The 72,089-nt window shown below is 36.2% G+C and overlaps 8 protein-coding genes and 1 pseudogene across 8 annotated transcripts; 5 read left to right on the forward strand and 4 right to left on the reverse strand.

The window, feature by feature from the left end:
- The first annotated feature begins 5,570 nt into the window (after positions 1–5,570).
- Positions 5,571–7,398, forward strand: LOC132936455 (uncharacterized; annotated as a pseudogene).
- A 151-nt stretch (positions 7,399–7,549) lies between these two features.
- Positions 7,550–9,388, reverse strand: LOC132936454 (uncharacterized). Its single transcript, XM_061003186.1, has 7 exons — positions 9,218–9,388; positions 8,921–9,154; positions 8,733–8,853; positions 8,481–8,594; positions 8,078–8,418; positions 7,850–8,013; positions 7,550–7,792 (listed from the first exon to the last, which is right to left on the reverse strand). The coding sequence occupies exons 1-7, from the start codon at positions 9,325–9,327 to the stop codon at positions 7,593–7,595; spliced, it is 1,284 nt and encodes a 427-aa protein (XP_060859169.1). The 5' UTR covers positions 9,328–9,388; the 3' UTR covers positions 7,550–7,592.
- Positions 9,389–9,605: 217 nt separating this feature from the next.
- Positions 9,606–14,001, reverse strand: LOC132932953 (transcription factor Adf-1-like). The gene is made up of 3 exons (XM_060999296.1): positions 13,833–14,001; positions 11,088–11,247; positions 9,606–10,995 (listed from the first exon to the last, which is right to left on the reverse strand). Exons 1-3 carry the CDS (start codon positions 13,999–14,001, stop codon positions 10,443–10,445), a joined length of 882 nt encoding a protein of 293 aa, XP_060855279.1. The 3' UTR covers positions 9,606–10,442.
- Positions 11,981–13,523, forward strand: LOC132935943 (uncharacterized). Its single transcript, XM_061002593.1, has 2 exons — positions 11,981–12,005; positions 12,421–13,523. Coding segments are annotated over exons 1-2 (933 nt in total). The 5' UTR covers positions 11,981–12,003; the 3' UTR covers positions 13,352–13,523.
- Positions 14,002–18,179: 4,178 nt separating the features above from the next.
- On the reverse strand, positions 18,180–24,498 carry LOC132932954 (uncharacterized). The gene is made up of 6 exons (XM_060999297.1): positions 24,127–24,498; positions 23,452–24,065; positions 22,571–22,824; positions 19,999–20,860; positions 18,551–19,948; positions 18,180–18,501 (listed from the first exon to the last, which is right to left on the reverse strand). Exons 1-6 carry the CDS (start codon positions 24,496–24,498, stop codon positions 18,180–18,182), a joined length of 3,822 nt encoding a protein of 1,273 aa, XP_060855280.1.
- An 8,386-nt stretch (positions 24,499–32,884) lies between these two features.
- LOC132932955 (uncharacterized) lies at positions 32,885–41,707 on the forward strand. The gene is made up of 6 exons (XM_060999298.1): positions 32,885–33,256; positions 33,318–33,931; positions 34,559–34,812; positions 36,530–37,694; positions 39,453–40,440; positions 40,484–41,707. The coding sequence occupies exons 1-6, from the start codon at positions 32,885–32,887 to the stop codon at positions 41,705–41,707; spliced, it is 4,617 nt and encodes a 1,538-aa protein (XP_060855281.1).
- Positions 41,708–45,148: 3,441 nt separating this feature from the next.
- On the reverse strand, positions 45,149–47,429 carry LOC132934706 (uncharacterized). Its single transcript, XM_061001035.1, has 4 exons — positions 46,076–47,429; positions 45,714–45,836; positions 45,460–45,656; positions 45,149–45,355 (listed from the first exon to the last, which is right to left on the reverse strand). Exons 1-4 carry the CDS (start codon positions 46,109–46,111, stop codon positions 45,199–45,201), a joined length of 513 nt encoding a protein of 170 aa, XP_060857018.1. The 5' UTR covers positions 46,112–47,429; the 3' UTR covers positions 45,149–45,198.
- Positions 47,430–50,361: 2,932 nt separating this feature from the next.
- Positions 50,362–53,890, forward strand: LOC132932956 (uncharacterized). Its single transcript, XM_060999299.1, has 2 exons — positions 50,362–53,269; positions 53,720–53,890. Exons 1-2 carry the CDS (start codon positions 50,363–50,365, stop codon positions 53,888–53,890), a joined length of 3,078 nt encoding a protein of 1,025 aa, XP_060855282.1. The 5' UTR covers position 50,362.
- Positions 53,891–57,732: 3,842 nt separating this feature from the next.
- Positions 57,733–59,889, forward strand: LOC132936713 (uncharacterized). The gene has a single exon (XM_061003474.1). It carries the CDS (start codon positions 57,901–57,903, stop codon positions 58,639–58,641), a length of 741 nt encoding a protein of 246 aa, XP_060859457.1. The 5' UTR covers positions 57,733–57,900; the 3' UTR covers positions 58,642–59,889.
- The last annotated feature ends 12,200 nt before the right edge of the window (positions 59,890–72,089 follow it).

Here is a 72,089-nt window from a genome sequence, read left to right on the forward strand (position 1 = left end):
GGTATGCAAACCGACTGCGTCGAATCGCGGACAACGTTCATTCCTGCCACCGAAAACGGTAAAAAAAATTCAAAACATTTTGGGATTCTATGCAAATCATATAGCCATCGTCTTTTTAGGGTGTCTAGCAGGTCAGTCACCTCAGTGGTCCGAGTAGGCAATCCGACTTCGTCGGATAGCAGATAATATACGACGGCCAGGTCACGTCGTCAGGTATGCAATCCGACTGCGTCGAATCGCGGACAACGTTCATTCCTGCCACCGAAAACGGTAAAAAAAATTCAAAACATTTTGGGATTCTATGCAAATCATATAGCCATCGTATTTTTAGGGTGTCTAGCAGGTCAGTCACCTCAGTGGTCCGAGTAGGCAATCCGACTTCGTCGGATAGCAGATAATATACGACGGCCGGGTCACGTCGTCAGGTATGCAATCCGACTGCGTCGGAAAGCGGACAGCGTTCTTTACCGTGAAAAAAATTTTAAAACATTTCGGGGGTCCATGAAAATCATATAGCCTCCGTCTTTTTATGGATGTCTAGCAGGTCAGTCACCTCGAATGACGTTCGCTGTAGTAATAAGGGTAGGCTATCCGACAATGTGCGACGGCTGGGTTACGTCGTCAGGTATGCAATCTGACTGCGTCGAATCGCGGACAACGTTCATTCCTGCCACCGAAAACGGTAAAAAAAATTCAAAACATTTTGGGATTCTATGCAAATCATATAGCCATCGTCTTTTTAGGGTGTCTAGCAGGTCAGTCACCTCAGTGGTCCGAGTAGGCAATCCGACTTCGTCGGATAGCAGATAATATACGACGGCCAGGTCACGTTGTCAGGTATGCAATCCGACTGCGTCGAATCGCGGACAGCGTTCATTACTGTCACCGAGAACGGAAAAATTAATTACGTGAAAAAAAATTCAAAACATTTCGGGCTTCTATGCAAATCATATAGCCATCGTCTTTTTAGGGTGTCTAGCAGGTCAGTCACCTCAGTGGTCCGAGTAGGCAATCCGACTTCGTCGGATAGCAGATAATATACGACGGCCAGGTCACGTCGTCAGGTATGCAATCCGACTGCGTCGAATCGCGGACAACGTTCATTCCTGCCACCGAAAACGGTAAAAAAAATTCAAAACATTTTGGGATTCTATGCAAATCATATAGCCATCGTATTTTTAGGGTGTCTAGCAGGTCAGTCACCTCAGTGGTCCGAGTAGGCAATCCGACTTCGTCGGATAGCAGATAATATACGACGGCCGGGTCACGTCGTCAGGTATGCAATCCGACTGCGTCGGAAAGCGGACAGCGTTCTTTACCGTGAAAAAAATTTTAAAACATTTCGGGGGTCCATGAAAATCATATAGCCTCCGTCTTTTTATGGATGTCTAGCAGGTCAGTCACCTCGAATGACGTTCGCTGTAGTAATAAGGGTAGGCTATCCGACAATGTGCGACGGCTGGGTTACGTCGTCAGGTATGCAATCTGACTGCGTCGAATCGCGGACAACGTTCATTCCTGCCACCGAAAACGGTAAAAAAAATTCAAAACATTTTGGGATTCTATGCAAATCATATAGCCATCGTCTTTTTAGGGTGTCTAGCAGGTCAGTCACCTCAGTGGTCCGAGTAGGCAATCCGACTTCGTCGGATAGCAGATAATATACGACGGCCAGGTCACGTTGTCAGGTATGCAATCCGACTGCGTCGAATCGCGGACAGCGTTCATTACTGTCACCGAGAACGGAAAAATTAATTACGTGAAAAAAAATTCAAAACATTTCGGGCTTCTATGCAAATCATATAGCAATCGTCTTTTAAGGGTGTCTAGCAGGTCAGTCACCTCAGTGGTCCGAGTAGGCAATCCGACTTCGTCGGATAGCAGATAATATACGACGGCCAGGTCACGTTGTCAGGTATGCAATCCGACTGCGTCGAATCGCAGACAACGTTCATTCCTGTCGCCGAAAACACGAAATTAAGTAATAAATTTCTTGAAAAAAAATTCAAAACATTTCGGGCTTCTATGCAAATCATATAGCCAACATCATTTTTTGAGTGTCTAGGTGGTCAGTCAACTCGAATGACGTTCACCGTAATAATAAGGGTAGGGTGTCTAGCAGGTCAGTCACCTCAGTGGTCCGAGTAGGCAATCCGACTTCGTCGGATAGCAGATAATATACGACGGCCAGGTCACGTCGTCAGGTATGCAATCCGACTGCGTCGAATCGCGGACAACGTTCATTCCTGCCACCGAAAACGGTAAAAAAAATTCAAAACATTTTGGGATTCTATGCAAATCATATAGCCATCGTATTTTTAGGGTGTCTAGCAGGTCAGTCACCTCAGTGGTCCGAGTAGGCAATCCGACTTCGTCGGATAGCAGATAATATACGACGGCCGGGTCACGTCGTCAGGTATGCAATCCGACTGCGTCGGAAAGCGGACAGCGTTCTTTACCGTGAAAAAAATTTTAAAACATTTCGGGGGTCCATGAAAATCATATAGCCTCCGTCTTTTTATGGATGTCTAGCAGGTCAGTCACCTCGAATGACGTTCGCTGTAGTAATAAGGGTAGGCTATCCGACAATGTGCGACGGCTGGGTTACGTCGTCAGGTATGCAATCTGACTGCGTCGAATCGCGGACAACGTTCATTCCTGCCACCGAAAACGGTAAAAAAAATTCAAAACATTTTGGGATTCTATGCAAATCATATAGCCATCGTCTTTTTAGGGTGTCTAGCAGGTCAGTCACCTCAGTGGTCCGAGTAGGCAATCCGACTTCGTCGGATAGCAGATAATATACGACGGCCAGGTCACGTTGTCAGGTATGCAATCCGACTGCGTCGAATCGCGGACAGCGTTCATTACTGTCACCGAGAACGGAAAAATTAATTACGTGAAAAAAAATTCAAAACATTTCGGGCTTCTATGCAAATCATATAGCCATCGTCTTTTTAGGGTGTCTAGCAGGTCAGTCACCTCAGTGGTCCGAGTAGGCAATCCGACTTCGTCGGATAGCAGATAATATACGACGGCCAGGTCACGTCGTCAGGTATGCAATCCGACTGCGTCGAATCGCGGACAACGTTCATTCCTGCCACCGAAAACGGTAAAAAAAATTCAAAACATTTTGGGATTCTATGCAAATCATATAGCCATCGTATTTTTAGGGTGTCTAGCAGGTCAGTCACCTCAGTGGTCCGAGTAGGCAATCCGACTTCGTCGGATAGCAGATAATATACGACGGCCGGGTCACGTCGTCAGGTATGCAATCCGACTGCGTCGGAAAGCGGACAGCGTTCTTTACCGTGAAAAAAATTTTAAAACATTTCGGGGGTCCATGAAAATCATATAGCCTCCGTCTTTTTATGGATGTCTAGCAGGTCAGTCACCTCGAATGACGTTCGCTGTAGTAATAAGGGTAGGCTATCCGACAATGTGCGACGGCTGGGTTACGTCGTCAGGTATGCAATCTGACTGCGTCGAATCGCGGACAACGTTCATTCCTGCCACCGAAAACGGTAAAAAAAATTCAAAACATTTTGGGATTCTATGCAAATCATATAGCCATCGTCTTTTTAGGGTGTCTAGCAGGTCAGTCACCTCAGTGGTCCGAGTAGGCAATCCGACTTCGTCGGATAGCAGATAATATACGACGGCCAGGTCACGTTGTCAGGTATGCAATCCGACTGCGTCGAATCGCGGACAGCGTTCATTACTGTCACCGAGAACGGAAAAATTAATTACGTGAAAAAAAATTCAAAACATTTCGGGCTTCTATGCAAATCATATAGCAATCGTCTTTTAAGGGTGTCTAGCAGGTCAGTCACCTCAGTGGTCCGAGTAGGCAATCCGACTTCGTCGGATAGCAGATAATATACGACGGCCAGGTCACGTTGTCAGGTATGCAATCCGACTGCGTCGAATCGCAGACAACGTTCATTCCTGTCGCCGAAAACACGAAATTAAGTAATAAATTTCTTGAAAAAAAATTCAAAACATTTCGGGCTTCTATGCAAATCATATAGCCAACATCATTTTTTGAGTGTCTAGGTGGTCAGTCAACTCGAATGACGTTCACCGTAATAATAAGGGTAGGGTGTCTAGCAGGTCAGTCACCTCGGGGGTCCGAGTAGGCAATCCGACTTCGTCGGATAGCAGACAATATGCGACGGCCAGGTCACTTCGTCAGGTATGCAATCCGACTGCGTCGGATAGCGGACAGCGTTCTTTACTGTGAAAAAAATTTTAAAACATTTCGGGGGTCCATGAAAATCATATAGCCTCCGTATTTTTTTGAGTGTCTAGCAGGTCAGTCACCTAGAATGACGTTTGCCGTAGTAATAAGGGTAGGCTATCCGACAATGTGCGACGACTGGGTTACGTCGACAGGTATGCAATCCGACTGCGTCGAATCGCGGACAGCGTTCATTACTGTCTCCGAAAACAGAAAATTAAGTAATAATGTACGTGAAAAAAAATTCAAAACATTTCGGGCTTCCATGCAAATCTTATAGTAACCGTCTTTTTAGGGTGTCTAGCAGGTCAGTCACCTCAGTGGTCCGGATAATTATATATATGCAGTATAATGTTATACTATGTATACTATGTATATATGTAAATAAACTTTAGGTATATAATAAGCAAACCCATATAATGTTACAAATTACAATAACCAATACGATCTACAAAAACATTAAACATTTCCATGCGTAATATATATTGGAAATATTATGTGAATTTCCAGCGGCCACGTTAATAATTTCTGTCGTCATAAGCTTAGTAGTAGAGTAGAGCAATATAGAAGCGAAACTCGATCAGCGGATCGGGGTTCTGTTTCCCATACGAACCTCCGAAAAACACGGAAACGTTTCCGCGCACCAACATGATGTTTGACCCAAGGTCTCCCGTATCGTGTAATCGGGGGATACGTAACGCGGGGTCGGCTTGTTAAAAGTCGCGCCTACAACTTACTGTAAGTCATTCGCTGATAGCGAGAGGATCGACGATAAACGGTCGGTGATAAGGCCTACCACTTTGGCGGTATTCTGTCAAAGGCGGGAATGTTTGAAAACCATGTTTGCGTGTGTATTAATGAATTTGAGTGATGATCCTGTGGCATTATTATGACTATATGAAAATTTTTTGCAAAAATGAAAAAAAGAACGATGGTCAAAAGTGTAAGGTGTAATGCTGTGTTCGAAAATATAAAATATCGATATAATATGTCAATTCAATAAATCAGCCGTGCGATATCGTCACCCGCATGGGTTACCTGCCTTGACTCTTGTTATTGTCGCCGCTCTAAAGGCGGGTTTCCACTATACACGTTTGCGTGTACGTGCATAAAAATCACTTGCTGTGATTGGTTGGTATTTATGGTAAGATTATGGTAAACCAGAGTGTTTATACATTCTTACCACACGATTAACCGTGTTACCATATTGTTGAATCTAGCTGAACATTTTTCGTGCGCACGGCAAACCATGATTGTATTCGAATACTGATAAGGAGATAAAATATCTAGTAATTTTAAATTTTCCTTAATGTGCACTTGACAGTTGACACTTGTGCATCGGACGTTGAATTCATCAAATATGGATCCGTCTAAAATATTAGTAAGTACCTTATATTATAATTTTAATGTTATTTATTATTCATTCAAGAATATAAGCAATGGTTAATTTTATTAGAATGATTATTTAAATATTTTATTATATGACTTTGGTATTATGTTGAATGTTTCAGGGAATTTTGTGCAGAAAGTGCAATAAGTTGATTGACTTGAACGATAAAAACCACAAATGTTCAGCAAGTAAAGAAAATAAAAAATATATTTTTATTTTAATGTTACAACATTGATGTAATTTTGTTCGGTCTCAATTCTTATTTTTTTTGCATATTAAATATATAAAAGTAGTAGTTTCACACTTCAATTTTTAGTAACAAAAAATATAATTTTAATAAATTGATTAATTTAAAAGTATTTATACTAATTTATATTTTTAGCTACTGCTCAAGCTCAGTTCAAATTTCAAAAACTTCAGCCTAAAATGTCATGTTAGTAACTACTAATTCAGTAAAATTAATTTCTGCTAAATCATAGCCAAGCTAATAATTTAAAAATGTCTATTTTAGCTAGTGTATCATCGTATTCTCCAATGCCTTCAACTGTCACAAAACCATCATTGATATCAAACTTCTTGAATGAAATCGAACAAGAAGAACAAAGTGATACTTCAAGCCTCTCAGAAAATAATTCTGATGATGATGATAATGAGTTTTATACCAATCTGATTACTGAGGTCAATGAACGTAATCCACTGTGGTATCATCGTCTCCCAATGTCTGCACGTTATGAGCCCATCAAACAAAATTTATGGAATGAAATTTATGTAGCATTGAAAGATTATTTTAAATCCATCTATAATCTAATATTTCGTTTTGTTTTGACTATAATTTTGATGATTATTAAATGTATGTAGGTATATATCCAATAGATGTCTTGAAAAAAAAGTGGAAGTATCTCAGGGAAAAATATGTTAGGGAAAAAAGAAAACCGGCAAGTGGTGCTGCAGGAGGGAAAAAAAAAAATATGGTGTCATATGAACTCGTTGCATTTTTTAAACGATATCATTACAAGCAATTATAAGTAAGATTATAATATTATTTACATTGTTGAAATATTATATCAACAAATATTAAAGGTTATTGACACTTATAATTGATGAAGGTTTAAGTTTTTTTTCTCTTGTATGTCTGATGTATTTTCATTGAGATTTTAATCTAAGCAATGGTCAAATTGTATATGAATAATATTATATTTTGTTAACAGAACTACAAGTAATATAAATCCATCATCGACTGAAGATTTGTCATTTTTAGATACAGCCAGTACAGAACAGAGTACTAAGCCAACAAAAAGTAATTGACACTTATTTATTTATTATGGTTATAATATGTGGTTCTGATTAAAATTAATGGAATCTCTGTTTAGGATCAAAGAATGATACTTTTGAAGAATCAATTTTAAAGGAATTACGCGAATCAAGACCTGTTGCTCCACCTGCAGTAAATGAAGAAAACGATGGGGACTTACATTTCTGTAAATATTTAGCCTCATTGATGAAAAATCTGACCAAAAAAAAAAAATTTACATTGCAATCACAAATTATAAGCCAAGTTATTAATAGTTTGGAAGACTGACTGAAATTATAAAGATATAAGAGACTGAAAGTAACTTCTTACTAATGTGTTCTATTTAGTCATTATTTGTTTTTATATTTTATTTTAAAATTAAAATTGATCGGTTAAATCATTATATTACTAGTCTCATAAAGTATTATTATTATTATTTTATTTTGTTTTGTTTTTATTGTTAAAATACCAGTGATTTTGTTTTGTTTTTATTGTTAAAATACCAGTGATTTTGTTAATTTTTAATCTAGAAAAGGTTTTATTATTTTTTTTTATAACTTTTATTTTAATTTCAGTCATAACCTGTTTGAATGTTGAAGTTTGATTTTTATTGAATATACAAATTTTATTTGCAAACATTTTTAACATTCAAAGTTTATTTACAACATTATTTACAATCTTTCATATTGGAATGCAACTGCACCTTCGCTTGAAAAATAATCCTTAAGTTTATTTCGTGTTAGCTTAGCATTTGCTGAATAGGTATTGGTTCCTAACTGGTGTACTGGTCTTAAAGCTCCCATTTCTTCTGTTCTCCATTGATTGTTTTGATCAAGTTCAATGTCCAAAGGGCCACTACAATACCGTACACCTATGATACATCCAAGTTAAAAACTATCATATATTTAGTATTCTTAATAATAAATACCAGCATTGTTTTCTGACATTTTAATAAAATTATGTAGTACAACGGCAGCTTTTGTAATTGCTTCTACAGTATTTTGCCCGGCTATAATTGGTTTTCTAAAAATGCGCCATTTTGAGGCCATTATTCCAAAAGTATTTTCAATTGTACGTCTGCCTCTGGAAAGTCTAAGTTAAAAATAATTTTGTAACAAATCAGTATATTTTAATTTCTTAAATAGATAAAACCGACCTATAGTTAAATATTGATTCGTTAAATGGCAATTTTCTTTTACCTCTTCCTGGGTAAGGGCGCATACGATTAGTTAGTAGTGGAAACGCTTCATCGCCAAGTGCGTAGTATGAAATAGGACCACTGGCACTATCTATATCTTTAGCAGTTGGGAAATTTAAATTATTTTGAAAAAAACCCTTGCCCATTTCAGAGTTGGAGAAAACTCCGCCATCACTACATCTTCCAGCTGCACCAATGTCTACTATTGTAAAGTTATAACTGGCATCACACATTGCCAACAGTATTATACTATGTGATCCTTTATAGTTATAGTTTTCAGATCCACTATTTGCAAATGCCTACACAATTGAAATAAATCATATTTTTATTTGTTCAAATGAAAAAAATAAAAAATTATTACCTGGTGTATTATATGTTTACCATCAATACTGCCTACACAATTTGGTACTTGCCATTTGTTTTCAAACTCAGCAGCTATTTTTGCCCATTTATTAGTAACTGGTACAACTAATACCTATCATTGGAAGTTATAATTTATTAAAATAACAACCATATTTTGACTGGCTTGTAATAGTTTATAAGATATAGAATACAATTTGTCTTAATTATATCCTAATGTTAGTATACCCAGAATACTTTAAACATAACATACCTTTTTATTTAAAGTATCCCATAAAACTTCACAACATTGTAAGATTAATTTAGATACAGTAGCCTTCCCTATACGAAAAGAGTACATAATCGACATCATTGATTCGCCAGAGGCAAGATACCTATTACATAAATTAAGTATAAATATACTTAACAAATGAATAGTAAATAGTAATGAATTATAATAACCGCAAAGTTGCAGTTAGGACTTCTCCAACCGATAATATATCAGGCCGACTTGGAAATCTCTTTATTTTGGGTCCGACTACGCACACCAGTTCTTCAAATGTACTAGCAGACATTCTTATAAAGTTTTGGTACAGTTCTGAATTTGTTAATTGCAGTCCACTTGTCAAACAATGCCAATGCCCATGTACTCTCCTTTCTTTTAAAAATGGTTTAATATGCCATCTGGGTTTTGATCTAGTAAACCATAATGTAGTATTAAAAAATAATAAATACTGAAATAAAAAATTATATTATTACCTGTGTTTTTTGTTCTTTTTGTGTAATAAAGTGGCTAAATATACAAGTAACACTTTTCTATAATGAACCTCGTTAGCATAATTAAACCATTGTATATCTTGTATTTCCATTTCACAACCGTTTATATTAATTATATTATTGTAATATAAATTATATTATTCACATTTTCAATAAAAAATAAAAATAAATTTAAATGTTATCAAATTAATAAAGTACAATCACAGAATAGATGATGCATTGATAAATCGTTATCAAAAACCATAAATAATATAACCATATCTACCAAACCTAACCGATGGTAGACCGTTCGTAGTAAACGGAATCTGTCATTCAGTGCACGTACACGCAAACGTGTATAGTGGAAACCCGCCCTAAAGGTGCGATTCCTTAGAACGCGTCTAGAGACGCGCGACCAGCGCGGCCGACGCGGCGCGACTCTAATTTTAGCCGCGCGGTTGATAGCGGATTCCCTAGAACTACAAATCGCGCCGCGCCGCGCCACAACAAATGGCCGGGCGGCACATATTTTGATATCGGGTTAATACGTCGTTGTTCGTTCTATTGATCACATGTATTTGGTTACAATTTTGTATTTATTATAAATTTGTGTATTATAAATTTTCAAACCAGTGAACAATGTTGCGTCAACAGAAAAAAAAAATATTGATAAATCTATTATTAGAAGAAATAGAAGAAGAAGAAATTATAATTGAAGAAGTTATGACAAAAAGTGTGAACGATTTGTATTTGACCAGAAAAAAGGAGGGTTTTTTTAGTGTATTGATTGAGAAACATTTGTTTAGAGATGAAAAAAAATTCAGGGAATTTTTTAGACTGAGTTGGGAGCAGTTTAATTTTGTTTTAAATCTAATCGAAGATGATTTAAAATTAAATCCGTATAACAGAGTGAAAGAGCCTATTTCACCGGCAGAGAAATTCGCTGTGACGTTAAGGTAAGAATGTTTTTAAAAATATTTATACATATAACATATCATATACTTGATCAATATAAATAAAAAAGAAAAATTATAACGGAAGCATTATGTAAAAGAATAAATAAAATAAATATATCTTATTATATTGATAAAAAATAAAATAAAATCGTCACTTTTTAAAATAAAAAAAAACAAATTAATATTTAAGTAAAAATACTACTGTTCAAAAACATAAAATAGCATAAATAACAAGGTTAAAGTAATTGTAATAATTAAATGCAAATTAGTATTTAAAAATTTTGAAAATGTTCCGACCAATTGGATGCTGATGAGTTTCCATTGAGCTCAGAATGTGATGTGGCGGAATAATTTATCGGGTGTAACTCTTGGAACCTAGAACTTACATTTTCTGCAAACTCGTAATTAGAAGGACTACTTGTCTGATTCGATGGTTTAAGATTCAAAAGTTCCAGTTCATTTATTATTTTTAATACTTCCATTTTTGCTTTAATCTTTAGTTGGGGCGAAAACTGTTTTACTGTTAGGGCTATACTTTTGAAGAAAACGTCGATTGGGTCTTCTGCTTCTTCTGGGTTTGTCAGCTCTTGTAGTAAACGGCTTCTTTCTTCACTTCTTTGGTTCAATATTTCGATGAATGCTTCAGTTTTTTTTTGTCGTTTTGTACCAGTTGTTTCTATTTTTGATTTTTGAACTTCTGTTGTAGACTCTAAAGTTGATGGTAATTGTATGTTTTCATTTTCCGGTTCAATTTGAGAAACACTATTATCCAATGAATTTAAACATTCTTCCTCGTCCTCATCGTTTGTCACATTCGTTAAGCTCCTATTATTATAATTTATAAGTATTAAGATTATATTTTACAAATAAATAATATCAATAAGTAAACAAATGTAAAATATATTATTAGTTATTACTGTCTTTCATATACAGCTGTATCCAAAAATGTCAAAACATCCTCTAGTATCCATTTCGAAGGTTTTTCTCTCGTAGCTGACCCAGTACCCAATTTTCTGCCTCTCCTTTTTTTATTATATGTATCCTTAATATTTTTCCACCGCTTTTTACAATCATCAACTGGATAAATAATTTTATGTTTAAAAATGTAAAAATAAATAAGAGTAAAACATAATTTATTATTCAAATATCAATATTGACATAAAAAATAAGTAGGTAGATATTATTGTCAAATAAATTATTATAAAAATAATTTTAACTTAAATACTATGATTAAAAAAAAAACAATAAACTTGTATTGAAAAATAAAAATAATATTATAATATAAATATAAACATAATAATTATGTCTTCAACCCTTCGATAAATATTGATCATAATTATTACTGTAGTATATTAAAATACCATAATTTATCTAAAAAAATTGCAAATAATTTTAAATTATAAAAAAGAATCCATACAAGAGTTGGATGGATACACGAGATGAATTGATAGGTTAGGCATTTTAGGATAGATTTTGGAATTATTTTATATTATAAAAAAAACGATTCTGAACGAAAATGAATTGTCAGTGTATATGTTTATAATAAATATTAAATAGTTATTTCACGCGTGAATTTTTAATTTTGTAATTTTTATTATTTTTAATTTTTAATTGAACCGATCGCGATATTTCTTATACTTATTATAAGTACAACTTATGGAGAACCTTGTATTATATTTTCAAGTGTTTTGGCAGAGTCAACAATTTTTCATCAACTTTTATAAAAAAAATCTAAGAAAAATCGAATATTTTAAATGCCTAAATATAGCTTAAAAATAAACGAAATATTTTGAAAATACATTCATGTAAAGAAAACGCTAATTCAAACATTTTATGTAAGTTTCAAGTTTCTACGACGTATACATTTTGAATAAGAACAAATATCAAAAATCGTTGAAGGCTAAATTGTTATTTTACGCAATTATGCAATAATTATAATTTCAAACACTCAACAAAAAACATTCATCATAGTAAAATTAATACATTCTTCACTTCGTTCAGAATCTAAAAGTATAAATTAAACACAATCAAGTGTTTTTTTATAATTTAAAATTACATTAAAAATAATATAAAAAATATATATATGATATATATATTATATATATAATTTTGGTAAAACTAATAAGTTATTGGCAGATAAATATTTTTCTGTTTTAAATAATAGTTTTTTTATATTTGCATATACTGATATTATATACTTAAATACTTTAATATAATTGTATTATTATTATTATTATTATTATTTAACAGGTTTATGGCAACTGGTGAATCTTTTCATTCCCTTGCTTTTGCCTTTCGTATTTCTCAAAGTTACATTTCACGTATTGTGAAGCTAGTTTTGAAAAGTTTAAGCAATCGATTAACACCTATTTTATTACCTACACCAACAAAAGATGACATGGTAGAAATATCAAAACAGTTTTGGAAAAAGTGGAATTTTCCGAATTGTGTGGGTGCCATTGATGGTAAGCATATTCGTATATTTTCACCAGAGAAAAGTGGATCATTATATTACAATTACAAAGATTTCTTCTCAATCGTTTTGTTGGCAATTGTTGATGCGAACTGCAAGTTCATTTTGGTTGACATAGGATCTTATGGTAAAGAGAGCGATAGTGGTATATTTAACAAATCAAAAATGTCAGAACAAATGAAAAATTGTGAATATTTTCCACCTAATTGCAAAATTCCAAATTCAGAAAAAATATTGCCGTATGTATACATCGGTGATGAAGCATTTCGTTTGGACCCACACATGATGCGACCATACTCTAAAATAGAGTCTAGAAATGATTGCGAAAAAAAAATTTTCAATTATCGTTTGTCACGGGCAAGAAGAACGACTGAAAATAGCTTTGGACTATTAAGCCAGGTTTTTAGAGTGTTTTATACACCGATACCAATAAAACCAGAAACCGTCGACCATCTCATATTATCTGCATGCTGTCTTCATAATCTTTTACGTGACCAATATACTTTAGAGAATACATCAGAACAACACTATTACAATTTTGACCCAAATGATTATCCTGCTAATAATATGGTACAGCTTGAGCATACGGGAGGATATGGAAATTATGAAGGCTTTTTAGTAAGAGATGAATTTAAACAATTTTTCAACTCTCCGCAGGGTACAGTACCATGGCAAAATTATCATACATTAAGAACCGATACTTCGTAAAATGTCATATAATATTTTTAAATATTTTGTATTATAATATTGAAGTACTGATTACATTAATTTTCATTTTTATTTTTAACTTCACTAATTGTTTGTTTATATATCTCAATAATATTATATGTACAGTTTATAATGTTTATAATGTATATATGTTTAATCTGAAATGAGAATACATGAGCATTTTTTTTAACCTTGTATTATTTATATAAATCAATAATACATAATATTCCAGTTTCTGTCTATATTATTATTAAAATTATGAAGAAAGTGTGATGGGCCAAACGTTGTCCCGAAATATTATCCCTTGAGTGAAAAATATAATATAATACATATTTATTATAATATTATATTCGATCAGACCTAACTATATTAGACCAATTTTTGTAAAAAGATATATGATAAATACCGTAACATAACGTAATAAGACCGGACTGAATACTATTGCATTTATAAATAAAAAGTTTTAAAAATTAAAAAATACCTGGTCTGTTCAATTCGTTTGAAATTTGTTTCCATACATTTTCTTTTATTATTTGATTTTTGTATGAAGGGTTTGCCAAGTCAAATAAACATGGATGAAACCCAACGAGTTCAGCCAAGGTTTTATCTTCTTCAGTACTAAATCCCGTTTTCATGATGTTCGAAGACATTTTTATAATATAATATTGATAAATATTATTTAACGTATTATATAATTAATAAATTAATTAAAATAAATATAATAAATTAATAAATATTATAATAATAAAATTTAATGTAATATTTATTCGTATTAATTATAAAAATTACGAGCACGCGGCCGCGTCATGACTGCCTCTGGCGCGGTCACGGTCGCGCGGCTCTAGACGCGCGCGGCGGTCGCACGCGTCAGCCGCGTTCTAAGGAATCGGCTACATCTAAAAATAGCAAAAGAAGTCCAAGCGCGGCTAAAATTAGAGTCGCGCCGCGTCGGCCGCGCTGGTCGCGCGTCTCTAGACGCGTTCTAAGGAATCGCACCTTAAGACTGCGCCGACGACCCGACGTCCGACTATAACCGTTATTAAACATCCGACAGCCGTGAATAACAGAAAACACGTGAGTATACAATTTAGTATTAATTTAATTTGTTGCTTTTTAAAACGTTGACCGCAGATCGTAGGTATTAATCAATCAATGTAATGTAACACATGCTTTCCGTTCAACGAATTTAATATTTTATCATACCATCGACTTAATAATACCGACAGATCACTTATTGTTTGTTTTACTATACACTTTCTTTATTGCTTTTTATTTGTCAACTTCAGAATGAGTAACAAAGTCTAAAACATTAACGGCAATTGCCAAGCGTACATCAGGGCCTTGTTTTTTTAACACGTTCAACGCGGATCGTATATAATAATTTATTAATTTAAATAATAAAATAATAATATAAATTTGCGAAGAAAATCGAGCCTTAGTTTTGTCTGCAACACATGCTTTCTGTGAAACTAAATATTTTTTCTATTTTTTGTTTTTGTTTTTAACACGGTCACCGCCGATCGTATTTATCAATTAATTCGAACGCTGGCTTAGTGTTAGTGTGCACCATATGCATTTCGTTAGACAAATTGAATATTTTATAATGCCACAAACATAATAATGCAGACCAATCAATTGTTCTTTTCAACTGTCTTATTAAATTTAGAATGAGCGTCTTCAATATAAGCCACAGCTGCACGGTTTATGTGAACCACGGGCAAGACCGCGCTCAGCGTAAGTATAAATTTGTATAAGATCATTGGTTAATATATTATATATTATCTACCCGTTTCAGAATGTTATAACTGTTATGTATATTATGTATATAATTGTAATTTATATTGTAGCCAAGCCCAGAGGTGGCCCGTTGAAAGGGGCGGTGGCGGTGGCGGTGGCGGTAGCGGTGGCGGTGTCAAGCGTAAGGATATATTAGTATATTTAAAAAGACATTCAAGTTTTCGAAATCAAAAAATCTAACTAAACAAATTATTTTCAGGACGGTTTACTGAAAACGGCCTCGCCGCGGCCGAAGAAGGTAAGGATATATATTTAGTATAATTAAAAAAAGCGTTCAAGTTTTCGAAATTGATAAATCTAATTAAACAAATTTTTCAGGACCGTAGGCAGACGGAAAGTTGGAGGCCGCCGAACGTAATGATATATTAGTATATTTAAAATAATTATCAAGTTTTTGAAATTTATAAATCTAATTAAACAAATTATTTTCAGGAGGCCAGCAGTAGTCGACCAGCAGACGTAAGGATATATTAGTATATTAAAAAAAAGCTATTGAGTTTTTGAAATTTATAAATCTAATTAAACAAATTATTTTCAGGAGGCCAGCAGTAGTCGACCAGCAGACGTAAGGATATATTAGTATATTAAAAAAAAGCTATTGAGTTTTTGAAATTTATAAATCTAATTAAACAAATTATTTTCAGGAGGCCAGCAGTAGTCGACCAGCAGACGTAAGGATATATTAGTATATTAAAAAAAAACTATTGAGTTTTTGAAATTTATAAATCTAATTAAACAAATTTTTCAGGACCTCAATCAGACCGCCGAAACTCTGCAGCCGCCAAACGTAAGGATATATTAGTATATAATATATTTAAGAAAACTTCAAGTTTTGTCTAATCAAACACATTATTTTCAGGAGCTCTACGTCACTGCAAGGGAGATGCCACCGAGCCCACCGCCAAACGTCGTAAGGATATAATATAAATACTTTAGTTTTTGAAATTAATAATTCTAATCAAACATATCATTTTCAGGTACCGATAGCAGACACCCAACTAAGAAGTGAGTTGTTAACAGGAACATTTTTTCTCAACAAAATTTTTTCTATGTTTATTCGTTATGTTTTTTTCAGATGATCAATAAAATAATGACATTTATGACAAAAACATGACTATATCGTTTAAAATTATATTTTATTTTCCTTTTCCTCTCCTACTGGATATTTTTAAATTACTATGTGTGTACTTTGGGTACAGTATGAAGGATTTTTTTAAATTTCTATTAGTTACCAAAAACATAATATAATTCATACTATTACAACACAATAAATTATATGTGTGGTGTGTGGATCAAATAAGAGTTATAAATAGTTATAATGGTTGTCAGGATGTCAGTGAAGTTAATGACATTAGGTAGGTATTGCATGGGATGTCTAAAGATTTGCATGTAACAAAATTAAAGATTTTAGAATCAATATACTACAATGAGTAAAACAAATACAACCTAAATTGTATAAATATTTCCATTGTTAAAGTAATTTAATTTCATGTGTAATATAATAATATAAAACTAATTACACAACTATTGAATATTTGTACAATTACATAACTCCAATAAAATAAATAAATTAGCAGTGTACCAAGTCACTATATGTACAACTATTGATTGAATGGTACTTAAAAAAGTAAATAATATAATATGTGTTTCCGTCTCATCCGAGAGTTACTTTTCATAGCAATTGATCCAGTGGCAAAATAAATTATATCAATTCACGGTGACCTAGTATGTAGTAGCACACTACATAATATTAAAGTTTTTAGTGAATAAAATAGTATCATCAATGGTGTTTTATTATGTAAAACAAATTATGTAAAAAATAATTTACAGCAATTTGCAGTGTTGTAGCGTGTACAAAATGTTGCATTACACATTATCTTATATAATAAATTATAAATTAAATATTGTTATTAAGATATCCAATTGTGTGTATAGTATCAATGGTTTTTTAAATTGTTATTTTAGTTATATTAGTTAGGTTAGGTTCTACTCATGTACCAAATAGGACAAAACTGTTGTGCTTATTAATTTACTGTATTTTAAAAAAAATTGTTATTGAACAAATGGTGTTTAACACAAAACAAATACTCTTTTACTGAGCAAAACAATTAATACAATGTCAATTATATAAATATTGAAATAATTACATTTATATATAGTAAGTAAATAGTAATAAAATCTAATTATATAGTATCTAATAGTAATGAAATCTCAATCATGAGTAAAACAATTAATAAAAATATGTCAATACGTTAATACAATTAAGTAATGTCTCAACCATTAATACAATATAAATCAATCAAGTAGTTCAGCGAAATACAGTGTACAAAATATTAAAAATATTGTGAGTACAGTGAAATTGACTGATTAATGTCAATAGCATATATATGATTACATAAAAACAAAGGAGAACCATTAATACAATATAAATTAATACTACTTAAGAAAGAAATACAACAATAAAATGGTGTAATAAATATTGAGAACATAGTGAAATTAACTTATTAATGTTATTTATACATCATATAATATAGGTACATTAGAATCTTAATGTGTGAAATAAAATACAACATTTAAATTAAATTGTCTGTACTATCTGTACTATATTATACTATTCAATAGGATGTGGTACAATACAAATAACACAGACATTACATACATTGTTTGACATTAGTTACGAATTCACATTATAGTGAATTCGCATCCAGAGAGAACCACGAGGAGGTTGTCAAACTTTCTCTCCGTTTAGCCCGAAGGCAAGGTCCACGAAGTACCTCCACACAGACCACGTAAAACAGCGGTGTAACGTATTATGTTTGAAAAATATGTCACACGTGTTAGGTTTAAAGTCACCTAGACTATCATCATCATCTTTGACCATCGGGCACATGTAGAACACATACCACGTAGAACAGCGGTGTAACGTATTATGTTTGAAAAATATGTTACACGTGTTAGGTTTAAAGTCCCCTAGACTATCAGCAGGCGTCACCTAATTATAATTTACTTACCATTGTCACCACTCGTTGCATTACAGAACTTCCCTGTACACTATGTTCTTGGTGACGAATCGGCCGCTGTCATCGGCGTACATGCCGACTCTCACGGACTGTGCGTTTCTCACCCTCGAAAACGCCACGTACAGTTGCCCGTGCGTGAACACAGGCGACGTCAGTAACAAACCTACACGGTCGAACGTCTGACCCTGCGACTTGTTGATGGTCATGGCGAACGACAATCTCACCGGGAATTGAAGGCGCCGCAGTAAGATGGGCAGGTCGTCCTCACCGCTGGACGTGAGCGGTATCTTGGGCACGACGATGTCGTCGTCCTGTGCTTCACCGCCCAAAATCCTAGCCTTGAAATTGTGACGCCGCAGTTCGGTGACCACCAACCTCGTACCGTTGCACAGTCGTCTCCTCGGATCGAGATTTCTGAGCAACATCACGATGTCCCTCTCCGGACCACGGGCAATATCTTCCTGAAGTCGCCGGCGAACAGCATGGTTTTACCGCCGAACGGTAATTCCGATGCCATGACGTCCCTGGGCAGGCGGTCCACCACCGCAGTCCCGGCGACATTGGGGCTTCGTCCCAGACGATGAGCGCCGCGTTGCGTATCTTCTGCGCTCGCTCGGACTGCATGGTGACGCTGGACGTCGAGTCTTCGGTCAGCGTGCCGAAAGGCAGTCCGAACGTCGAGTGTACGGTCATGCCGCCGTCCATGAGCGACGCGGCGTTACCGGTGAACGCCACGCACAACACCTCCCGCTGCGGAGGTCGGTGCCGAAGCGCCCATATCAGGCATCCGTACAGCGTCGTTTTTCCGGTACCCCCGGGTCCGTCGACGAAGAAAGTTTTCGCCACCTCGCGTTGGTCGTCGACGGCCGCCATCACGCGGTCGTACATCGTTCGCTGTTCGGCGTTCAAGGCGTCTACTTGTGGGGCCCACCGTGCCGCCGCGTCTATTGCCCGGAACAGCGCGTCGTCCTGCAGCGGTTCCAGTAGACGGGGGTCGGCGAGTGGCAGACCGTAGTAGCCCGGCGATTTCCGGTGTACACGAAGTAGATCCTCGATGGCCGCCAGACACGTGGCCCTCGCGCGGTCGACATCTTGGAGACGGCGGTTGAAGTCCTCCATCATGTTTGCTTCGTTCGCCTCGTACAACGCCAGCGGGTTTGAGGGCTCGCAGAACACCAGTATAGTGACGAACAGATACCGCAGCTGCCGCGGTGTGTCCAACGTCGCCGATTCCGTCAAGCAACCCCGCCACGCTCGGTCGTCTTCCAATAATCCGAGTGCAACGGCAGCCGCCGTGAATGTTTCGTGAACGACCCCGTCCACCGTCCTTATGTCTTGAAAGGACTTCGGGCCTCTTCGGTTCAGAAGTAGCAATCTCAGGTGGAAACGGTCCCGGTCCAGTGGGTTTACTATGTACATCCGAGCCAACGTAACGTTTGCCATCCGAATCCGCCGCGGCAACCATTGGGTGACATTTCTTACGAGTACGTTTTCTTGATTACGTGGCATCTGCCAGGTGTAATGCGTCGGTATTTCTTGGTACAAGTATTGTCGAGCATTCACGTCTGTTGTGTTGAGCGCGAAGAACTGCGTGAGTTTTGTACTACGCACAGCTTGGTTCTGTAGCCGTTCTTCTGCTTGGCCCGGCGCAAAGTACACGTTCTGACGACCCTCCAGGTGGACAGGAAGTCTGACGACCGTGTGACTTTTGCCGTGCAATTTGTACGAAAACAACCGCCAGATGCCTTCCGGTGGGCTGACATATCTTGAGTTTACGTAACTGAAAATTAAAATTGAAAAGATAACTAACAATGGCTCTATAGATGATACCGTCTGGTGTTGTGATTGGTATTATTATTATTATATAATTCAAGTAAATAAGCAAAAAGCGCCAAGAGTAAGCGCCTGTCGATTGCGGGGTCCGGCAAGAAGGCGCAAACCACGCCGTCCACGTCCTCGGCCGTGCGGAACTTACAGTCCTCTGCCAGGATTATCAGTATATGCGCATGGGGCAGACCACGTTTCTGAAACTCGATAGTGTACACGTAAGCGCCGACATTACCAAACACACGATTCACAGTTATGTCACCTATTAGCTCCTGTAGCTTCCTGTTGAACACTCTGGCCACCAGGTCCGGCCTGTCGCTTGCCGTGCTGTGGGCAGCCAGGTTTTCAGTGATCTCTGGCCACCTGGGATTGCACGTAAACGTTATGAACAGGTCGGGTTTCCCTTTGGTACGCACTATGGTGATGGCGTCTTGATAATTCATCTTGTTGAATCGGTCGCTACCCGTGAACGTCGACGGCAATATGACCCTACGCCCGACCGCCATGGGATCGACGTGGAGCTGTTGGTTCACATGGTCCATGAGCCCTTGATACGCTTCGGCGAGGAGATCCCTCTGGTGCAAACGTATGTAGTTCAGATTGTTCGACTCCATTCGAACATACTGGTCGCACACATACATCTGCAACAAGAACCGACCTTGATGTAATAAACTAAACAGTTCATGCCTTTGGTCGTTATTTCCCTGATATCTAACAGCCAAACGGTAGGACGCAAACGCTCTGATACTGTTGCGATTACGGACATTGTTTCGTCGGTTGCCCGCTTGCAACATCCCGTTATGCCAACCGGCCTCGCCGTACGGGAAAAACAGCGGATACAACATCGGATCCGAGTGACACGACCCTTGTGAAATGTAACGAATGGTATATATTATTTAAAGTGAATTGCTAAATCAACGATTTGTAGTAGCTGGAGGTTAGAGGATGGAGTTGTGATTGTGTTGTGAGTATATAACCGCAAAAGAAAGGTTATTAAAATATTAACTCTGATCTCTTTGTATTCCAAGGATTTATAGTGTATATTTGTAAGTGATGTCTGTTATGAAGTCCAAACAAATCATGAAATTAAGCACCGAATTAATGTGACTATATTATGTTTGATTATTGATAAATTATATAGTACACTACATACAAATCATAACACGACTTATTGTCATACTATCACTACAAGATGAATATTATATGGTTTGAATTTAATATTGTTAATTTAACTCTATCTAATATTTTATGTATACATAGGTCCCCTAGCTCGAATAGCAATACCTGATCTATTATGATTAAATTATATCCTGAATAGAATTCCTGGCCTGTCTATTTAACATTCTAATCACTGATAAATCTTTGAACGACACTTATTATCGGAGATGCGAACAATAATATAATTATCCTTCATAGTCTTTCAAAAAAATAGGAGACCGCTGCAGGATTTGTCAAAATATCAGTAAAGCTTATTAAAATAATTTTACCTCAGAATTTAATAGATTCATTCAGAAACTTAATTTTAAAAAGTAAAAATTAAGTAAAATGTACTATTAATTCTGAAAAAACTGTTTTTGTTGCGTTTTCTATTTATAATTGAACTCATTTTTCTAAGCACAAACTAATAATATAAAATGATAGTCATAAAACTGACTGTGCATATTATTTTAAGACTGCAATTTGAGATGGAACATCCATATACAACATATTAATATGCGCTTACAAACTATTATTACTTGACACTATATCAATCTATTTTACAATATGGGATAACTATATGGGGTGGTACCTCTGAAAACACACTAAAACCACCAATATAAACGTGAATAAACGTGAATCTATAAGATACAACCTAAATATCAATTATTCAAAAAACAGTATTGGCCAGATATTTCTAGACTATTTAGGACCAACTTATTTCAATAATCTAGAAATTAATTTTAAGAAGTATCTAATGTTTTTATAACTAATTTGTTATCTCAATTACATAGTTTATAAGTTTCTCATTTTTGTTATAATTGTTATAATTCTATCGAGTCTTTTTATAATTATATATATTAATAATTATCACATGCGAATTATTTATCAATATCAAAAACCTTATTTATGTAATTTACTGTTATTATTAATCTTAATTAATTATTCGCTACTTATCTGTGCACTTTTTCTGTCCATTTGTTAAAAATTGTTATAATGTTTGATTTAAAACTGTTTGAATAAATAAATAAATTGTATATGCTGTGCAATCTCTATAAGGAAATAACTCGATACCTTCAACTTAAAGAAGGTAGCTAAACCAAATTGTTTGTTCAGTATACTTCAGTATTACTGCACAAGTGAACGGGTTAAGGTCGGTTTTGACCTAACGAATTAGTTATTAAGTAATTATATTTCAAAAGAATGTCCAAAATGTAGTGTATACTTAATGTAAATTTAAAATCGCTGTGTCAGCTTTACTGTACAACAAAAACTATGATTCTATTTGATATAGTGAATATAAGTGAACAATTTTGAGACAGCTGTGTAAATTTAATTAATAAAAAATTATGTTTATAGTAAATAATTATTAACTAACCCGCTGGTATGGTTTGCATCCTGTGTTGCGGGTTGATTGGATTCGTATCGTAGATGACCAGATTAATGTCTCTTGGCGGACGACCCCCTTCGCCTACGAACACGGCCGCAACTTCGTTTGCGGTAGGCAGGTTGTTTCGCCCGTCGTCCCGGGCCGCATCTCGGACAAAATGCATCGTCACTGGCCTAGGTCGCACACCTGCGGGATCGGCGTCGGCTAGGTCTCTTTCTGCCAGCCACACCTCACGCATGTTCCTGGAACAAATATAGACATGTATATTTTTATAGTTAGACAGACTCCATGTAGAAATCATAAAAAAATCATTCAGTGCATTTAACTCTATAATTGTATAATTAACATAATACATAATAATAAATATATATATTATAAATGTGTGTGAAGTGTAGTAAGCTTAGGAGACCACATATAACAATAAAACCTATACTTCATATAAATCCAAGCATTAAATTAGTAATATATTTTGGTATAATTATGATATAATAATAATAATTTTAATAATAAGATAAAATATAAAAACGTCCCAGCCCTAAGTTATATTTAATGTTACCTATATCATTCATAAGCACATATAACTCTGTTGGTAGCAGAGTAAAATTACATATAAAATTTAATATAATTTAAGTAATAAAGGTAAGAAAATTTTTTTTGAATCAACATTAAGTAATAACTGCAGTATATTGGTAGCTGCGAGTGTCTAATATCAACGTAATATCTAGTTTGACAGTTGACATAGTTAGTTTATTGGTTACAGTTTTTTTGTTTTTTCTGTCTACTTTGAGAAAGGTATCTGTAAAAGAAATTTACTCTAAGGGGCAATTCATATTCCTAATGTTAATAAATACAATAAATTTATATCTTACTTAAAAGCCATTGCGTACGGATTTACGTCCCGCAGAAAACCGTCCAATAGTCCCATCACAACTACGGACAGTTCACGCTGATTTCTCTGCAGAGCCATCCCAACGCGGCGGGTGTTGGCCTCTGCGGACTCGAGGAAATACAATTGACAGTAGTTGGCATCTACTCGGTCAACGGCCACGTCATTATTTATCCTCTGATAAGTTTGGCCTTGGATACACATCGTTCGCGGTCCACGCCCACGCAAACGCCTGTCGTCTGTGCCACAGCTAAACGCAGCGAATGCCAGGGCGTTGTTGTACCGGCGAATGTCGTCTCGGAATCTACGACTATCCTGTGAATCTCCAATCAACAAACTCATTAGTAAAAAAGGGGCGGGCAACAACGCGTGTTGTCCTGCAGCGGTCACTTGACCGTTGTTACAGCAAGTGGAGAAGTGCCTATTGGCATCCCGGCCCACAACCTCGCCTTCGAAGTGGCGGGCGTTACACTGTGTGCAGATTCTGTTTAACGCGCCCGCGTTGTGCCGCTCTGGAAGCGGGTGTGTCACGCCTGCCTGCCTGTCAATTATTGGCGCACGCCCTCGGGGTTGTTCATCCACGGCAAGTGGTCGGAACTGCAATTTAAATGATAAGTTTTATTTATGGTTTTTTTATAAGTAAGACATATTTACTGACCTCTTCGTCGACGTCTGGCTGCAACTCGTCGAGCATGTCCTCAAACTCCAGTTCCGCTTGCACTTCGTCCATCTGCACTTCTACCACTTCTACCCCTTCCACGTCATCCCCTCCGTCCATCTGGACCTCAACAAATTCCATGTCCTCCACCACTTCCATCTGGACCACCTCGTCCTCTACCACTTCCATCTGGACTACCTCGTCCTCCACTTCCTCCACACCTTCCATCAGGACCTCGACAAATTCAATGTCCTCCACCACCTCTACTCCTTCCACATCATCCCCCACATCCACTGGGACGCCGACGACTTCCACATACTCCACACCCTCCACTGGGACGCCGACAACCTCCACGTCCTCTCTTTCTTCCATCTCGACGTCCCCAAGCACCTAAAAGTTAGGTTGAGTTTAGAGTAGGTACAATTGTATTGATAATTCTATATTTTTATAATAATAATATTTTTTTTTAAATAGTTACAGAATAATGTTTAGCTGAATGTGTGTTCAATGTGATCAAGTCACACCTATATACAAGCCCTGCCTAACCTTAATGCAATCTTTTATGATAACATTGCAGTAGGTATATTGAGATAATAAAAGATGCACTGAATTTTGTTACAGTGAAATAAATAAATTTTAACTTTAAATTAAAACTTTGGTTGAATGAAGTTTAAAAAGTGAGCTGTATATTGAACGCCATAACTATATCAAATATTGGCAATAAGGTTTGTAGATTGTTTTTGCTGTTGTCATTTTGTACTGGGAGTACAGTGTACCTACACACTTTATTTGAAATAAAATTAGTTATAAAATCATGTGAGAATTATAAACCATCAGCACAGCAAGTAGGCTATTGGATTTGGTTTGCAGTCTAGTAAAGTATCAAACTGTAGCCACTGTGAAATACCGCCCACATGGGTAAATTGAAATAATAAACACATTTTAATGCACAAAAGTTGATATAGTAGGTAACATTTAAAATAAAGTGAGATAATTGTAACTTAAACCTAGGTCAGTAGTAAGTAGTGAGTAGTAGTAGTGGTAGTAATATTATGAACAGTGTGAGGAAACGTTTAAGTATTTTGTTTATTGGTTGTAAACACCCATAATAAAAGTGAAAATACAGTGAGTTAACTGGAAATTACACTACCCATTTCGTATGAGTAGATAATATACATAATATGTCAAGGGATTTGGTGGGATCGCCGGCTCAATAGCCCTCTGCGGACGCCGGGAAAGCGTTCGCGATTCGACGGGATGGCGAAACGGCTTAAGAGTCATAGATTCGACACCAGTTTTCAACTCAGTAGGTAGGTAGGTAGGTAAGGCGTCTGTGCGGATGACCCGGGGTCGTGGTTTCGATGCCGGCCGCCGGGAATGGACATAATTTGCGGCGGCTGTGTTAATTCGGAATTTTTTTTTTCACGTTTTTTTTTTTCGTTATTTACCTTTCGCTATCACTTCCGCCTCATCACTATTGACGATTTTTTTCAAAATTTCTTCAAAATTCGTGTTTTAACGCCTTCGCGCACCTCGGACGGCCCCGTTCGGACCTTATTTTTTCGAAAAGTCGAGTTTTAACCGTTTTGGAAACGTTCACCTCCCGTTCGTGACTTATTCGCGTTCCCCGTTACATTTATAGGCGTAGAAAACGATAGCGGAAAGCGCGGCGTCGTCGCCGTTTTACCGATTTTTCCGACTTTTTCGACTAAAGTCCCGTCTCACCGCTCTCTCAAAAGTTTAAATTTGTTTAAATATTTATTTTACCGGATCCGCGTCCCCGTTCGCCCACTTATTCGCGTTCCTCGCTAAATTGATTAATATATTTACTTGGAGGTATATTATATACCTACTTGGTATATTTTTTTTATGCGTTTTTGTTTTTCGTCGGGAGTCGCGTTTTACCCCCTCCCTCTAAAGTCTCACCTCCCTGACGGCGCGATATTCGCGTTCCCCTCTAAATTTACCCCCGCCGGAGCGAAGACGTTAAGAGCGGACGGCCGAGATCGCCGCCGTCGCTTCGTTATTACTTATTACCATAGGTATACAGGCATAAATATATGCGTCGAAGCGTTCGATTTTTTTCGCATATTTATAGAGTTTGTACAGTGCTGTTGACTTTATATACAATTATATTTGACTACGTTATATTATGACATATTATACATATATCTATATATATCGATTAACAGGGAAGTCAGTTGGTAAATGATGGACTATATTATTATATATTTAGATGTGTGGATTTATTAATTCACATAGGTAGGTATTTTTCGGTATTTATTGCTTAGGTTAAAATATATTATTCATTAGTCATTAATACAATTTTTATATTACACCTTAAAGCGAGATATTTGGTCGAGTTGATTCAATAGCTACCTACGAGCCTACCTAGCTCACACCACGAGCAGTATGTGCTTTCGACAATGTTGTCCGTGAATATCCACACTATAATATTTGTTGTGGTTGTTTTGCGTAATTAATATACATAAGTATGTGTATATTGTGTGTTTGTGGGTATGTGTGTGTGTGTGGGTGTGCAATATATCACTGCAATACCACGTAGTTGTTACAGTATGACCAGTAGATTATGATTATACGCATTCGTCCTCGGTGGTGTGGCGGTGTGCGGGGGACAACTTTAGCGACGCGGTGCGCGTCCGTGTCATCCAACGTCATCTTGTGACCGGCGCTCTCGCAACGCACGTCTACGAACACAGAAAAAGCTATAAAGTGATAAAGTTTGTTGTTTAGAGCTTTTCTCTGTGTTTTGGTGTGCTTTGTTTTGGGCGCTTTTCATACCGGTGAGTACAAGTCAAGATAGGCACTATAATATTCAGATTACCTTTTCCGCACACACGTGTATTCGCGGTAGCGCGTGCCGTTTAACTACCTACACACACATCGTTTTCCGTTATTTTGACCACGTCGCTTTTTTTGTTTTTGACACCGCAGTTTCATTGTACTTTTTTAACTTTTTTATAGCCGCATTCGTATTGACAATTATCAGTTGCTCTGATCGACGTAAGCCCGTTGGCCGTTTCGGCGCGTTACCATTGCGGTGACTATTTTTTGTATGACACGTTTTTAGTCGCTTTAGCATATTTTTACGCAAACAGTTAGGTGTGCTACGACGAGCTGGGTATGTCATTTTTCACATTTTCCAATTTTCTCTTACGTACACTACAATGTAAGGTGTATACCTATTAATTCTAAAAATACCACACGAGTCGCGTAGGTACATCAACACTGATAACAGACTGATACCGTCGTTATATTCGATTACAACGAGTTTTTCATATTATTTACTATTTAGTATATTTTACTTTTTACTTATATAAATCTTTTAAATCAGATAATATAGATTTATTGAAGGAAGTAGGTTATTATAACCTGTTTGTGATGTCTTTAGGCTATTCAATATGGTCAAACGCTGCATTCTATGCGGAATCGTGGACGACATCAACGGCGTTTCAGTACACGGGTATTTACGATTTCACACAACACGTCAATGAATATCAATGTAATAAAATCAATAATATGTCACCTTTAGATTTCCGAACGACGTGCGTCGTCGTCTTGAGTGGGTGGCATTTGTGGTGGCCCAGGGTTTTGCTGTGAACCACGCCTCCAAAGTGTGTTCAAGGCACTTTATTCCGGGTTCTGACTACTTTGTAGGAAATGCACATCGCCGCCGTCTGTTGCACACAGCAGTGCCGTCTTTGGTGAGTATAAATTTTATTATGGTGGACCTCAACACTGTCACTATTACTGTCATGTACTCCCATAAGTTTAATGTACTGTGTATTTCAAACTTGATTTAATAACTTAACTCAATGACATTCAACTATTTTGTAGCAACATACAAGTATACTACTAAACATAATAAATAGGTATGTACTACGGTTCTGTAACAAAGGTCATGATATCACATTGATATACATTTTGATCATTTACAATATGGGATTGACTTAATATAGTGTTTTTCAGATAGTGGAACCCACTTTTTAAACATCATTCTGCAGTGCTAATTTCATTTAATTTGTTCAAGTTTATTCCATAATGTGTAATTATCAGAGTTAATCCAATGACAATAAGTAGTGTCTTACTGCTGTTCAACATTTTAATTGGATATTAAACACTGGGTAAAGCTTATTTTAATACATTAACTAAAATTATTACGGGTATATTGACTTAACCTAAACAGGGTGCTTGACGTTTTCTTACATGAATTTACATTTTCTTAATATTACTACTACACAAAGTATTACTTGACTACTTATGTATGGTAAAAGGTCACGTTAAACTGCCATCTCATACACAATTGTAGGTAGTGTGAGTTACAATTATCTCACTTTAATTCATCAACTTTTACTACGGTGTGCATTAAAATATCACATGTGTTTATTATTTCAATATACCCATGTGCCAGGTATTTCATAGCGGCTAGGTACTGTTTGATGCTTTACCAGACTGCAAACCATTTACAATAGGTACTTGCATTAAGTTATTGTTGTTGGTTAACATTCTGTGTTAAATTATACTCTTATTTTGTTATTGCTTTTATTCTTTAAACAATTACGAACAACATTGCTGTTTCATTGCATATTAAACACTGGGTCAAGTTTATTGTGATTCATTAACTAAAACAAATAATTATTTTGTTAATGTTGTTCAGTTGGACTTTTTTCACTTCAAAACGTCATGTTAAACTGTATATTATCTACTCATACGCAATGGGTGGTGTAATTTCCAGTTAACTCACTGTATTTTCACTTTTATTATGGGTGTTTACAACCAATAAACAAATTGAAATAAACAATGGGTGTATCATAAACCTTAAATTATCATGCAATTTCACTTTAACACTTACTGTTATACAGTAAGATTATTTCAATACTTTATTGACTTTATTTGTATGACTAACTTTGTTTAAAATAAAATATGTACACTGTGCACCCTGTGTATTATTTGATAGGTGTACTTAATTTTATCACATTGAAGACTCTTTAAAAAATAATTTGAATCATATCATGTATGCTTCTATTAGTGTAACATAAACCTTATATTCAACTTATCATGTGATTTAATATAAATGCACTTATTGCATATGACACTTACTGTTAAAGAGTACAATACATTTTTAAAATGTAAGTCATTGTCCACTCATACACAATTGTAGGTAGTGTGAGTTACAATTATCTCACTTGGTTTTAAATATTACCTAATACATCAACTTTTACTACGGTGTGCATTATCATGTGTTTATTATTTATATACACCCATGTGGTAGGTATTTCACAGTGGCTACAGTTTGATACTTTACTAGACTGCAAACCAAATCCAATAGCCTACTTGCATTCTGTATAAAATTATAATCTTTTTTTGTTATTGCTTTTATTCTTTAAACAATTACGAACAACATTGCTGTTTCATTGCATATTAAACACTGGGTCAATCTTATTGTGATTCATTAGGTAACTAAAACAACCTATATAATGTTGTTCAGTTGGACTTTTTTCATTTCAAAATGTCATGTTAAACTGTATATTATCTACTCATACGCAATGGGTAGTGTAATTTCCAGTTAACACACTGTATTTTCACTTTTATTATGGGTGTTTACAACCAATAAACAAAATACTTAAACGTTTCCTCACACTGTTCTTAATATACTACTACTACTACTCACTACTTATTACTGACCTAGGTTTAATCTCCTGTAGTTTGAGTTACAATTATCTCACTTTATTTTAAATGTTACCTACTACATCAACTTTTGTGCATTAAAATGTGTTTATTATTTCAATTTACCCATGTGGGCGGTATTTCACAGTGGCTACAGTTTGATACTTCACTAGACTGCAAACCAAATCCAATAGGCTACTTGCTGTGCTGATGGTTTATAATTATCACATGATTTTATAACTAATTTTATTTCAAATAAAGTGTGTAGGTACACTGTACTACCAGTACGAAATTACAACAGCAAAAACATTCTATAAACCTTATTGCCAATATTTGATATAGTTATGGCGTTCAATATACAGCTCACTTTTTAAACTTCATTCAACCAAAGTTTTAATTTAAAGTTAAAATTTATTTATTTCACTGTAACAAAATTCAGTGCATCTTTTATTATCTCAATATACCTACTGCAATGTTATCATAAAAGATTGCATTAAGGTTAGGCAGGGCTTGTATATAGGTGTGACTTGATCACATTGAACACACATTCAGCTAAACATTATTCTGTAACTATTTAAAAAAAAATATTATTATTATAAAAATATAGAATTATCAATACAATTGTACCTACTCTAAACTCAACCTAACTTTTAGGTGCTTGGGGACGTCGAGATGGAAGAAAGAGAGGACGTGGAGGTCGTCGGCGTCCCAGTGGAGGGTGTGGAGTATGTGGAAGTCGTCGGCGTCCCAGTGGATGTGGGGGATGATGTGGAAGGAGTAGAGGTGGTGGAGGACATTGAATTTGTCGAGGTCCTGATGGAAGGTGTGGAGGAAGTGGAGGACGAGGTAGTCCAGATGGAAGTGGTAGAGGACGAGGTGGTCCAGATGGAAGTGGTGGAGGACATGGAATTTGTTGAGGTCCAGATGGACGGAGGGGATGACGTGGAAGTGGTAGAAGTCCAGATGGACGGATGGGAGGACGTGGAAGTGGTAGAAGTGGTAGAAGTGCAGATGGACGAAGTGCAAGCGGAACTGGAGTTTGAGGACATGCTCGACGAGTTGCAGCCAGACGTCGACGAAGAGGTCAGTAAATATGTCTTACTTATAAAAAAACCATAAATAAAACTTATCATTGCAGTTCCGACCACTTGCCGAGGGTGAACAACCCCGAGGGCGTGCGCCAATAATTGACAGGCAGGCAGGGCGTGACACACCCGCTTCCAGAGCAGCACAACGCGGGCGCGTTAAACAGAATCTGCACACAGTGTAACGCCCGCCACTTCGAAGGCGAGGTTGTGGGCCGGGATGCCAATAGGCACTTCTCCACTTGCTGTAACAACGGTCAAGTGACCGCTGCAGGACAACACGCGTTGTTGCCCGCCCCTTTTTTGCTAATGAGTTTGTTGATTGGAGATTCACAGGATGGTCGTAGATTCCGAGACGACATTCGCCGGTACAACAACGCCCTGGCATTCGCTGCGTTTAGCTGTGGCACAGACGACAGGCGTTTGCGTGGGCGTGGACCGCGAACGATGTGTATCCAAGGCCAAACTTATCAGAGGATAAATAATGACGTGGCCGTTGACCGAGTAGATGCCAACTACTGTCAGTTGTATTTTCTCGAGTCCGCAGAGGCCAACGCCCGCCGCGTTGGGATGGCTCTGCAGAGAAATCATCGAGAACTGTCCGTAGTTGTGATGGGACTATTGGACGGTTTTCTGCGAGACGTAAATCCGTACGCAATGGCTTTTAAGTAAGATATAAATTTATTGTATTTATTAACATCAGGAATATGAATTGCCCCTTAGAGTAAATTTCTTTTACAGATACCTTTCTCAAAGTAGACAGAAAAAACAAAAAAAATTACACACTGTAACCAATAAACTAACTATGTTAACTGTTAAACTAGATATTACGTTGATATTAGACACTCACAGCTACCAATATACATACTGCAGTTATTACTTAATGTTGATTCAAAATAGTATACAAAGCAAAAAATTTTCTTACCTTTATTACTTAAATTATATTAAATATTATATGTATTTTATGTGTTTATTATAATTTTACTCTGCTACTAACAGAGTTATATGTGCTTATGAATGATATAGGTAACATTAAATATAACTTAGGGCTGGGACGTTTTTATATTTTATCTTATTATTAAAATTATTATATTATTATTATATTTGTTCCAGGAACATGCGTGAGGCGTCCGCAGAGGGCTATTGAGCCGGCGATCCCACCAAATCCCTTGACATATTATGTATATTATCTACTCATACGAAATGGGTAGTGTAATTTCCAGTTAACTCACTGTATTTTCACTTTTATTATGGGTGTTTACAACCAATAAACAAAATACTTAAACGTTTCCTCACACTGTTCATAATATTACTACCACTACTACTACTCACTACTTACTACTGACCTAGGTTTAAGTTACAATTATCTCACTTTATTTTAAATGTTACCTACTATATCAACTTTTGTGCATTAAAATGTGTTTATTATTTCAATTTACCCATGTGGGCGGTATTTCACAGTGGCTACAGTTTGATACTTTACTAGACTGCAAACCAAATCCAATAGCCTACTTGCTGTGCTGATGGTTTATAATTCTCACATGATTTTATAACTAATTTTATTTCAAATAAAGTGTGTAGGTACACTGTACTCCCAGTACAAAATGACAACAGCAAAAACAATCTACAAACCTTATTGCCAATATTTGATATAGTTATGGCGTTCAATATACAGCTCACTTTTTAAACTTCATTCAACCAAAGTTTTAATTTAAAGTTAAAATTTATTTATTTCACTGTAACAAAATTCAGTGCATCTTTTATTATCTCAATATACCTACTGCAATGTTATCATAAAAGATTGCATTAAGGTTAGGCAGGGCTTGTATATAGGTGTGACTTGATCACATTGAACACACATTCAGCTAAACATTATTCTGTAACTATTTAAAAAAAAATATTATTATTATAAAAATATAGAATTATCAATACAATTGTACCTACTCTAAACTCAACCTAACTTTTAGGTGCTTGGGGACGTCGAGATGGAAGAAAGAGAGGACGTGGAGGTTGTCGGCGTCCCAGTGGAGGGTGTGGAGTATGTGGAAGTCGTCGGCGTCCCAGTGGATGTGGGGGATGATGTGGAAGGAGTAGAGGTGGTGGAGGACATTGAATTTGTCGAGGTCCTGATGGAAGGTGTGGAGGAAGTGGAGGACGAGGTAGTCCAGATGGAAGTGGTAGAGGACGAGGTGGTCCAGATGGAAGTGGTGGAGGACATGGAATTTGTTGAGGTCCAGATGGACGGAGGGGATGACGTGGAAGGGGTAGAAGTGGTAGAAGTGCAGATGGACGAAGTGCAAGCGGAACTGGAGTTTGAGGACATGCTCGACGAGTTGCAGCCAGACGTCGACGAAGAGGTCAGTAAATATGTCTTACTTATAAAAAAACCATAAATAAAACTTATCATTTAAATTGCAGTTCCGACCACTTGCCGTGGATGAACAACCCCGAGGGCGTGCGCCAATAATTGACAGGCAGGCAGGCGTGACACACCCGCTTCCAGAGCGGCACAACGCGGGCGCGTTAAACAGAATCTGCACACAGTGTAACGCCCGCCACTTCGAAGGCGAGGTTGTGGGCCGGGATGCCAATAGGCACTTCTCCACTTGCTGTAACAACGGTCAAGTGACCGCTGCAGGACAACACGCGTTGTTGCCCGCCCCTTTTTTACTAATGAGTTTGTTGATTGGAGATTCACAGGATAGTCGTAGATTCCGAGACGACATTCGCCGGTACAACAACGCCCTGGCATTCGCTGCGTTTAGCTGTGGCACAGACGACAGGCGTTTGCGTGGGCGTGGACCGCGAACGATGTGTATCCAAGGCCAAACTTATCAGAGGATAAATAATGACGTGGCCGTTGACCGAGTAGATGCCAACTACTGTCAATTGTATTTCCTCGAGTCCGCAGAGGCCAACACCCGCCGCGTTGGGATGGCTCTGCAGAGAAATCAGCGTGAACTGTCCGTAGTTGTGATGGGACTATTGGACGGTTTTCTGCGGGACGTAAATCCGTACGCAATGGCTTTTAAGTAAGATATAAATTTATTGTATTTATTAACATTAGGAATATGAATTGCCCCTTAGAGTAAATTTCTTTTACAGATACCTTTCTCAAAGTAGACAGAAAAAACAAAAAAACTGTAACCAATAAACTAACTATGTCAACTGTCAAACTAGATATTACGTTGATATTAGACACTCGCAGCTACCAATATACTGCAGTTATTACTTAATGTTGATTCAAAAAAAATTTTCTTACCTTTATTACTTAAATTATATTAAATTTTATATGTAATTTTACTCTGCTACCAACAGAGTTATATGTGCTTATGAATGATATAGGTAACATTAAATATAACTTAGGGCTGGGACGTTTTTATATTTTATCTTATTATTAAAATTATTATTATTATATCATAATTATACCAAAATATATTACTAATTTAATGCTTGGATTTATATGAAGTATAGGTTTTATTGTTATATGTGGTCTCCTAAGCTTACTACACTTCACACACATTTATAATATATATATTTATTATTATGTATTATGTTAATTATACAATTATAGAGTTAAATGCACTGAATGATTTTTTTATGATTTCTACATGGAGTCTGTCTAACTATAAAAATATACATGTCTATATTTGTTCCAGGAACATGCGTGAGGTGTGGCTGGCAGAAAGAGACCTAGCCGACGCCGATCCCGCAGGTGTGCGACCTAGGCCAGTGACGATGCATTTTGTCCGAGATGCGGCCCGGGACGACGGGCGAAACAACCTGCCTACCGCAAACGAAGTTGCGGCCGTGTTCGTAGGCGAAGGGGGTCGTCCGCCAAGAGACATTAATCTGGTCATCTACGATACGAATCCAATCAACCCGCAACACAGGATGCAAACCATACCAGCGGGTTAGTTAATAATTATTTACTATAAACATAATTTTTTATTAATTAAATTTACACAGCTGTCTCAAAATTGTTCACTTATATTCACTATATCAAATAGAATCATAGTTTTTGTTGTACAGTAAAGCTGACACAGCGATTTTAAATTTACATTAAGTATACACTACATTTTGGACATTCTTTTGAAATATAATTACTTAATAACTAATTCGTTAGGTCAAAACCGACCTTAACCCGTTCACTTGTGCAGTAATACTGAAGTATACTGAACAAACAATTTGGTTTAGCTACCTTCTTTAAGTTGAAGGTATCGAGTTATTTCCTTATAGAGATTGCACAGCATATACAATTTATTTATTTATTCAAACAGTTTTAAATCAAACATTATAACAATTTTTAACAAATGGACAGAAAAAGTGCACAGATAAGTAGCGAATAATTAATTAAGATTAATAATAACAGTAATTTACATAAATAAGGTTTTTGATATTGATAAATAATTCGCATGTGATAATTATTAATATATATAATTATAAAAAGACTCGATAGAATTATAACAATTATAACAAAAATGAGAAACTTATAAACTATGTAATTGAGATAACAAATTAGTTATAAAAACATTAGATACTTCTTAAAATTAATTTCTAGATTATTGAAATAAGTTGGTCCTAAATAGTCTAGAAATATCTGGCCAATACTGTTTTTTGAATAATTGATATTTAGGTTGTATCTTATAGATTCACGTTTATTCACGTTTATATTGGTGGTTTTAGTGTGTTTTCAGAGGTACCACCCCATATAGTTATCCCATATTGTAAAATAGATTGATATAGTGTCAAGTAATAATAGTTTGTAAGCGCATATTAATATGTTGTATATGGATGTTCCATCTCAAATTGCAGTCTTAATATTAAACCTAATTATCTGACAAATAATATGCACTGTCAGTTTTATGACTATCATTTTATATTATTAGTTTGTGCTTAGAAAACTGAGTTCAATTATAAATAGAAAACGCAACAAAAATAGTTTTTTCAGAATTAATAGTACATTTTACTTAATTTTTACTTTTTTAAATTAAGGTTCTGAATGAATCTATTAAATTCTGAGGTAAAATTATTTTAATAAGCTTTACTGATATTTTGACAAATCCTGCAGCGGTCTCCTATATTTATATTTATATTATATTATTGTTCGCATCTCCGATAATAAGTGTCGTTCAAAGATTTATCAGTGATTAGAATGTTAAATAGACAGGCCAGGAATTCTATTCAGGATATAATTTAATCATAATAGATCAGGTATTGCTATTCGATCTAGGGGACCTATGTATACATAAAATATTAGATAAAGTTAAATTAAAAATATTAAATTCCTTACAACCATATTCATAGTATGACAATAAGTCGTGTTATGATTTGTATGTAGTGTACTATATAATTTATCAAACATAATATAGTCACATTACTTCGGTGCTTAATTTCATGATTTGTTTGGACTTCATAACAGACATCACTTACAAGTATACACTATAAATCCTTGGAATACAAAGAGATCAGAGTTAATATTTTTTTTACACATTACCTTTCTTTTGCGGTTATGTACTTGCTATACTCACAACACAATCACACTTCCAACCTCTAACCCCCAGCTACTACAAATCGTTGATTTAGCAATTCACTTTAAATAATATATACCATTCGTTACATTTCACAAGGGTCGTGTCACTCGGATCCGATGTTGTATCCGCTGTTTTTCCCGTACGGCGAGGCCGGTTGGCATAACGGGATGTTGCAAGCGGGCAACCGACGAAACAATGTCCGTAATCGCAACAGTATCAGAGCGTTTGCGTCCTACCGTTTGGCTGTTAGATATCAGGGAAATAACGACCAAAGGCATGAACTGTTTAGTTTATTACATCAAGGTCGGTTCTTGTTGCAGATGTATGTGTGCGACCAGTATGTTCGAATGGAGTCGAACAATCTGAACTACATACGTTTGCACCAGAGGGATCTCCTCGCCGAAGCGTATCAAGGGCTCATGGACCATGTGAACCAACAGCTCCACGTCGATCCCATGGCGGTCGGGCGTAGGGTCATATTGCCGTCGACGTTCACGGGTAGCGACCGATTCAACAAGATGAATTATCAAGACGCCATCACCATAGTGCGTACCAAAGGGAAACCCGACCTGTTCATAACGTTTACGTGCAATCCCAGGTGGCCAGAGATCACTGAAAACCTGGCTGCCCACAGCACGGCAAGCGACAGGCCGGACCTGGTGGCCAGAGTGTTCAACAGTAAGCTACAGGAGCTAATAGGTGACATAACTGTACATAGTGTGTTTGGTAATGTCAGCGCTTACGTGTACACTATCGAGTTTCAGAAACGTGGTCTGCCCCATGCGCATATACTGATAATCCTGGCAGAGGACTGTAAGTTCCGCACGGCCGAGGACGTGGACGGCGTGGTTTGCGCCTTCTTGCCGGACCCCGCAATCGACAGGCGCTTACACGACTGCGTCAAGTCTCACATGATCCACGGGCCGTGTGGAACAGTCAATCCACAGTGTCCGTGCATGATGGACAACAAATGCTCCAAAGATTTCCCGAAAGCGTACGCAGAGGAGACTGTGTACGTTGCGGACGGCGGATATCCAAAGTACCGCCGACCGGATGACGGCCGGGTGGTACTTGTGAGAGGTCGTGAGGTTGGTAACGGGTGTGTAGTGCCATACAACCCTTACCTTCTGGCCAAGTATGACGCGCACATCAACGTCGAGATATGCACGTCCATAAAGAGTGTCATGTATATCTACAAGTATATATACAAGGGACACGACCGTGTGACGTTGGAAGTTCAGGACCAGGATGAGATTGCCAAGTGAGTCTTAACTTAATTTTATAATTTTAAATAAACGATATAATGTATACATGGTATAATGATTACAATAGTATATTGTATATGTTTATTTAGTGTGTTTTTTGTGTAGGAATTATTTACTACTTTTTTATGTTCAGGAATTTTAAATATTAAATTGGACAATTTTTAAAATTCACATAAAAATCTTAAATTTAAAATTTGTATTACTCTTGTTTTGTTTTTAATTTTAAATATGTACGTTTTAGTTTGAAATAATAAAATTACTTTGGTTTGACATTGGCTAAAAACTAAAATTTTAATGATTAAAGACCTTTACTTTTTTATGAAATCATTTCTACATTTTAATAAGAATATTCAGTTGAGCAAAACTTTAGGAACTTCTACATTTATAAACTATTATTATTATTATTATTATTATTATTATTATTATTATTATTACATTTAATGCGTTATATTATGTGTTTTCATTCAAACTGTGTATAATAAACATTCTATCGCATACAGTAATAAACATCAATTGAATAGTTAACTAATAAATCATTTATTAATTTTTAATAATTCCCATCAATAGTGTCTTAAGATTTTTATAATATTATATATTAATTTTATAATTTTATATTACATTTAATCCTTTTTTTCATGTGTCTTCATTCAAGCTGTGTACAATAAACATTCTATTGCATACAGTATTAAACATAAATTAAATAAATAGTTAATTAATAAATGATTTAATAGTGTCTTAGGATTTTTATAATTATATATTAATTAATATGTAGGTTGCACCTTATGTTATGTACTTCTATACAGAGAGTTCTATAGGTGGTGTACATTATTATTGATAGATTTTTATTATAGGTATTACATTGAAAATTATTACCATTCCATCATTATTAGCATATAACAATATTTTATGCATGTGTCATTTTTAGCGTGTATCCAGTGTGTATGAATTATTTTACTCACTATTTTTTAGGTTTTTAGGGTAGTTGTAATCGTTTACCGATAACTTTTAGTTTTTTTTACTATTGTATACTAGCTATATTATATACTTAACATTTAATGTGTGTTCTTTAGGTAAATTTGTTATTTTATGCTTTTTCATTCAAGTTGTTTATACACATTACGTTCCATACAGAACTAAACATCAATGACATTAAGTACACCAATTAACTAATATACCTAATAGATATAAATTTTGGTTTATAACCTGATCTAAGTTTAACCGTGATCACATAATATACTGTCTCAAATTGTAAACTTCAACACCTCGGCAATGTGAAACACGCTTTTATGGATTGTTATTTTCATTGGCATAAATTAACATTCCTACAGCTTTAATGTACTCCACCTGATACAATATAATATAATATAATAATAATAATAATAATAATAATAATTTAAATTTTGAATATTTTATGTGTAATTCGAATATAAATACACCGATTGTACACTGTTATCACCTTGATCACCTAATATACTACTAATATACTAATACCAACTCTGTAAATTATAGATTAAATTGTATACTTATATAAATTAATTCATAACATTCACTAGACGTCCACTATGATTATATTTAGCTACTCGAGTTGACATTAACAATTTGATTTCACGACATTTATTTATCAAAACATCATAATATATCGTTCAACGGTTGTAGGGATTCTTCGTCATATGCACATAATAATACCAATCACAACACCAGACGGTATCATCTATAGAGCCATTGTTAGTTATCTTTTCAATATTAATTTTCAGTTACGTAAACTCAAGATATGTCAGCCCACCGGAAGGCATCTGGCGGTTGTTTTCGTACAAATTGCACGGCAAAAGTCACACGGTCGTCAGACTTCCTGTCCACCTGGAGGGTCGTCAGAACGTGTACTTTGCGCCGGGCCAAGCAGAAGAACGGCTACAGAACCAAGCTGTGCGTAGTACGAAACTCACGCAGTTCTTCGCGCTCAACACAACAGACGTGAATGCTCGACAATACTTGTACCACGAAATACCGACGCATTACACCTGGCAGATGCCACGTAATCAAGAAAACGTACTCGTAAGAAATGCCACCCAATGGTTGCCGCGGCGGATTCGGATGGCAAACGTTACGTTGGCTCGGATGTACATAGTAAACCCACTGGACCGGGACCGTTTCCACCTGAGATTGCTACTTCTGAACCGAAGAGGCCCGAAGTCCTTTCAAGACATAAGGACGGTGGACGGGGTCGTTCACGAAACATTCACAGCGGCTGCCGTTGCACTCGGATTATTGGAAGACGATCGTGCGTGGCGGGATTGCTTGACGGAATCGGCGACGTTGGACACACCGCGGCAGCTGCGGTATCTGTTCGTCACTATACTGGTGTTCTGCGAGCCCTCAAACCCGCTGGCGTTGTACGAGGCGAACGAAGCAAACATGATGGAGGACTTCAACCGCCGTCTCCAAGACGTCGACCGCGCGAGGGCCGCGTGTCTGGCGGCCATCGAGGATCTACTTCGTGTACACCGGAAATCGCCGGGCGACTACGGTCTGCCCCTCGCCGACCCCCGTCTACTGGAACCGCTGCAGGACGACGCGCTGTTCCGGGCAATAGACGCGGCGGCACGGTGGGCCCCACAAGTAGACGCCTTGAACGCCGAACAGCGAACGGTGTACGACCGCGTGATGGCGGCCGTCGACGACCAACGCGAGGTGGCGAAAACTTTCTTCGTCGACGGACCCGGGGGGTACCGGAAAAACGACGCTGTACGGATGCCTGATATGGGCGCTTCGGCACCGACCTCCGCAGCGGGAGGTGTTGTGCGTGGCGTTCACCGGTATCGCCGCGTCGCTCATGGACGGCGGCATGACCGTACACTCGACGTTCGGACTGCCTTTCGGCACATTGACCGAAGACTCGACGTCCAGCGTCACCATGCAGTCCGAGCGAGCGCAGAAGATACGCAACGCGGCGCTCATCGTCTGGGACGAAGCCCCAATGTCGCCGGGACTGCAACTGACGGTGGTGGACCGCCTGCTCAGGGACGTCATGGCATCGGAATTACCGTTCGGCGGTAAAACCATGCTGTTCGCCGGCGACTTCAGGCAGATATTGCCCGTGGTCCGGAGAGGGACGAGAGCAGAGATCGTCATGTCGTCGATCAAGGAAAACGGTCTTTGGCGCGTCATGGAGCGCTTCAATCTGGTCCAGAACATGCGCGCGGACCACGACGCGGACTTTGCGACTTGGTTGCTTGAGCTCGGCAACGGCCGACTGCCCGCGGTCGACGGCGTTCCGAACACCGTGCAAATCCCGCGGCAAATGGTATGCGACGTTGATGATTTGATCGATTTCGTGTACCCGCAGCAAATGTCGTTGGCCAACGTCGACGAATTCGCTCGGAGAATCGTTGTGTGTCCCACCAACGAAGACTGTAGAGGTGTCAACAGGGACGTGCTGGAGCGCGTCGACGGTGCTCAGATGAGCTACACCGCCGTCGACACCATGATGGCGGACGATCCCGACGAAGTGGCCAATTTTCCCACGGAGTTCCTCAACAGCTTGGAACCGGACGGCCTGCCGCCGTACCGGCTGACGTTGAAGGTGGGGTGCATCGTGATGTTGCTCAGAAATCTCGATCCGAGGAGACGACTGTGCAACGGTACGAGGTTGGTGGTCACCGAACTGCGGCGTCACAATTTCAAGGCTAGGATTTTGGGCGGTGAAGCACAGGACGACGACATCGTTGTGCCCAAGATACCGCTCACGTCCAGCGGTGAGGACGACCTGCCCATCTTACTGCGGCGCCTTCAATTCCCGGTGAGATTGTCGTTCGCCATGACCATCAACAAGTCGCAGGGTCAGACGTTCGACCGTGTAGGTTTGTTACTGACGTCGCCTGTGTTCACGCACGGGCAACTGTACGTGGCGTTTTCGAGGGTGAGAAACGCACAGTCCGTGAGAGTCGGCATGTACGCCGATGACAGCAGCCGATTCGTCACCAAGAACATAGTGTACAGGGAAGTTCTGTAATGCAACGAGTGGTGACAATGGTAAGTATATTATAATTAGGTGACGCCTGCTGATAGTCTAGGTGACTTTAAACCTAACACGTGTAACATATTTTTCAAACATAATACGTTACACCGCTGTTCTACGTGGTATGTGTTCTACATGCGCCCGATGGTCAAAGATGATGATGATAGTCTAGGTGACTTTAAACCTAACATGTGTGACATATTTTTCAAACATAATACGTTACACCGCTGTTCTACGTGGTCTGTGTTCTACATGCGCCCGATGTTCAAAGATGATGATGATAGTCTAGGTGACTTTAAACCTAACATGTGTGACATATTTTTCAAACATAATACGTTACACCGCTGTTCTACGTGGTCTGTGTGGAGGTACTTCGTGGACTTTGCCTTCGGGCTAAACGGAGAGAAAGTTTGACAACCTCCTCGTGGTTCTCTCTGGATGCGAATTCACTATAATGTGAATTCGTAACTAATGTCAAACAATGTATGTAATGTCTGTGTTATTTGTATTGTACCACATCCTATTGAATAGTATGATATAGTACAGATAGTACAGACAATTTAATTTAAATGTTGTATTTTATTTCACACATTTAGATTTTAATGTACCTATATTATATGATGTATAAATAACATTAATAAGTTAATTTCACTATGTTCCCAATATTTATCACACCATTTTATTGTTGTATTTCTTTCTTAAGTAGTATTAATTTATATTGTATTAATGGTTCTCCTTTGTTTTTATGTAATCATATATATGCTATTGACATTAATCAGTCAATTTCACTGTACTCACAATATTTTTAATATTTTGTACACTGTATTTCGCTGAACTACTTGATTGATTTATATTGTATTAATGGTTGAGACATTACTTAATTGTATTAACGTATTGACATATTTTTATTAATTGTTTTACTCATGATTGAGATTTCATTACTATTAGATACTATATAATTAGATTTTATTACTATTTACTTACTATATATAAATGTAATTATTTCAATATTTATATAATTGACATTGTATTAATTGTTTTGCTCAGTAAAAGAGTATTTGTTTTGTGTTAAACACCATTTGTTCAATAACAATTTTTTTAAAATACAGTAAATTAATAAGCACAACAGTTTTGTCCTATTTGGTACATGAGTAGAACCTAACCTAACTACTATAACTAAAATAACAATTTAAAAAACCATTGATACTATACACACAATTGGATATCTTAATAACAATATTTAATTTATAATTTATTATATAAGATAATGTGTAATGCAACATTTTGTACACGCTACAACACTGCAAATTGCTGTTGATTATTTTTTACATAATTTGTTTTACATAATAAAACACCATTGATGATACTATTTTATTCACTAAAAACATAATTTATTGTGTTGTAATAGTAGTATATATTTGTATGTTCACAGCCAGCTTTTTCAAGGGGGAATGTCCCCCTTGGAGCACTCAGATTTACCGTGTAACACATTTCACACTGATTGTTAGTAAATTTTACCTCAAAAAAATGTACTGTATTTCATTTTTACTCATGTTGGTTACACTGATTTTTTTAATAATGATAAAAACATTATTTATTATTTACAATAATTTTAAGCTGATTGCTGATTATTTTTTTCATATTCAGTTACTAATGATCCATCGTTCACTCAAGTCGTGTCTCATTTTTCTTTATTTTCTCAAAGTTTTATTAAATTGTATAAGTTATTTAATTTCTTCAAAAATGAATTTTCAAAAATGCGTAAACGATGTCCAGTCATTGGTCGATCAAATACGATTCAATTCAACGCCAGCGTATCCAGAATTCTCTGCATTTGTATCTAGGTTACGATCTTTTAAAAGTTTTCCTCCAAATACCGGTCAGAATAAGTACAAGCTCTCAGAATGCGGATTTTACTATATCAATCTCGATGACGCAGTTCAATGTCATTGGTGTGGAGTAATTCTACATAGTTTTGAAATCGATGATAATTGTTTTATAGAACATACCCGATTCTCACCAAAATGTTTATATGTATTATTAATGAAAGGTAATCAGTTTGTTCAAAAAGTCTTAAGTAAATATTGTAAAACCGAAGTTATTTGTAATTGTGAAACCGGTTCGTACGACACCATTTGTTAAATCATGTTTTTTTTATATAATATACTGTTTATAATATTTGCTCTATTGAATAAAAAAAAAAATAAAAAAAAAATTGAATGTTTTATCTTAAATGTTTTATTATTCGATTTAATATCTTGTGGACGTATAGCCTAGCGGGTTAGTGCGTACATAATAATTTAAAATGTTTTTCAGGTATCAGGTTAGTAAGTATATGTAAATTCCCTCTCTAGTATGCATTAATTCGCTAACTGTACGTTCACATTTTTTGCATTTTTTTTTTTATCTGAGTTTTTAGTATATAATATGACTGCAAAGGAAAAAACTAACAGTCCAATGTATAACTCCTAACAGTTATATCCTACTTTTTATTGTGTACTTTTTTAGCAAAAAAAAACTTCATAAGAGTCCACCAATAATTGTCTGTAAGTCTACATTCGACATCCGAGCTTTTAACAAGAAAAGTATTACAGTTGGATTACTAATTAATGAGCAGATTTCAATTATTTTATTATTAGAATGTAAACTTTCAAAGAAAATTATTACATTAAGTTTAGAAGAATGGTTCACACTGATGTCTGAATCTAATTACAATTCAATTATTAATAACCTAAATACCAGGGTGAGGCGTGTAAAGATTACCGATTCCTTTTCATATTCAATTAATGTTAAACAGAGTTCAATTACCCTACATCTAAACGAGGAATATATTACCTTGACACACGTAGATTTGTACCGGCTTCGTCAATTACAGAATTTGATTGATTTGTATGTGGTAGACAAGCAAAAACGTTTAGCAAATTATCAAATTACTTTCAACACTGCATATGACCTAATTAAAAATGATGTCCGTGGTCTGCCATCCACTTGCCAAAGGAACGAATTTACCAACCAATATATTCAAAACTATGATTTTAATTATTATAATCATTTACAGAACGATGACACATCATTTTTATATGAAATATTACAATTTCATTTTAACACATTGTCCGATATGATTTTACAAGATCTAATAATATAAAATATATAAATATGTTTAATAATTATTTATTTAAAAAATAAAAACTTTTTTATTCAATAATAAACTTGCTTTTTTTTCTTAAATTATATGTCACCTTTAATCATAAAGAATAGTTTTAATGCGTTTTAGTTTCAAATTTTATGTTTTCAGTAAATAAGTAGATTAAATTTTGATAGTACAGAATTGATAGCAATGTTTCAATTAGAAATTTTTTTCTCAGACATACTATATAGTTTATAGGTTTATGTTTTCCAAGACCTTTGAGTATTGAACAAATAAAAACATACATGTATAATAATATTTTGTTTTATTAAATGAAACTCATTTTTCCGTATAATAATCAAACAACCGTCTTGCTTTTAATAGTTTGACGCTTTGGATCGGTTAGTAATTTATCAAATATAATTTGCATTGTCTCATTAAGACCAGTATGAAGTGTTTGATCTTTTGATTCGTCGGTCGTGTACAATCTAACAGTAGCTTCACTGAACTTCCATCTATTACAACAAATTATTTTATTTAAAAACAAAAGAAGTAAATAAAATCAGTAAAAAAAAAACAGATTCAGCAATAGTTATTAAATTTAAACCAATGTATTTACCTGTCCTTTACTGGTACATTCTCGATGTTAGTAACCTTATAATGACTTAGCACCCAAAGATCCTTTCCTTTTTCTTCAAAAGGCGTCTTTATTGTCACAACGCCATCTCCTTGTCTGAATGTTAGCGAATTAAATACTTCAACATCAAAATCTTCTGATCTCAAGCGTTCGCTGATATTATCTCTGTATGATGCATTCTATAAAAAAAATAAATTATTTATGCTATCATTAGGAAAAAATATTATTTTTATTACCATTTTATTCTGCTTCTTTTTCATAGGTTTTTTAACACTTGTTTTTTCTGCAGAACGTTTTAATCCAGGTTTTGTTTTTGAAAAAGACGGTCTTATATCAATTGATTCGCTAAAATGTTCATTCTGTGAAATATAAAACATAGTATATTATTTTTTACTGTTTTTTTTCCATTATATATTTTTTTCTATGTCCCAAGAATTATACCCAAAGCGTTGAGTAATGTTACGACGCACTTCCAATATACTATGTTATAATCAGCCATTTAATATTATTTTAAGAATTATAACCATAGCGTTGAGTGGTGTTACGACCGGCCTCCAATTTTCTATGGTTATAAGATATTTACTAAGTAGTTACTAACCTCTGAATCAGTTGAAGCAATTGTACGGTACGACATTTTATTTTGGTAGTATTTCTGTTGAACTGAGCTTCTTGTCCTGGGATGAAATCTTGAAGACTGGTGAATATTAGAGAATTCCCTCTGTCTTTTATACACAGATTTTTACCACTACTTCAATAATTAAGTATACAAATGGTCATAGCCTTACATTATAGAAACCTGCTAAAACATGAACATACAGGTACAACAGCAAAATCACATTACATGACTTTAAATTGACGCTAACATAACCTATCCCAGCCAAATGTTTATGACATTCACCTTTTACCATGGACAATACCCTCCTTGAATAAATTTCTACAATAACCTTACCTTAGATGGGTGCTGAAACATGTTCATATACAACAGCAAATTACATTACATGAATTTAAATTATTACAAACAGGATTTAAAATAAATTAGAATGTATACATTCATTCTCAAAAACCAATTACATTATATGAATTTTAATTGTTGCTAACATAACCTGTCCAGCCAAATGTTTTCACATTTACTAAATGTCAATGCTTAGAATGTATACATTCATTCTCAAAAACCAATTATATTATATGAATCTAAATTGCTGCTAATATAACCTGCTCAGTCAAATGTTTTCACATTTACTTAATGTCAATACCATTATAATATTAAAACAGGATGTAAAATAAGTTGAAATGTTTAAATCCATCACAAAAAATTCTAATGAGAGAAGAGAGGGTTATTTTCGGGTATAAAACCCAGAATTTCTTAGCTTATCGTCATCAGTTCAAGCAACAGCAGTTCCAAGAGCAGCCAGCAGCAGAACAGTCTTCTTCGCCAAAACAACAGCCAGCCAGCAGTTTACCAAACATCTTCAACGGGCAGTCAAAAGATTGTCAAAACAACTCTAACAAATAGACCAGCCATCATACTTAGAAAAAGTACCTCAATTTCTACAAGCTATGTAAGTACTATTTTTTTTTTATTGTTATTATTTAATTTAACATCATACTTCTTTTTTTTTAAAAAATAAAATAGAATAATAACAATTTATTGTTGTAATGATAATACAGTTTTATAATATTACTATGGGTATTGAGTGTTTAGACTTAAAGATTTTTTTTCATAGATTATTTAAAATAAAAACATTAAAATAGAAGTAGTTGAAAGACGGTTTCTCAACTCTCACTTTTAGTCACTACTATAATATAAGCTGTTTTCTTTTTTTTTTGTTAAGTTATGATCAAGTAACAATAATACGTTATAATTACACCATAGAGTAATAATACTAAAATGAATTACACCACGTACACAGTATAGAAGATGACTGATGTACCATACTATCATAGATTTACATAGATAAGATAGAACATCGGGCTTATCATTCATCAATAATATTGATAATTATTACCTAACCTCAAAAATCTTTAATAGTCAATCTCTTTCATGATAATAACTATAGATACCGTTATCTAGTAGTTGTTGCACGATACCTTGTTTTTATCAATGTTAAAATACTATAGCTGATTATAAATATTTTTTATAGATAACGTGATTGTTGTATTACACGTGTAATATTATCTTACGTAAAATGTTTTAATATAAAAAATTTTTTTTATTATATTAAAATATTCAATAATGTTTAATGACTGTATAAAATATATCCTAAAACGTATATTATACACATATATAAATTTAAATTATTTTTTCTATAATGTTTTTTTTATTGCTTTTACGTTAAGATTATTCGAAAGCTGCTGTCGCACGTTGATAGTAAACACGTAGTTGCTTTCGTGACAACGTAATGTTACCGTACGAACTCTACGATAGTTACAATCGCCCTATCTACTATTAACTAACATATAAACTATCACGTTTTTTTCTATTATCGTGTGACGTAGCTTCACTAGCAACTAAAATTTTATTTTTTATGATATAAATGCTATATTGTCTAATTTTTAAAGGTTTTTTATTTAGCTTTGAATAATATAATTAGTTATTATTATATATACGTATATACGTACATTCGTTGTTTTATAAATAATCGCTTTAAATAATTAGATTTATATAATATTTTATATTTTATACTAATGTATTTAGTCAAAAATTACAGATAATGAATTTTTGGTATTCATATGATTTTTGTAATGAACAAATTCAATATTATGGACAACAAATTGTAACCTTAACGAAGATGATTGATGAAAATAAGATTAAAGAAAGATATGAATATAAAGATCTCAAAAAAAAAATTAAAAACCTGAAATTCATTATTTATTTAAGTAGAACAAACTCTAACCCAAATTTTTCTTATATAAAAGATTTAAACGCAAAATTAGTTTTATTAAGAGAAGAAAAAATGGATATATGTAAAAAATATAGTGATTTATATGTTACAAATTTTCGTAAGCGAGAACACTGTTTCGGTAAAAGGTTAGATTTTATTACAACAGCAGAATCTAAGCGCGAAAGATTTAGATCAGGTTAAAATTTTTTTTTTTAAATTTGTTATGAATAATTAGTAATAATATTATAAGTTTATATTTATGTATATAGGTATTCAATGTAATTTTCTTTTTTATAGTTTATAATATAGTATTGTTTTTTTCATTTACGTTATTATTAAATTATTCGTTAGTTTCTGCAAACTAAATATAATCATTGAAAACTATAATTTATACACGATCTACCATCATAGTTAATTTTTATTTTGATATAAATGCTTATATTATACTTGGTTTCATAAAATAATATAAGCATTTATATGTGAACTAACCTAATAAAGAAACATTTATATAAATATATATATATATATATAGGTCAGTCAGAGTGATTAATCATTACGCCAGAAAAATCGTAAGAGCTGATGAGGCCTGTGACAACGAACAAATATATGAATGTGTATACAAACTTTCGAAACTACCGATGACTATAGAACTTTTAGAAGCCACTGGAATTGGTCTAGTGGTCAACAAATTAAGAAGTAGAGGCGGAGTCGTAGGGAAATTAGCAGAAAGAGTAGTCCTTACTTGGAAATATGTTGTAAAAACAGAAATATTATTATTTTCCCAAGGAGAACCATAGCTTTTAAGTGTTAAACATGTTAGTAAATTATGATTAACACAATTTTTTCTTATATAAAAGAGTTAAATATAAAATAAAATAATAAATTATTATTATTATTGTACATTATTTTATTTCTATTCAATTTTTCTAGAATAAAAAAAAACAAAAAAAAAAATGGAGTCGTCACTTATCTTGGAAAAAATCAACTCCATATTACAACAACGTGACGAAAACAACCTCGGCATGGATGAAATCAAAGTCACTTTCAGAAAAAACTTGAGAGAAATAAATATAAAGATTCTGAAAGCGAGATTGAAAACGACAAGAGCAATATTAGAAGAAGAAAAACAAATGATGATAAATAATTATAAAAATTCAAATTATACAGCGTTTCTTTGTGAAAAAAATATACAGAAAGGTCTTAGTGAGTTGTATGAACAATTAGACAAATATTGATAATATTCAGTTTTTTCAAAAAATAAAATTTGTTTTTACAAATAAATTATTTTGTTATTATTTATTATTTTGTATTATAAAAATATATCGAATGATATTGTAATAAATTATAAAATATATCATTCCTGTGTATATAATATCTGTTGAAGAATAATAAATGTTTTATATCATCAATTCTGGATAAGTTTGATAATCGTTTAAATTAAACTAATGCAATAAAAATGTTAGGAAAAGTGGTTTAGATTTAAAAAAACGTATCAATTAACAGTTAGTTTTGAAATTCTATGTAATTTTCAGAATCATGAACTCAGAAATAAATGTAGTTAAAAGCAGAACTCTAGAAGTAGAACAGCAGGTGCGTGACAATAAACGCTATTGTATCGAGAAACGGAAAGCATTTCAAAAAGTATTTACAAAAATTAATGATTGTATTAAGAAAAAAACAGTTTTTAAAAATAAATTGATAAATGAACATAATAGTTTCGAAAAATATTCAAGTGAATGTAAAGCAGATCTTCAGTGCCGGTTAACAGAACTAAACAATCGGTTAAGAGAATTAGAATCTGAGTAATTTCTTATTATATTAACCAATTCTTTTTTTCTTTGTAATAATTTAGAATTAATACTTTTATTATATTTTGAAAACAATATTCTGAATTGCTTGCATAAGAATTAAAAAAAAAGAAGTTGATGTTATAATAAATTTACAATATTATGATTGCTTTTACCTATGTTTTTTTTTATTTAATCTATTTTTTCAGTTTCATAATGAAAAGAAAAACGGTTACAAAACACGAGCGGATGTCATCTTCTGACGAAGGTTTATTTGAAATCGAGAGATTTAAGAAATGTTCAAAAACATTTTTGATTAAGAATACTTTAAATTTTATAGATTACACGCTTTTTTTTAACTATGTTAGAGATAAATTAATTTTAAAGTTAAAAGAATCATGTTTACAATCATCTATAAAATTTAATTTACATGTGGATAGCGTATACGAAAGAATACTCACTCAAGAAGTTCGGGACATAGCTTTCAAAACTTCTAATACACTTGCATGTAATTCATCCAATTTCAATAAATTACTAAATGGAATGTTCAATAAATTATTATCTGAACAAGACCAGTTTTTAGCGAAAGGATCTGGGTGGTCCCTTAAAACTATAGATGTATTACAATTGAGAATTAATACAGTGAATCCTCTCAGAGGAGGAACGTATCTAGATCTACCTGAATATATAAAAGATAAAAGAGCAATTATAAATGTAAAAAATAACGATGCTAAATGTTTTAAATATTCAATACTATCTAAGTTTGATAATCGATCGAATAAAACTTATTTGAATAAGAAATATTTTAAAATGTTAGAAACAAAAAGTGGTTTAGATTTTAAATGTATTGATTTTCCAACACCAATCAGTCAGATGAAAAAATTTGAACGTACAAACGATGTATCAATTAATATTTATAGTTTAAATGATAAAAAACATATTTTTCCTTTGTATATTTGTAATACTGAAAGAAAAAAACATTTCGATCTTTTTCTGTTCAATAATGATGAAACATCACATTACTGTTATATAAAAAATTTTTCAAGATTCGTTAGAAGTCAGAAAACTAAAAATTGTACTAAGCTAATTATATGTAAAAGATGTTTTACTACTTTTGGGAACAAACCGTGTAAAAGCAAACTTTGGGGTATGAAAGGATTGATTGAACATCAACATAATTGTAGAAAGAACCAATTAGGGAAACCTATAATGTTTGAAGAGGGAGATGATGATTTTATTTATTTTAAAAGTTATAAAAAAACTCAAAGGATACCAATTGTTATTTATGCAGACTTCGAATGTATTTTAACTCCTAAAAAACCTGATGAATTCATTCAGAGTTGTAAAAAAAAAAAAACATATATTACACATTTACATGAAATTATGAGTTATGGGTTTTATGTAAAAGTCGACTATGATATTATACCAAAAGAGTTAGTAAAACAGTTGAAGATTCCTAGAAAGGTGGTTATTTATAGAGGTGAAAATGCAGCAAAAAAATTTATGGAAAATATGATTGATATCGGAAATAATATCAAAACAATTTACGAAACTGCTACACCAATGGGTAAATTAACTGAAAAAGAAGAAAAACGTTTTCAAAGAATTAAAAGATGTGAAAAATGTTCAAAACATTTAAAAAAAAATAATTTAATTAAAGTTCGAGATCACTGTCATTTTACTGGTAAATATAGACAATGTCTTTGTCTCGAATGTAATTTTCAAATAACTAATCCATCATTCATTCCAATTTTCTTTCATAATTTATCGTACGATAGCCATTTCATAATTCGAGAGCTCGGTTGCGATGGTCAAAATATTCACGTTATTCCTAATTCATCAGAAAAATATATATCCTTCAGCAAGGAAATCGCACCTAAATTTAGTATAAAATTTGTTGATACATTCCGTTTTATGAGCGAGTCATTAAGTAAACTTGCGGAAAATTTATCTGAAGATAAGTCGAGATTTAGAGAAACTCTTAAAATATTTTCTGCGGAAGCACTAGATTTAGTTACACGAAAAGGAGTCTTCCCTTATGAATATGTCGATAATTGGAGTAAATTAGATGATACTTTTCTACCATCAAAGCTAGAATTTTATAACTCTTTAACAGACGAGAAAATTAGTGATGAAGATTATATACATGCTAAAAATGTATGGCATACATTTGATATAAAGACTTTAGGTGAATATAGTGATCTTTATTTAAAAACTGATGTTAGCATACTAGCCGATGTGTTCGAAAATTTTAGAGACTTATGTTTATCTACGCTCGAACTAGATCCTGCTCATTATATGACTGCTCCCGGGTTTGCTTTTGACTGTATGCTGAAGTATACCAAGGTCAAATTATCAAGGTTAAAGGAGTATAACATGTTGCTTTTCTTCGAAAAATCGATTAGAGGCGGGATATGCCAATCAACCAAAAGATATGTTAAGGCAAACATACCAAATATCGAAGGATTGGACTATAATGCAAATGAACCGATCACATGGATTACATATCTCGATTGTGTGAATTTGTATGGGAAGTCTATGTTAACAGAATTACCTTTTAAAGATTTTGAATGGGTTGACGATCTCAACATAGATGTAACTAAAATCGCTGATGATTCAGAAGTCGGATATATATTAGAAGTTGATATTGAGTATCCTAAACATCTACATAAATATCATAATGATTTCCCATTTTTACCGTTTAACGAATGTCCACCAAATTCGAAAGTTGAGAAATTGTTAACTACTTTATCACCGAAAAAAAACTATATTGTACATTACAAAAATTTAAAACAAGCAATTTCTCACGGTCTTAAAGTAGTAAAAATTCATCGAGCTATCCGTTTTTCCCAAAGTAAATGGATGGCATCATACATAAAATTATGTACATCTATGAGAGTACAAGCTAAAAACGAGTTTGAGAAGGATTTCTGGAAGTTGCTAATTAATAGCGTTTTTGGTAAATGTATGGAGAATGTTCGAGCAAGAACTTCTATAAAACTGGTTTCTTCAGAACAAAAAGCAAGGAAATTAATGGCGAAAACTAGTTTTAAAGACAGAACTATATATTCTAAGAATCTCATGGCCATTCATCAGCATGAGGAAACAATTAAATTCGACAAGGCAATTTATGTAGGATTTGCAATTTTAGACGTTTCGAAAACATTTATGTATGACTTCCATTATAATGTAATGAAGAAAAGGTATGGTACTAAAATTAGTTCTTTATATTCGGATACTGATTCCCTGATATATGCTATCCAAACAACAAATTTTTTTGACGATTTAAAAAATAGTTTATTACCATATTTTGACACATCTAATTATCCTAAAGACCATTGTTGTTTTAGTGAAATTCATAAAAATCAACCAGGGTTCTTTAAAGATGAAATGAAAGGAATTATAATTAAAGAATTCGTTTCATTAAGACCGAAATTATATGCTTATAAAACTATAGATGGCGCTGAGAAAAAAAAAGCAAAAGGCGTAAAGAAATATATAATTAAAAATCACATGCAATTTAACAATTATATGAATATACTAAACGCTTTTATAAACCATAAAACTCTCAAGGATGAACAAACTCATAGAAAAATGAATTTTATCCAATCAAATAAACATGTTGTTCATTCGAAAACAATGAGCAAACTTGTTCTAAGTGCAAACGATGATAAACGTTATATAATGGATGACGGGATAAATACTTTAGCTTATGGTCACTATAAACTTAATGACTCAGTTTAAAAGCGTTATCTAGCGGAACAAAATACAGCAGTATTATTATTTTCATTGATTTATTTACCACTAGATGACGCTTTTTGTTTTTATCGATTGTATATATTTATATATAGTTTTCAAAACAGACTAATGAGGATCAGGAGATCATGTGAAATAATTAATTCGACTTAATAAAAAAAACTGATATTTTATTTTATTAAAAAAATAAATAAATAAATAAATAAATAAATATTATACATAAAAAAACATTATTTTAAAATATCTGATGATGTTATCCATGAATTTTGACTTGAATCAAAACCTAACCATTTAACAAACATTTTATTCCCAACTTTTTTTACAATACGTTCAATGAGAAAGGTGTTTGGAAAATCAGTTAATTTAATTTCCTGTTCATAAAAACCACCTAAAATTATACTGCCTGATTCATCCTTTAGTTGATAAGTTACTGGATTTGTCTGTAAAACTTTTGAAACTGTAAATATTTCCGTTGTCCAATTTGGTGTATATCCTTTAGTAAATATATGTTTATACTTAGATATTCGTACTTTATCGTTAACTTTAAATTTTGGTTTATACAATGTTTCAGAATTTATATATGTGTTAAATTTAATTCTGTTTGTACCCATTCGAGCTTCACTAGGTGTACATTTGATTGTTCTGTGTTTTGTGTTATTATAGTTATGTATAATTTTTGATATTGTATTGTGCCAATTCCATGTGCCTGTTGCAGTAAAATGTCTATATATATTATTTTTAAGAGTTCGAATCACACGTTCCGCGATTGAACATTTGATAACACTGTATGAACTGTAATGTTTAATTTTATATTTTTTCATTAAATCTTGGAATTGGACATTGTAAAATTCTGTACCATTATCTGTCTGTAAAAATTTTGGTTTAGCTTTTTTCAATATATTAAACATTCCTTTTGTACATTCTTTACCTGATTTATTTTTCAGCGGTTCCACAAATACATATTTGCTATATGTGTCTATAACAATTAATATGAATTTAAAACCATAATTTTTTTTAGAATGAGATTGCATATCCATTAAATCAGCTTGCCAGAGGTCGTCAATAAACCGTGTTACCACACTACGTCTAGGAAATATTTTTCTCGCTGGTCGATGTAGCTCATTAGCTATACTCTCTAAGGTTGACATTATACTATAATATTTCTCTCACGCAGTTCTTCTAAAATAGATATAATTTCATTATTGACACCAGTATTACCAACACTTTGTGATGATGTCAGAAGATTTAATCTAGTTACTAGCTCATTCGGATCGTCATAATAAACTAATTGTGTTTGAGGTAATACATCTTTATATAAACCTCTGCCTGTCTTAGGATCAGGTGATGAAGTAAAATTAATCATATCTGTAGACATATGATCTGCAGGTGAAAAACTGCTTGCTGATTGATTAAAATCAAATGGTTCAATTTCTTGTGTTATTTTTCTACGTTTAGCGTTAAATAACCCAAAAGGAGTAGAAGGTAAAGTATTGTTAAATGATTTTAAGCTAATTCGAGGAGTTGTATTCTCATTAATTTTAGCTATCTCTTCGTTAAACTGTTTTTCCTCCATTTTCATTCGATCATACAACGGTTTTACAACAGTCATCCATTTATGGTACCTCGAGGTTCTAGGTTTTCCATCTGCTTTTAAATGGACTCCAGAAGTTTTCAAAATATTGTAATAAGATTCTATATCTTCTATAGTTGTTTTTTTTGGTTCCTTCTCACATAATAAAGACCATAGTCCTGGTGTAAATTTATAATATTTATTAAGCAGCAATAATTTACCGTGACTAAAAGTTGCAGAGTGTTTTCCTATTTTATACGAATCACTATCTTTATCATAATGCAAACCATAGGATTTATCATAACGTGTTGATTTAGGACGGTTATTTAAAAAATTTTCAAATGGTGAATTTAATTCGTTATCATCATCATCTTCACTAGTACATGAGGTTTCTGATTTATTTTCTAGCTCAGTTGACTGTGTGTTCCATATTTCATTTTGTTTTGTATGTGTACTCAATGGTTCAATTATTGGCTTAAATGCTTCACGGAAATAGTTTTCAGAATCTATAACACCGCGTTTCATTTCCATTATTTTTCGTTTAATATTTTTTTTTGATGTTATTAAATTTTCCAACAAGACTTTTTCTTTGTTCATTGTAAATAATAAATGTAATATACCTGTATCGTGTGACTACCGATAACACTATGCAGATAATTACTTTGTGACGGTATATTTATATATGAGTATAAGCATATAAAATTATCTTATTTTAATGAACGTATGAAAACCACATCTATACCTTCCTTCATTCATTTCCCGAGTTTTATCGATGACCATAAACCCATAATCACTATGATTCCAACATAAATGAGAAATTTTGCGAAATTCTGAGAAATCCATATCTGTAGATGAATGATCGTTGAATATATGTCGTAAATTTGTATCATCTTGTTTCAGTATTATTAAGAAGTTTGCGTTATCTCTTACTAGCTGTTTGGTTATTTTAGAATATGTCTGTGCTAAATAAAATACAGAGCTAGCACCCGAATGTCTACCCATACTAAAGTATTCTCTAATTACGGACTGTGGACCACATATCACATCGTCAAAAATGATGATGGAATTTTTTTTGGTTAAGTTTGGTTTTATAACCTTATCAGCGCTTGTAAATATGAAAAAATTAGCACCCTTTATATCATCTATTATTTTTTTCAATAAAACATATTTTTCCTGATTAGAGGTTTTTGAGTATAAATAAATATTTTCAAATCTTAACCCGTTTGCATGTGTGATCAGATTATACATTATATTTGTTTTTCCTGAACCACTGGGGCCAACTAGTATAGCACGTATAGTATCGGGTAATAACGAACCATGTCTTGATGGTTTTTTTATTACCTGAACATCTACATTTATAACATCTAATTTATCTTTCTGCTCAATCAAATTCATATTATTTTCATATAAATACTCTAGATTTTTTAAATTTATAGCCAGTTATAGATGGCGTGTTCAACTCGCAAGTATAAGTCAGACAAGACTGGAAAAGGATTAGTAAACTCTCTTATAAATAGTCTCCCGTTCGAAGCCCATGTTTCAGGCTATCAGTATTGCGGCCCTGGTACAAAATTAAAAAAGAGACTAGATCGTGGTGATAAAGGAATAAACCCATTGGATGCTGCTTGTCGTGATCACGATATTGTGTATGCAACGAGTAAAAATTTAGACGATAGACATAAAGCTGATAAAGTGCTAGAAAATCGTGCTTGGGAGAGATTTAAAGCAAAAGATACACCTAGAAAAGAGAAATTAGTTGCGTACGCAGTAACAAACGCAATGAAAGCTAAAAGAAAAATAGGTATGGGTTGCAAACGGAAACGTGCTATAAAAACAAATTGTATACTAGCAGCGAAAAAAAAAAGAATCTCAAAAAAAAAGAATGGTGGTAAAAGGTTGATTTTAGTACCGAGACAATCAGGAGGTGCAATTCCCTTAATACCTATATTTGCAGGATTGTCAGCACTTGGTAGTTTGATGTCTGGAGGTGCTAGTGTGTATAATGCGGTTCAAAATTCAAAAAGAAAAAAAGGCAGTGGTTTGAAATCAAACAAGAATAGGTTAAGGAAAAAAAACTGATGATCACGCTACCTGATAGACCGCTTTCGTCTCAAGATATTATAAAATACATCGGAAAGTTGAAAATCAATCATTTCCGTGGTGTCTTTTCACGTGATAACTTACCTAAAAAACCACATACGATTGAATGTGGTATATTAAACTTGGATGCATCTTCAGGCGACGGAATCCATTGGGTAGCGTTTTATAAAAATAAGGACAAAGTTGTATATTTTGATAGCTTTGGTGATTTACCACCACCAATTGAATTACAACATTATTTCAGACAGTTCAAAATAGTATACAACTATTCCAACTATCAAGACTTCAATACATTTAACTGTGGTCATTTATGTCTTGAATTCTTGCAATGCATGAATCTATTACATTAAATCTAACTGGAAATTCAACTGTATTGTCGGTAAATTATTTTCCATCTCTAAACGTTTACGAGGATTCAGAAATAGCTTTGTTATCTTTGCAAACGTGCAATTCATTTCCAAATATTATAAATCCAACTAATAACCGGCTGAGAATAAAATCAATTCCTCCAGATAGAATAGCAAAAATTCAATTTTTTGTACCAGTCGAATGCCGTGACATAGAAGATATTAACAAATATATGGTAGAAGAGTTATCTCAAGTTAATAAAGTCTACGGAACAAAGCTGACATTCAGTGTACGTATTGATCCTGTCGATTTTAGAACGTATATAAAATGTAATGGAATACTAAACTTTGAGCATCCGTATAGTATAGCACCTGTTTTTGGGTATAGAAAGAAAGTTTGTGGACCGTTTCATGAAGAACATCGATCGGATAAAGCTGCAAATTTAAACACAATTAATTCTATAAAAGTAATGTGTAATATAGCACATGGGTCATTCAACAACCAACTTCAAAGCCATTCGATATATGAGTTTTTCCCAAGTGGGAGAAGAGGAACAAAGGTTGTTCAATCTCCGGTAAACCTTATATATTACAGATTAAACAAAACAGATATTAATTCAATTACTGTTCAGTTAGTTGACCAAAACAATAATCCAATTGACAATTTTAACGAAACGTTAACAGTTGTTCTGCATATTAAACGTCACGGATCTCATCATTAAATTTATATCTTAGATTTTGTAATGTATGAGTCAGTTACTTTAAGTTTAACTGGGAATGCTACCATATTATCTGTAAATTATTTTCCGTCTATAAACCTTTACGAGGACTCAGAAATAGCTTTGTTATGTTTACAGTCATTTAATTCGTTTCCAAATATTAATGATAATAATAATAAATTTTCTATACAAGTAGCTGAGAATGAAAACAATAATGATCCTATGATATGTTTTATTACATTGGAAGAGGGTTGTTATGAAATTGAAGATATTAAGCAACGAGTTAAGAAGCAAATAGATGACTATAATAGTAAAAACTTAACCAATTTAACATTCGACATTACAGTTGATCCTAACGATTTCAGATCGTATATAAAATGTAATGGGATACTACACTTTGAGCATCCGTATAGTATAGCACCTGTATTCGGTTTTGAAAAACGAGTATATAAGCCACACAATGAAATTCTTCGATCGGAAAAAGCTGTAAATTTAAACACAATTAATTCTATAAAAGTAATGTGTAATATAGCTCAAGGATCATTCAACAACCATCTTCAGAGTCATTCGATTTATGAGTTTTTCCCAAGTGAAAGGACAGGGTTGAAAGTAATTCAGTCACCACCAAATTTAATATATTACAAATTGAATAAAACAAATATTGATTCGATAACCGTTCAGTTAGTTGATCAAGATCATAATCCGATTGATAATTTTGGTGAGGCATTGACAATTGTGTTACATATTAAACGTTACGGATCTTGAGATGGGTTTAAAATTCAATATAAACCCACTACTTCGGATCAGTACAACTAGTCATAAGACTAAAGTGCTACCAGCAACATCAAATCAAATAAAAAAATTGACGGTGAAGAATAAAAAAATTTTACAAGCTTTGGGTTATCAATTAAAGCAGAATGCCTGAAAGTGATATTTTGGATATAACTTCACAGTACGAAACGGATTCTAAAATTACAAAAATTGAATATCATTCATACGCACCGTATACAACATCATTTAATAATAATGATGAAATACGTATATCGATCCAGCAAACGGATGTCTATCCATATCTACACGAAAGCTTTATTTTTTTGGAAGGAATAATTACTGATGCTACCAAAGTGAAACTAACTAATAACGGTTACTCTTACCTTTTTGAGCAAATACGGTTGGAAATCAATGGGATAGAAGTAGATAGCACGCGTGTTCTTGGAATCACTAGCTCGTTGAAAGGTTACTTATCCGGTACGCCAGACAACTACAATTGCTATGAAAATGCTGGCTGGAATTTTAAAAACGCAACGCAATCAGAAAATGACAAAGGCGAATTTAGTGCTTGCATTCCATTGAAATATTGGTTAGGTTTGTTTGAAGATTATAAAAGAATATTAGTGAATTCTAGATTGGAATTAATATTAACTCGAAGTCATAGCGATTTAAATGCTTTAAGTTTAAAAACTGGTGTAACTGCTTCTGAAGGTAAAGTCGTTTTAAATAAAATAGCCTGGATGGTTCCACATATAACTGTTGACGATGAAGAAAGGTTAAAATTATTGAAACTTATAGAAAAAGAAAAAAGTTTGTTTATTCCTTTTAGATCTTTTGAGACTTTTGAATATCCTGAACTCGGAACCGCTAAAAAAGTTGTATGGAATTTGAAAACTGCTTCAAAATTAGAAAAACCACGATTTATCATAATTGGATTGCAAAAAGGACGCAAAAATATGTTATCGAAAGATTGTAGTATATTTGACCATTGTAATTTAACAAACGTTAAAGTATTTCTGAACTCGATAGCTTATCCATACAATAATTTGAATTTAGATTTTACTAAAAATAATTTCACTTTATTATATAATATGTATACATCGTTTCAAGAATCGTACTATGAAAAAAGTATTCGTAACCCGATATTGAGTCCTTCTACTTTTCTGACAAACGCTCCAATTATAGTCATCGATACTTCGAAACAGAACGATTCAGCTACTGCCTCGGCAGTGGATGTTCAATTGGAAATTGAAGCTTCAGAATCGCTTGCAGGTGTAACTGCATACTGTTTATTAATTCATGATCGTATTGTAGAATATGTACCTTTTACTAGAGAAGTAAGGAAACTTGTGTAAATATAATTAAGAATTAATTTTTAACAATAAAAACTATTATTTAATAATTTGTGTTCTTTACTTGTAATAATTATTTTAGTTTTAAGATTTGCTAAAAAATTTGCTACACGAAGACAAAATTTGGTAGAAAATCTCTGTTTTGTGTTACACGGTAAATCTGAGTGCTCCAAGGGAGACATTCCCCCTTGAAAAAAAATTTTTACCGTGGAAAAGCTGGCTGTGAACATACAAATATATACTACTTGTAATAGTATGAACTATATTATGTTTTTGGTAACTAATAGAAATTTAAAAAAATTCTTCATACTGTACCCAAAGTATTTACATAGTAATTTAAAAATATCCAGTAGGAGAGGAAAAGGAAAATAAAATATAATTTTAAATGATATAGTCATGTTTTTGTCATAAATGTCATTATTTTATTGATCATCTGAAAAAAACATAACAAATAAACATAGAAAAATTTTTGTTGAGAAAAAATGTTCCTGTTAAAAACTCACTTATTGGGTGTCTGCTATCGGTACCTGAAAATGATATGTTTGATTAGAATTATTAATTTCAAAAACTAAAGTATTTATATTATATCCTTACGACGTTTGGCGGTGGGCTCGGTGGCGTCTCCCTTGCTGTGACGTAGAGCTCCTGAAAATAATGTGTTTGATTAGACAAAACTTGAGGTTTTCTTAAATATATTATATACTAATATATCCTTACGTTTGACGGCTGCGCAGTTTCGGCGGTCTGATTGAGGTCCTGAAAAATTTGTTTAATTAGATTTATAAATTTCAAAAACTCAAAAGCTTTTTTTTAATATACTAATATATCCTTACGTCTGCTGGTCGACTACTGCTGGCCTCCTGAAAATAATTTGTTTAATTAGATTTATAAATTTCAAAAACTCAATAGCTTTTTTTTAATATACTAATATATCCTTACGTCTGCTGGTCGCCTACTGCTGGCCTCCTGAAAATAATTGGTTTAATTAGATTTATAAATTTCAAAAACTCAATAGCTTTTTTTTAATATACTAATATATCCTTACGTCTGCTGGTCGACTACTGCTGGCCTCCTGAAAATAATTGGTTTAATTAGATTTATAAATTTCAAAAACTCAATAGCTTTTTTTTAATATACTAATATATCCTTACGTCTGCTGGTCGACTACTGCTGGCCTCCTGAAAATAATTTGTTTAATTAGATTTATAAATTTCAAAAACTTGATAATTATTTTAAATATACTAATATAATATCATTACGTTCGGCGGCCTCCGACTTTCCGTCTGCCTACGGTCCTGAAAAATTTGTTTAATTAGATTTATCAATTTCGAAAACTTGAACGCTTTTTTTAATTATACTAAATATATATCCTTACCTTCTTCGGCCGCGGCGAGGCCGTTTTCAGTAGACCGTCCTGAAAATAATTTGTTTAATTAGATTTTTTGATTTCGAAAACTTGAATGTCTTTTTAAATATACTAATATATCCTTACGCTTGACGACGGCCGCCGCCTACCACCATCACCACCCCTCCGCCTACCACCACCACGACCGCTGACACCGCCACCGCCACCCCCACCTCCCCTTTTGGACTGGCCACCTCTGGACTTGGCTACAATATAAATTACAATTATATACATAATATTAAGACTGTTATTAAGGAATATGTAAAGTAAACACTCACCGCAATCCCGGGACAAATGTCCCTGTTTACCACAGTTATAGCATTCTGAAACGGGTAGATATCATTTTAATCGTTTCTAATTGTAGACAATATATATATATTAACCAATAGTCTTATACAAATGTATGCTTACTTCGGTCGCGACCTCCACCGCCACCGCCATCGCCATCACCACCACCACCGCCCCCTTTCAACGGGCCACCTCTGGGCTTGGCTACAATATAAATTACAATTATATACATAATATACATAACAGTTATAACATTCTGAAACGGGTAGATAATATATAATATATTAACCAATGATCTTATACAAATTTATACTTACGCTGAGCGCGGTCTTGCCCGTGGTTCACATAAACCGTGCAGCTGTGGCTTATATTGAAGACGCTCATTCTAAATTTAATAAGACAGTTGAAAAGAACAATTGATTGGTCTGCATTATTATGTTTGTGGCATTATAAAATATTCAATTTGTCTAACGAAATGCATATGGTGCACACTAACACTAAGCCAGCGTTCGAATTAATTGATAAATACGATCGGCGGTGACCGTGTTAAAAACAAAAACAAAAAATAGAAAAAATATTTAGTTTCACAGAAAGCATGTGTTGCAGACAAAACTAAGGCTCGATTTTCTTCGCAAATTTATATTATTATTTTATTATTTAAATTAATAAATTATTATATACGATCCGCGTTGAACGTGTTAAAAAAACAAGGCCCTGATGTACGCTTGGCAATTGCCGTTAATGTTTTAGACTTTGTTACTCATTCTGAAGTTGACAAATAAAAAGCAATAAAGAAAGTGTATAGTAAAACAAACAATAAGTGATCTATCGGTATTATTAAGTCGATGGTATGATAAAATATTAAATTCGTTGAACGGAAAGCATGTGTTACATTACATTGATTGATTAATACCTACGATCTGCGGTCAACGTTTTAAAAAGCAACAAATTAAATTAATACTAAATTGTATACTCACGTGTTTTCTGTTATTCACGGCTGTCGGATGTTTAATAACGGTTATAGTCGGACGTCGGGTCGTCGGCGCAGTCTTAGAGCGGCGACAATAACAAGAGTCAAGGCAGGTAACCCATGCGGGTGACGATATCGCAAGGCTGATTTATTGAATTGACATATTATATCGATATTTTATATTTTTATTATTCATTCGAACACAGCATTACACCTTACACTTTTGACCATCATTTTTTTTTTCATTTTTGCAAAAAATTTTCATATAGTCATAATAATGCCACAGGATCATCACTCAAATTCATTAATACACACGCAAACATGGTTTTCAAACATTCCCGCCTTTGACAGAATACCGCCAAAGTGGTAGGCCTTATCACCGACCGTTTATCGTCGATCCTCTCGCTATCAGCGAATGACTTACAGTAAGTTGTAGGCGCGACTTTTAACAAGCCGACCCCGCGTTACGTATCCCCCGATTACACGATACGGGAGACCTTGGGTCAAACATCATGTTGGTGCGCGGAAACGTTTCCGTGTTTTTCGGAGGTTCGTATGGGAAACAGAACCCCGATCCGCTGATCGAGTTTCGCTTCTATATTGCTCTACTCTACTACTAAGCTTATGACGACAGAAATTATTAACGTGGCCGCTGGAAATTCACATAATATTTCCAATATATATTACGCATGGAAATGTTTAATGTTTTTGTAGATCGTATTGGTTATTGTAATTTGTAACATTATATGGGTTTGCTTATTATATACCTAAAGTTTATTTACATATATACATAGTATACATAGTATAACATTATACTGCATATATATAATTATCCGGACCACTGAGGTGACTGTCCTGCTAGACACCCTAAAAAGACGGTTACTATAAGATTTGCATAGAAGCCCGAAATGTTTTGAATTTTTTTTCACGTACATTATTACTTAATTTTCTGTTTTCGGAGACAGTTACGGAGACAGTTACGGAGACCTGGCCGTCGCATATTGTCTGCTATCCGACGAAGTCGGATTGCCTACTCGGACCCCTGAGGTGACTGACCTGCTAGACACCCTACCCTTATTATTACGGTGAACGTCATTCGAGGTGACTGACCACCTAGACACTCAAAAAATGATGTTGGCTATATGATTTGCATAGAGGCCCGAAATGTTTTGAATTTTTTTTCCCGAAATTTATTACTTAATTTCGTGTTTTCGGCGACAGTAATGAACGCTGTCCGCGATTCGACGCAGTCGGATTGCATACCTGACGAAGTTTCCCAGCCGTCGCACATTGTCCGCTATCCGACGAAGTCGGATTGCCTACCCGCACCACTGAGGTGACTGATCTGCTAGACACCCATAAAAAGACGGAGGCTATATGATTTTCATAGACCCCCGAAATGTTTTAAAATTTTTTTCACAGTAAAGAACGCTGTCCGCTATCCGACGCAGTCGGATTGCATACCTGACGACGTGACATGGCCGTCGCATATTGTCTGCTATCCGACGAAGTCGGATTGCCTACTCGGACCACTAAGGTGACTGACTTGCTAGACACCCTAAAAAGACGATGGCTATATGATTTGCATAGAATCCCGAAATGTTTTGAATTTTTTTTCCGTTTTCGGTGGCAGTAATGAACGTTGTCCGCGATTCGACGCAGTCGGATTGCATACCTGACGACGTAACCCAGCCGTCACACATTGTCGGATGCCTACCCTTATAACTACAGGGAACGTCATTCGAGGTGACTGACCTGCTAGACACCCATAAAAAGACGGAGGCTATATGATTTTCATGGACCCCCGAAATGTTTTACAATTTTTTTCACGTTTTCACGTTTTGAACGTTGCATACCTGTTGCCGAGACATATAAGTCCAACGTCGAGGTAGGTGACTGACTCGCTAGACCCCAAATAAATCGAGGTGGCTATATGATTATCCGAAATATTTGAATTCTATTACTTGATTTTGCGTTTTTGAAGGCAGTAAAAAACTTACAGCTCTCCGGTTAACTAATCCACTATCCTTCTCACAAATCCACCATTCTTTTCATTAATCCAACATCCTTATCAGCAATCCAAAATCCTTATCACTTATCCACTTTTCTTATCAATATCCACCGTTCTTATCATAACACTCATAACCGACATCGGTTGACGACCAGACCACAAGACCACTGCGGCATCCGACATCGACAACACTCCTCACCAACCACGGGGGGTCTGGGGGTCTCCCCCAGCGACGCTCGGAGAGCTAGTCTTATAGTATAAAACGAAGACCCGTGTGGCGCCGCCTGTGCCGATTTTCCGTACCAGCGTAAGAGACTACCAATGAAAAAATTCGACGGGCGGTCTCCCGGCGGCGGCGGAGCCGTCGCCGCGTTATCACTCCTTCTTATCACTTTTCGCGATTTCTTTCGATATTTTCAAAATTTCTTCACATTTCGAGTTTTACCCCCCCCTGGGGTCCCCGGGCGGCCCCGCTCGGACCTTATTCGCGTTCCCCGGTAAATTTACGTACCGCGCGCGGCCGTAATTTTTTCCCGGCGGGCCCGCCGCGTGGGCCGTTACGTGAAAACCGAGCGCCGCCGTCGCGGGCGTTTTTTGCCTTTTTTTTTCGAGAATTCGAGTTTTAGCCCTCTTCGAGGCGTCCGCCCTCCCCGTTCGCGACTCATTCGCGTTCCCCGTTACGTTTATAGGTCGCGCGCGGCCGTACTCGAATATTTTAGTGCGCCGCGGCGTAGAGAACGATAGCGGAAAGCGCGGCGTCGTCGCCGTCTTACCGATTTTTCCGACTTTTTCGACTAGAGTCGCGTCTCGCCGCTCTCTCAAAAGTCTCACCTCCCCGTCGACGCGATATTCGCGTTCCCAGCTAAATTTATAGGCCGCGCGCGGCCGTACTTCGTCCGAGACGAGTCCCGGGGCCGCGGGACGACGCCGAGAGCGGAGCGCCGATATCGCCGCCGTCGAGTAGGTATTACTATATACGGGCATAAATACGTGCGTCGGAGGGTCCGATTTTTTTTCGCGAATATCGCGTTTTCGACGTCCGGGGGTGGCGGAGCCTGTCGTCCGCCGCCCGAAGCGGTGGGATCGCCGGCTCAAAAGCCCTCCGCGGACGCCGGGACCGCGTTCGCGATTCGCCGGGACGGCGAAACCGCTTAAGAGTCATAGATTCTGCGGCCGTACTTCCTCCGGGACGGGTCCCGAGGCCGCGGGATGACGCCGAGAGCCGAGTGCGGAGAGCGGCGCCGTCGAGTGGGTATTACTATATACAGGCATAAATACGTGCGTCGGAAGGTTTGATTTTTTTCGCGAATATCGCGTTTTTTACGTCCGGGGGTAGCAAAGCCGGTCGTCCGCTGCCCGAAGCCGTGGGATCGCTGGCTCAAAAGCCCTCTGCGGACGCCGGGAAAGCGTTCGCGATTCGCCGGGACGGCGAAACGGCTTAAGAAGCATAGATTCGACACCAGTTTTCAACTCGGTAGGTAGGTAGGTAGGTAAGGCGTCGGTGCGGTTGACCCGGGGGTCGTGGTTTCGATGCCGGCCGCCGGGAATTTCGTAAATTTGCGGCGGCCGTGATATTTCGGAATTTTTTTTTTTCGCGTTTTTTTTTTTGTCATTTTCCTTTCGCCATCACTTTCGCCTTATCGTGATATACGGATTTGACGAAAATTTGACGTTTTTTTTTTTAAATTCGAGTTTCACCCCTTTTGAAGACGTCGGACCTCCCCGTCGAAGACTTATTCACGTTCCCCGCTAAATTTATAGGCCGCGCGCGGCCGTACTTCGTCCGGTACAAGTCCCGGGTCCGCGGGACGACGCCGAGAGCCGAGTGCGGAGAACGCCGCCGTCGAGTGGGTATTACTATATACAGGCATAAATACGTGCGTCGGAAGGTTCGATTTTTTTCACGAATATCGCGTTTTTGACGTCCGGGAGTGGCGGAGCCGGTCGTCCGCTGCCTGAAGCCGTGGGTCGCCGGCTCAAAAGCCCTCTGCAAACGCCGGGAGAGCGTTCGTGATTCGCCGGGACGGCGAAACCGCTTAAGAGTCATAGATTCGACACCGGTTTTCAACTCAGTAGGTAGGTAGGTAGGTAAGGCGTCGGTGCGGATGACCCGGGGGTCGTGGTTTCGATGCCGGCCGCCGGGAATTTCGTTAATTTGTGGCGGCCGCGATATTTCGGAATTTTTTTTTTCGCGTTTTTTTTTTGTCATTTTCCTTTCGCCATCACTTTCGCCTTATCACTTTTGACGAATTTTCAAAATTTCTTCAAAATTCGTGTTTTAACGCCTTCGCGCACCTCGGACTGCCCCGTTCGGACCTTATTCGCGTTCCCCGTTAAATTGTGAGGCCGCGCGCGGCCGTACTTTGTTCCGTCCCGTCCCGCCGAGGCCGAGACGACGTGCGATAGGAGTGCCGCCGTCGCCCACGTTTTTCGATAATTTTTTCGAATAGTCGAGTTTTAACCGTTTTGGAAACGTCTCACCTCCCGTTCGCGACTTATTCGCGTTCCCCGTTACATTTATAGGCCGCGCGCGGCCGTACTTGAATATTTTAGAGCGCCGCGGCGTCTTACCGATTTTTCCGACTTTTTCGACTAAAGTCGCGTCTCGCCGCTCTCTCAAAAGTCTCACCTTCCCGTCGACGCGATATTCGCGTTCCCAGCTAAATTTATAGGCCGCCTGCGGCCGTACTTCCTCCGGGACGGGTCCCGAGGCCGCGGGATGACGCCGAGAGCCGAGTGCGGAGAGCGGCGCCGTCGAGTGGGTATTACTATATACAGGCATAAATACGTGCGTCGGAAGGTTTGATTTTTTTCGCGAATATCGCGTTTTTTACGTCCGGGGGTAGCAAAGCCGGTCGTCCGCTGCCCGAAGCCGTGGGATCGCTGGCTCAAAAGCCCTCTGCGGACGCCGGGAAAGCGTTCGCGATTCGCCGGGACGGCGAAACGGCTTAAGAGGCATAGATTCGACACCAGTTTTCAACTCGGTAGGTAGGTAGGTAGGTTTAGGCGTATGTGCGGATAATCCGGGGGTCGTGGTTTCGATGCCGGCCGCCGGGATTGGAGATAATTTGCGGCGGCCGTGTTAATCCGGAATTTTTTTTTCACGTTTTTTTTTTTCGTTATTTTCCTTTCGCTATCACTTCCGCCTTATCACTTTTGATGAATTTTTTCAAAATTTCTTCAAAATTAGTGTTTTAACGCCTTCGCGCACCTCGGACGGCCCCGTTCGGACTTTATTCGCGTTCCCCGTTAAATTGTGAGGCCGCGCGCGGCCATACTTTGTCTCGGCCCGTCCCGCCGCGGCCGAGACGACGTGCGATAGGAGTGCCGCCGTCGCCCACGTTTTTCGATAATTTTTTCGAATAGTCGAGTTTTAACCGTTTTGGAAACGTCTCACCTCCCGTTCGCGACTTATTCGCGTTCCCCGTTACATTAATAGGCCGCGCGCGGCCGTACTTGAATATTTTAGAGCGCCGCGGCGTCTTACCGATTTTTCCGACTTTTTCGACTAAAGTCGCGTCTCGCCGCTCTCTCAAAAGTCTCACCTTCCCGTCGACGCGATATTCGCGTTCCCAGCTAAATTTATAGGCCGCCTGCGGCCGTACTTCCTCCGGGACGGGTCCCGAGGCCGCGGGATGACGCCGAGAGCCGAGTGCGGAGAGCGGCGCCGTCGAGTGGGTATTATTATATACAGGCATAAATACGTGCGTCGGAAGGTTTGATTTTTTTTCGCGAATATCGCGTTTTTTACGTCCGGGGGTAGCAAAGCCGGTCGTCCGCTGCCCGAAGCCGTGGGATCGCTGGCTCAAAAGCCCTCTGCGGACGCCGGGAAAGCGTTCGCGATTCGCCGGGACGGCGAAACGGCTTAAGAGGCATAGATTCGACACCAGTTTTCAACTCGGTAGGTAGGTAGGTAGGTTTAGGCGTATGTGCGGATGATCCGGGGGTCGTGGTTTCGATGCCGGCCGCCGGGATTGGAGATAATTTGCGGCGGCCGTGTTAATCCGGAATTTTTTTTTCACGTTTTTTTTTTTCGTTATTTTCCTTTCGCTATCACTTCCGCCTTATCACTTTTGATGAATTTTTTCAAAATTTCTTCAAAATTAGTGTTTTAACGCCTTCGCGCACCTCGGACGGCCCCGTTCGGACTTTATTCGCGTTCCCCGTTAAATTGTGAGGCCGCGCGCGGCCATACTTTGTCTCGGCCCGTCCCGCCGCGGCCGAGACGACGTGCGATAGGAGTGCCGCCGTCGCCTGCGTTTTTCGATAATTTTTTCGAAAAGTCGAGTTTTAACTGTTTTGGAAACGTCTCACCTCCCGTTCGCGACTTATTCGCGTTCCCCGTTACATTTATAGGCCGCGCGCGGCCGTACTTGAATATCTTAGAGCGCCGCGGCGTAGAGAACGATAGCGAAAAGCGCGGCGTCGTCGCCGTCTTACCGAGTTTTCCGAGTTTTTCGACTAAAGTCGCATCTCACCGCTCTCTCGAAAGTCTCACCTCCCCGCCGACGTGATATTCGCGTTCCCCGCTGAATTTCTAGGCCGCGGGCGGCCGGACTTCGTCCGGGACGAGTCCCGGGGCCGCGGGACGACGCCGAGAGTGGAGTGCTGATATCGCCGCCGTCGAGTAGGTATTACTATATACAGGCATGAATACGTGCGTCGGAGGGTCCGATTTTTTCGCGTTTTCGACGTCCGAGGGTGGCGGAGCCGGTCGTCCGCTGCCCGATGCGGTGGGATCGCCGGCTCAAAAGCCCTCCACGGACGCCGGGACCGCGTTCGCGATTCGCCGGGACGGCGAAACGGCTTAAGAGTCATAGATTCGACGCCAGTTTCCAACTCTGTAGGTAGGTAGGTAGGTAAGGCGTCGGTGCGGATGACCCGGGGAGTTATGAACAGTTATGAACGTTGTCAGCGATTCGACGCAGTCGGATTGCCTACTCGGACCACCGAGGTGACTGACCTGCTAGACACCCTTAAAAGACGATTGCTATATGATTTGCATAGAAGCCCGAAATGTTTTGAATTTTGCATAATTTTTTTTCACGTAATTTATTACTTAATTTTGCATTTTTGGCGACAGTTATGAACGCTGTCCGCTATTCGACGCAGTCGGATTGCATACCTGATGACGTGACCCGGCCGACGCATATTGTCTGCTATCTGACGAAGTCGGATTGCCTACCCACACCACTGAGGTGACTGACCTGCTAGACACCCTTAAAAGACGATTGCTATATGATTTGCATAGAAGCCCGAAATGTTTTGAATTTTTTTCACGAAACTTATTACCTAATTTCGCGTTTTCGGCGACAGTAATGGACGCTGTCCGCGATTCGACGCAGTCGGATTGCATACCTGACGACGTGACCCGGCCGTCGCATATTGTCTGCTATCCGTCGAATTCGGATTGCCTACTCGGACCCCTGAGGTGACTGACCTGCTAGACACCCTACCCTTATTATTACGGTGAACGTCATTTGAGGTGACTGACCACCTAGACACTCAAAGATATACGACGGCTATATGACTTGCATGGACGCCCGAAATGTTTTACAATTTTTTTCACGAAACTTATTACCTAATTTCGCGTTTTCGGCGACAGTAATGAACGCTGTCCGCGATTCGACGCAGTCGGATTGCATACCTGACGACCAGCTGACGCATATCGTCTGCTATCCGACGAAGTCGGATTGCCTACTCGGACCACTGAGGTGACTGACCTGCTAGACACCCTTAAAAGACGATTGCTATATGATTTGCATAGAAGCCCGAAATGTTTTGAATTTTTTTTCAAGTAATTAATTTTTCCGTTCTCGGTGACAGTAATGAACGCTGTCCGCGATTCGACGCAGTCGGATTGCATACCTGACGAAGTTACCCAGCCGTCGCACATTGTCCTTTATCCGACGAAGTCGGATTGCCTACTCGGACCACTGAGGTGACTGACCTGCTAGACACCCTTAAAAGACGATTGCTATATGATTTGCATAGAAGCCCGAAATGTTTTGAATTTTTTTTCACGTAATTAATTTTTCCGTTTTCGGTGACAGTAATGAACGTTGTCCGCGATTTGACGCAGTCGGATTGCATACCTGACAAAGTTACCCAGCCGTCGCACATTGTCCGCTATCCGACGAAGTCGGATTGCCTACTCGGACCTCTAAGGTGACTGATCTGCTAGACACCCTTAAAAGACGATTGCTATATGATTTGCATAGAAGCCCGAAATGTTTTGAATTTTTTTTCACGTAATTAATTTTTCCGTTTTCGGTGACAGTAATGAACGTTGTCCGCGATTCGACGCAGTCGGATTGCATACCTGACGAAGTTACTCAGCCGTCGTACATTGTCCGCTATCCGACGAAGTCGGATTGCCTACTCGGACCACCGAGGTGACTGACCTGCTAGACACCCTAAAAAGACAGTTACTATATGATTTGCATAGAAGCCCGAAATGTTTTGAATTTTGCATAATTTTTTTTCACGTAATTTATTACTTAATTTTGCATTTTTGGCGACAGTTATGAACGCTGTCCGCTATTCGACGCAGTCGGATTGCATACCTGATGACGTGACCCGGCTGACGCATATTGTCTGCTATCTGACGAAGTCGGATTGCCTACCCACACCACTGAGGTGACTGACCTGCTA

This window comes from Metopolophium dirhodum, chromosome 1, assembly GCF_019925205.1.
Source record: "Metopolophium dirhodum isolate CAU chromosome 1, ASM1992520v1, whole genome shotgun sequence".
Taxonomy (NCBI): Eukaryota; Metazoa; Arthropoda; class Insecta; order Hemiptera; family Aphididae; genus Metopolophium; species Metopolophium dirhodum.

Coding starts and splice junctions, on each gene's coding strand:
- LOC132936454 (XM_061003186.1), bottom strand. CDS start 9,327: ATGGAAATACAAGATATACAATGGTTTAATTATGCTAACGAGGTTCAT. Junction 8,854..8,920: donor GTCCTAACTGCAACTTTGCG/GTTATTATAATT, acceptor TTTATGTAATAG/GTATCTTGCCTCTGGCGAAT. Junction 8,595..8,732: donor GGGATACTTTAAATAAAAAG/GTATGTTATGTT, acceptor TTCCAATGATAG/GTATTAGTTGTACCAGTTAC.
- LOC132932953 (XM_060999296.1), bottom strand. CDS start 14,001: ATGTCTTCGAACATCATGAAAACGGGATTTAGTACTGAAGAAGATAAA. Junction 11,248..13,832: donor AAACGAATTGAACAGACCAG/GTATTTTTTAAT, acceptor TTATTTATCCAG/TTGATGATTGTAAAAAGCGG. Junction 10,996..11,087: donor ACAGCTGTATATGAAAGACA/GTAATAACTAAT, acceptor TTATAATAATAG/GAGCTTAACGAATGTGACAA.
- LOC132932954 (XM_060999297.1), bottom strand. CDS start 24,498: ATGGAAGAAAGAGAGGACGTGGAGGTTGTCGGCGTCCCAGTGGAGGGT. Junction 19,949..19,998: donor ACCAATCACAACACCAGACG/GTATCATCTATA, acceptor TTTAATTTTCAG/TTACGTAAACTCAAGATATG. Junction 18,502..18,550: donor GAGGAGACGACTGTGCAACG/GTACGAGGTTGG, acceptor TTTCAAGGCTAG/GATTTTGGGCGGTGAAGCAC.
- LOC132932955 (XM_060999298.1), top strand. CDS start 32,885: ATGGAAGAAAGAGAGGACGTGGAGGTTGTCGGCGTCCCAGTGGAGGGT. Junction 33,932..34,558: donor CCGTACGCAATGGCTTTTAA/GTAAGATATAAA, acceptor TATTTGTTCCAG/GAACATGCGTGAGGTGTGGC. Junction 34,813..36,529: donor GATGCAAACCATACCAGCGG/GTTAGTTAATAA, acceptor ACATTTCACAAG/GGTCGTGTCACTCGGATCCG.
- LOC132934706 (XM_061001035.1), bottom strand. CDS start 46,111: ATGTCGTACCGTACAATTGCTTCAACTGATTCAGAG. Junction 45,837..46,075: donor TTGCTTCAACTGATTCAGAG/GTTAGTAACTAC, acceptor TATATTTCACAG/AATGAACATTTTAGCGAATC. Junction 45,356..45,459: donor AATGTACCAGTAAAGGACAG/GTAAATACATTG, acceptor TTGTTGTAATAG/ATGGAAGTTCAGTGAAGCTA.
- LOC132932956 (XM_060999299.1), top strand. CDS start 50,363: ATGAAAAGAAAAACGGTTACAAAACACGAGCGGATGTCATCTTCTGAC. Junction 53,270..53,719: donor AAACAATTAAATTCGACAAG/GCAATTTATGTA, acceptor AAAACTCTCAAG/GATGAACAAACTCATAGAAA.
- LOC132936713 (XM_061003474.1), top strand. CDS start 57,901: ATGCATGAATCTATTACATTAAATCTAACTGGAAATTCAACTGTATTG.